Source organism: Temnothorax nylanderi, unplaced genomic scaffold (genome assembly GCF_030848795.1).
Source record: "Temnothorax nylanderi isolate EJ_2023f unplaced genomic scaffold, tnyl_v1.0 TNYL_tig0893_pilon, whole genome shotgun sequence".
In the NCBI taxonomy this organism is placed as follows: domain Eukaryota; kingdom Metazoa; phylum Arthropoda; class Insecta; order Hymenoptera; family Formicidae; genus Temnothorax; species Temnothorax nylanderi.
In genome coordinates this window covers 1-56,004 of record NW_027249955.1, presented here as the reverse complement: position 1 = coordinate 56,004, position 56,004 = coordinate 1, and the positions used below count along the sequence as shown (strand labels likewise).

Genomic DNA, 56,004 nt, shown 5'->3' with positions numbered 1-56,004 from the left:
TCTCTCCTCTCCTCTCCCTCTCTCCTCTCTCTCTCTCTCTCTCTCTCTCTCTCTGTGAGTATCATTGCTTGTCTATTCTCTTTGCTCCTGCTTCAAGTGAATCTGTTTTTTGCCGTAAGCTGCCTTCGGGCCATTTTGTTGCAGGTATTAGCTGGTTTTTTGTTGCTCGTCACGTGCTAGCATTATCTTTCTGGTGCTTGCTACCTAATTAGCAGCATTTCTGTGGCAAATATCATCGCTTGTTCTAACCTAATTCTTGGCTGTTCCTGTGGAAGACGTTGATCTCAGCTGCGCATGCGCTATCGTTGCCGATCTTCTCTATCTACATGCGATTTCTTTTGAACACGTGCTATCTGAGTGACTGCTGATTGGCTGCTCGGGTTGATCTCTGCGACATCTCTTGTGATTTATACGGATCACTCTGATAGCGGATCAATACTACGGAACTCTACTTCTTTCAAGTGATTAAGCGATTGTTGATAACACATGCAGCGTACGTGTGCTAAGTGTACTAAGCAGATTGCTGGTAAATCTGCTTCATGTGCTGAGTGTCATAGAGCATTTCATCCGCGTTGTGTCAAAGCTTACGTCGGTACGAAGTCCGCTAGTGCTTGTTGTAAATTACAATTTTTAAATATGCCGGTTACTCCGAGTGAAGGATCGCCGTGTACTTTTCTCAGATCATTGTGATAAAGTATCTAACATTGTTGATGCCTCACTCGGCGGTGCACGTACGCATTCCACTACGCATGACACTGTGCATGACACTACACATGACTCTACCAATGATCTTTTGCGTCGATTGATTGAGCAGATGGAAAAATCTGATGCGAAGTTTTCTGCTTTCATGGATAAGTCAGATGCGAAGTTTTCTGCGTTTATTGACAGTCAGCAACGTACTAACAAAGAACTAAGCGATAAATTTAATCTCTTAAATCGTCTTGCTGACACTGTCGCTCAGAATCGTCAACGCATAGCTAAATTGGAGCAAGATAATGTGAAACTTATTCGTGAAATCCAAGACTTGAAATCTGCTCAGTCATTTCAGTCATTTCGAGATCTCATAGTGGAAATGAGTTGATCATTTCAGGTTTACCATCGACGTTGTCTGTTACTCCATCTGAACTCGCCAAAAATGTGCTAGAGGCATTGGACGTTCCGAACTTGTCATGCCATATTCTTGGCGTTAGAGCCGTTAAGAAAGTGCTGTCAGCTTCTTCCACAGTTGCTGCAGCTTCCAGCTCGATCATTGTCACCTTGGCCTCGAGTGCGGTTCGCGATATTGTTATTTCTAAAAAGCGGGCAAAGGGTGTACTCAGAAGGAAAGACGTATGCGGTGGTAACTCAGATTCATCACATTTACGTCAATGAGTTGTTATCCAATTATGACATATTACAACGGGCTAAGAGTATTGCTAAGGAGAGGTCGTATAAGTATGTCTGGATAAGAAACGGCCAGATATGTGTTAAATATACCGATGGTGAACCTGTTATCCATATTGATTCCGACACTGATCTTGCTAAGCTTGTCTATCGTTCGGCATAATGCATCATGTAGATTTTCTTATCCGTATTGCTCAATTTAACGCTAATTCACTTTATGGACATATCGACATGCTTGCACATGGAATTGAATAACATCAGTTTTGGTATAGGGTTTCTAATGCTTTCTTACCTTATTATTAGTTTGTAGATTGCGATGCGTTTTAGTTCTTAATTTTATATTCACTATTTAGTTCGCTTAGTATTACTTGCTTCTCATATTCTATTTTCATTGTACTTATTATTACTTAAGTTGCGTTAGTTCTTAGTTTTTATAGTGTACATTATTGAAACTGGTTATATTTTATTGCGTCATACTCTACATCCTATCAATTGTTTTTATGCTGGATCATTGGTTGCTCGTCTTATGAGAGAGAGCATGCACATGCTTTGTATTTACAGTACTGTACTTTTCTATCAAACTCACATCAACTTCTGTCTTTTATATTTCGCTCTTGTTTACATTATGTGTATCTTTGTATTATTCATCATTTGCCTAAAGTATTTAGACTATGGCATAAATAAATATCAATCAATCAATCAATCAATCTCTCCCTCTCTCCCTCTCTCCCTCTCTCCCTCTCTCCATCTCTCTCTCTACGACATGTGCGACGTGTGTGAGCGTGCTTCTCATAATTGTTGAGATTTGAGTGGGAAGTACTGGTTTCTTAATTTTGAAACTTGCGTCACATGTGAAGGTACGGACGCTGTGCTGGTGAGAGTGTTGTCTTGTGGCAAAGCAGTCATTGATGGATAATAATTGTGAAATTAGACTCTTGCATGGAATATGGCGGTTGGTGCCTGCTGATTCGGCTTAATTTGGGAGGAGACGGTGACACGTGACGATATCGTGTTGACGGTGGCGTGTTGTGGTATTTCATTTTCCTTGGAACTTTTAGAAGTCGATAAAGAGGAATTTGTAGTTATCACAGGATAATGAGCAATAATGGAGAAGCAGGTGATATGTAGGCAATGTAGGAAAGAAATAAAGACGCAGTTGGTAAAATGCATACCTTGTGATAAAATATTTCATCCGAGTTGCCATAAATTACATAAAGTATATGATTCTGCTAATGAGTTGGTCTCCTGTCCTGCTAAATATGAGATATTTACCGTAAAAAATACTCATACTGGGGAAGCGAGTTCGGTGAAAGAACGTAAATCATCGAATACAGAGGATAATTTAGCAGGATCCAGCATGGAAACTAAAGTAGATTGGTTGGTGAGAAAAGTTAATGATGAAATGATTCATAAAAGTGAAATAAAGAGTATAATAACAAGCATAGTTAGAGAAGAATTAGAAGGTTACAGGAAAGAACTGGAAGAAATGAAGAAGATGTGGAGTGTAATGTTATCTGGAAATGCCTCACGTAGTTACTGCAAAGCGGTCAAAGAGAAGAAAAAGGAAAATGTTATCATAATAAAACCGAAGGAGCAACAAGAGAGTGAGAAAACAAAAAAAGTGGTTAAGGAGAACATTGATATTAAAAATATGGCAGTAGGTGTATCAAAGCTGAGAAAAGGAGGAAAGGGAGCACTCATTCTAGGATGTGAAAGTGAGCAAGAATTAAAACAATTAAAATCAACTGCTATGAGTAAATTAGGTGATAAGTACCAAATAATAGAGCCGAGGGGTGCTCAGCCGAAATTAAAAATTTTCAATTTGGATGAAGAAGAATTAAATTGTGACGAGGGTCAAATAATAGATATGATAATAAAGCAAAATCATTTGAATGAAGAAAGAAGAGGATTTTATATTAAAATTGTGAAGAAGATAGGTAGAAGAGGACAAAATGGAAATACTAATACGACCAGAGCTAAAAGGGAAGATGGTATGCTGATAGTTGAAGTTGATGAGATAACACATATGGAAATGTTAAAAAATGAGAAAATAAATATTGGATGGAGGAAATGTCATGTTGCTAACTATGTTAACGTAAAAAGATGTTTCAATTGTTGGGGATTTTACCACATAGCGAAAAATTGTACGCGACCGGTAACATGTTCGAAATATGCAGGGGATCATAAGGATGATGATTGTAAAGTCAAGAAAGAAAAATGTGTGAATTGTATGTATAAGAATAAAACCTACAATTTAAAAATAAATGAAGAACATGGTGCTTTGAGTAGAGAATGTCCGACACTTAAGAAATTACTAGAAGAAGAAAAAAAGAAAATTCGATGGAAGAATGATGAATAGCAACGAAATAAAGGTGAAGAAATAATGTATATAAATGCGCAAAGCTTAATGTTACATAAAGATGAGATCTTCCATCAAATAATGGTGACAAAAAACCCAGCGATAGTGGCGTTGTCGGAGACAAGAGTAGATGACAGCATAGAAGATTTTGAGATAAATATGAGAGGTTACAGTCAAGTGAGGTGTGATGCTGAGAATAGATATACAGGAGGAGTTGTTGTTTATATTAGAAATGACATTAAATATGAAGCTGTAATGGTGCACAAGATCATAGGTAACTGTTGATGTGTTGTAATAAAGGTATACGAAAGATGGTACAAGGGTACAATTGTAGCAGTGTACCATTCACCTAGTGCACCAGATGGCATTTTTATAAAGTTTATTGAGGACCTAATTGAAGATATAATTGTAAAAGAGGAGTGTATAGTAATAGGAGACTTTAACATAGATTTAACACTAGATGCGTTTTATTCAAATAAATTAAAAAATTCTATGTTATGTCTAGGACTGAAACAGTATGTTGATCAACCAACAAGGGTGACAATTAATAGTTGTACACTTATAGATTTAGTCTTTGCGAGCGTGGATTTGAGTGAGTGTGTAACTGTAGTAGAAAATCCGAAAATTACGGATCATGCATGGGTAAAAATTGAATTTAAGGCGGACCAAATTGTAAACTGTTATAAAGAATTTAGGGGAAGAGCATACAAAAGGATGAATATAAAGAATTTTGTTAATGAATTGCAGCGGAGCATGGGTGACAACTGGAAATTAGATATAAATGATAGGGCGAGTACTTTTGTTAAAAATATAGTGGCGGCGTTAGATACTGTTGCGCCGGAAAGAACTTTTAAAATACCAAAGGTATGGGAAGGGAAAATATGGTTTACGGAGGATTTAAAATGGGCGTCAATTGTTAGAGATAGGGCATACGGAAAAGCAGTTTATACGGGACTAGAGCAGGATTGGCGGCGGTATAAAATTGAAAGGAACAAAGTTGTTAAACTTATAAAAGATAGGAAAAAGCAATATTATGAAAATATGATCGATGACAATAAGTCAGATTCAAAAAGAATGTGGAAGATATTAAAAGAAATATTGAAAGGTGAAGTTATGGATGTAAAAATTGCTGATAGGATAGATTTTGAAGGTGTTATCACTAATGAGGGTATAAATATGGCAGACAAGTTCAATGAATATTATATTAATAGTATTGGTAACATTATAAATAGTATTAGGCAAGTAGAGGATCAAAGGAGTAATATGGGAACAATATATGATGTTGAAAATAAAAAAGTATTAGAATATTTTAATCCTTATTAATGCGAGTGAATTGGGAAGGATCGTGATGAATCTTCCGGCTAAGAAAGGGACTGAGGAAGGAATAAGTGTTGATGTGTTGAAAGCAGCTTTTTGTGAAATTAAAAATGAATTTACAGATATAATAAATAAGTCACTAGATATGGGTGTATGTCCAGATGGCTGGAAGACGTCTACGATAATTCCAATTCCAAAAATTAAAAAACCGAGAAAAGCTAGTGATTATAGGCCAATCAACGTTCTGCCAGTTTATGAGAAGGTTTTAGAATTAGTGGTTAAAGATCAAATAGAAAAATACCTAGAGGCAAATAATGTGCTCACGGAACACCAATCTGGATTTAGAAAATCATATTCATGTGAGACGGCAATACAAGGAACAATAGATGAATGGAAATTGGAGATTGCTGAAGGGAAAATGGTGGGAGTAATATTTATGGATTTAAAAAGAGCATTTGAAACTGTAGATAGAAGAAGGTTATTAAAAAAATTGTATCAGATTGGGATAAGGGGTAAGGTCTGGGATTGGTTAAAGTCATATTTAAATAACAGAACACAAAAAGTTAGATTCAATGGTCAGTATTCCAAACCAATGGTAATAGACCATGGTGTTCCGCAGGGATCGGTGTTAGGTCCGTTGCTTTTTATATTGTATATTAATGATATAATTAACGCATGTCCGATGGGAAGTAATGTGAAATTGTTTGCGGATGATACGTTGATCTATGTAATAGGAGAATCTAGTGAGGAACTTAATAGAAAGATGAATGATGTATTTTATAAGATAGAAGAATGGATGAACCTAAATAAACTAAAGTTAAATGCAGAAAAAACAAAGTACATGATTGTTCGGAGCAGTAGAAAGGAAGTTAGAGGACAGATAAGAATAGCATGTATGAATGGTGATGTGTTGGAACGCGTGGAAGTAATAAAATATTTAGGTGTAATGATTGACAGTAAACTCACTTTTGCTGAACAGTGTGAGTATATGTTAAAAAAGATATGTAAGAAAACTAGTTTTTTGAATAGAATAGGTCACTACCTGACGCCGTACAATAGACAAATAGTGTATAAGGCGATTATTGCACCGCATTTTGAATATTGTGCAACAGTGATTGTGTGTGTGTGTGGGGGGATGGGCGAGACGCAAATTAAGAAACAACAAGTGGCGCAGAACAGAGCTATGCGAGTAGTCTTGCAGTGTAAAAGGAATACCAGAGTGGAACATATGCTGGAAGCCTTACAATATATGTCAATAAGACAGAGAATATATTATAATACATGTATATTTATGTTCAAGATATTAAGAGGTTATCTACCACATATGTTGAAAAATAGGCTAGATTTAGTAGGTGAAGGTAATCAGATGGAGACGAGACAAAAGGGCAATATAGCTGTACAGTTGCGCAAAACGTGTGAGGCACAAAGGAGTGTTTTTTATAAAGGTATTAAAATGTATAATGATTTACCTGCAGAGGTAAAGCAATGTGATAGAGTAGATAAATTTAAGAGAATGTTGAAAGATTATATTGCACATAATGTTGCGAGATTGTAGTGTGATGTATATTTTATGTAATTTTATGTATATAAATAGCCGAGAAGGCTAATAAAGATCAATCAATCAATCAATCTCTCCCTCTCTCCCTCTCTCCCTCTCTCCCACAAAAATACTGCAGTTTATATATATAAAATAAGATACGTGCGCTCTAGGGAATACATGTAAGAACAATATCGTGCAATTAAAATTAAGATTGAAAGCCTAGAAAAAAAGTTGTATATATTTAACTTTTATATGTGCAAAAGCACATTCAGGTTGATAGGATAAGTAGTATTGCGTGTAGCGAGAGGTGGCGCAGCAATCGGACAAGGACAGATATCTATAGTTAGACAAGGACAGATATAGAGAAAACAGGATTAGAAATGTTGATATTATCGACATCGAGGAAGTTCGGCCTTTGCTATAGGATCCCCTTAAGATCTACAAAATATACTACCAGCTTTCCTCCTTTCTTCTCCAGGCTCCTATTTACCAAAAAGTTCAATACATAGATGTTATCTATAGTCCCCCTTCCCCTCCTAAACCCTGTTTGGTTCTGTGGTATTATCCTCTTCGTCTCCAGCTCCTCCCTCAACCTCTCTGCCAGAATTGCAGTGTACACCTTATATAGCAACGACATTATTGTCACCCCCCTATACTCCTCCGCCCTTTTGCCCTTCCCTTTTTTTAAGATTGGCGCGATTATTCCCACCTTCCATTTCTCCGGCCAACCTCCTCCCTTCCACACCCTGTTGATGAACCTCCCAACTCTCTAATTTCTTTCCACCGTGCTTCCACACCTCGTTTGGAATTCCATCTAACCTCATTGTCTTACCATCCTTCAACTTCCTTATTACCCTTCTCATTTTTTCTAAGCTTATCTCCCCCTCTTTCTCCCTCTTTTCACCTTCTCTCACCTCCTCTTTCTCTCTTACCACCCTCTCCTCTACCCCTCCCAACAACCTCATAAAATGCTCTTTCCACTCCTCTTCCCCTATTCCTTCCTCCATCCCCCTTCTTTTTCTCCTCTCTCTGTTAACTATCTCCCATACCTTCAATAGTCTTTGTGCAATACCCCCTCTCCGTGGTCACTAAGAGGTCCCCGCAATTGAGGGTGTTTCTTTATGTTTTCGATGGTGGGGAACTCAATTCTATTGTTTTTTTTTCACCTAGCTCCGCGCAGTTATTTGTTAATAACAATTTTATGTTGAAAAATTTATTTTTAGAAGAGATAATGCGAATTACAAAAAAATGTGTTGAACAAAAGTTTTCCCTCTCTTCCTAACGAAGAAGTACGTTTTTGAATTTTTCAAATCCGACGAGTAGTTTCGGAGATACGAGCAACAGAGCGACAGGCGAAATAACAATTTTATGTTGAAAAATCAAAAACGTACTTCTTTGTTAGAAAGAAAGGGAAAACTTTTGTTCAACACATTTTTTTGTAACTCGCATTGTCTCTTCTCTAAAAATAGATTTTTTAACATAAAATTGTTATCCCGCCTGTCGCTCTGTTGCTCGTATCTCCGAAACTACCCGTCGGATTTGAAAAATTCAAAAACGTACTTTGTTAGGAAGAGAGGGAAAACTTTTGTTCAACACATTGTTTTGTAACTCGCATTGTATCTTCTAAAAATGGATTTTTTAACATAAAATTGTTATTAACAAATAACTGAGCGGAGCTAGGTGAAAAAAGCCAATAGAATTGAATTCCCCACCCCCGAAAACATAAAGAAACACCCTCAAATTGCGGGAACCTCTTAGTGACCATGGGGAGGGGTATTGCGCAAAGACTACGACTCCCGCTTCGCTTCCTCTGCCTTTCTCTCCCACCTTCTATTCTCTTCCTCTTTCTTCCTCTTACACAACTCTTTAAATTCTTTCTTTCTTTCCTTGTATTTTCTGTCATCTCTTTCCTTCCTCCACTCCCTAAGTTCTCTTCTTGCCTCCTTCTTCAATTCTGCACATTCTCCATCTCACCACTCAACCTTCTCCCTCCTACTTTCCTTCGACCCTTCTTCTGCCCTTTTTATCGCCTTTACTATTCTTAACTCCATTTCCTCCCATTCCTTGTTTAACTCTCCTCCGGTCTCCTCTACTTCTCCTATTCTTTCTCTGAATGCATTGCCTCCTTCCTCATTCCAAACTCCCCTGCTTCTTTTTTTCAACCTCCCTCCGTCTTTTCCTTCCCCCTCCCTTTTCAGCACCACTTCTAATATGGGTGATCCGAATCCACTTTATATCCCCCACCGTCAAGCTCACTACCCTCTTCCTTACTTCTCCCTCCCCAATTACATAGTCAATAACAGTGGGCCCCCTTCCTCCCGTAAATGTAAACTTCTCTTTGTCTTCTCTCATGTTCCCATTAAATATTTCCCAACCTCTCTTCTCAATACAATTCACCAGCAGCCTCCCCCCTCTATCTATCTTTTTATCCTTAGATTTTCTTCCTTTCTCCATTTCTCCTCCTTTTTCTTGCTCTTCCTCTTCAATCCCTCTCCTTCCCTTCCTGTCCTAGCGTTAAAATCTCCCCCAATTACCGTGTACATTCCTCTCTCTTTCCTTTCCATTATCTATCTTAGTTCCTGCAGAGTCCCCTCCTTCTTTGCATACACCCCTACTATTCTCCAACTCTCCTTTTATTCTTACCCTCCTTACCACCAGACCCTCCCTTTCCATTTCTATTTCCGTTCCCTTCTTCTTTAAACCTTTTCTTATCCCCATTAACATCTCTCCTATCGCTCTCCCTTTTTTATTTTTTCTCTTAGCCCATTAAACCCCCCATTCGTAACCTCCTGGCAATCTACTCCTCACTCTTTCCCAACCCTTTTCTCCTATCCACGTCTCCACCAAGACTAGCACATCTCCCTTCTTCAGCCCTTCTCAGAATTCTTTATCTTTGTTTTCTAGTCCTGCCACATTCCAAAATACCACCCTTCAATCCGTTTTTCTCCCTCCCTCTCCATCCCCTATTACTTCCGTCTTTTTACCCTTTACCTCCTCCCCTACATCTTTCACCCCTCCTTCCTCCGAGTTTTCTCTTTCCCTCCTCTTCAACCACTCCCATCCCCCCTTCCTCCTCTAACCTCCTCTCTCTTCTTATATTTCTCCTTTCGTCCTTTAATACTCCTTCCTCCTCATACCACATCCACCATATATTCTCTATCCTTATCCTCCTTGATTTAATCCAAACCCTCCTTCCCTCCCTTTCCTCTTTTCTCGCTATTGCCCCCAACCTCCACTTCACCTTTCTTTCCACCCACGTCAGAGATCCTCCGTGATTCTTTCCTTTCTACCCTTCAAACTCTTCTTTTTCTCCATCACCTCCCACTTTTGCTCCTCACTTTCCAATTTCAATAATACCATCTCTTTTCCCTTCTCAGTATCTCTCCCCTCCTAATCTCTTTACCTCGATTACCTTTGTTTTTGCATCTATGTCCTCCAATAACTTTTTTGCCTCTTCCCTCCTTCTGCCCTCTCTTACTTCCAACCCCCTTATCACAATATTCCTCCTCTTTTCTTCCTTCTCCTTCCTTTCCAGTCTTCTCTCTACTTCTCTAATCCTTCCCTCTGCTCCCTCCCTTTCGATTCCCTCCTCCACCTTTTTCTCCTTCTTTTTCTCCCCTACTTTCTCCTCCAATCTTTTTAATCTTTCTTCTGCTTTTTCTTATCCTTTCTTAATTCCTCCCTCTCCTCTCTCCATTTCTTCGCCTGATCCCTAAATTCCTTTCTCAGTTCTTCCATCTCTTCCCTCATTCTCATTCCCTATTCCTTGAATCCCTCCCTTAGCTCCCCCATCATGTTCTTGAAATCCTCTCTCATCTCTCTTATCATCTCCCTCAGCTCCTTCTCCCCTGTCTCTATATCTACCTTAATCGGTGACCTCTCCGTTTTCTTGCTTCTCTTAAAAATTTCTCCCCCACCCCCGCTTTTATCCAATTCCTCTCTCTCCCTTTTCCACAAATTATCTAAATTTCCCATACTTTCCACTTCTACCCCTTTCCTTCACTCTATTTATAATCCCTATCTTTCCCTCCGTCTCGCTTTTTTTCTCATCGCTCATCTCAGCCTGCTCTTCAACTCGCTTCTCTCTCTATGTTCGCTCCACTCTGTGCCCGACCGCGCGCTGCCGCACTGTCGCGGCTCTCTCCCGTCGCCTTTCTATACTAACTTTTATCCGTGCCGTAACCATCTCCTGCCCCTCGCCACTTTTCTTCCCTTTATCCCTTATTACCTGCTCCTCCCCTTATCCTTTCTTTCACCTCCTCACTCTCTCACCTGCATTCTCTCTCACTCACTCGCTTTCGTCTTCGTTACCCTTTTCTATTCTACCCTTTCTAGACAACGATAACCTTGCTCGCTCACACACCTGTCACTCTCGCTTGCACTGGAAACGGAAATCCCCATTGTCCATTAAATGTCTGGATAAGGTATTGTTAGATACTTGTTTCCTACAGTATACGATAAAGCCTGGTGGCCCATATCTTAACAGGTATTTGGTTTAGGACCCATGTTTACTAGACACTTTCTTCTTATTTTGATGAATACTACCTGCTCTCAAATTATGTAACAGGATGTTTTTTAAAAACATCCTGTATACATATACATGGATCTAAGAATTACATGAACGGAGCATACGCTGCCGATAAGAACAAGGGAAGTACAAGTTTAGCGGTAAGGGGAGATCAGGCGTAGATCGAGTCATTTTGATTGGACAGTGATTACGTAACTTTTCCCGTAGGGCAGAAACGTGAAAAACGAAAAGTTTCATGTAACTACCTCTTTCTATTAGTGTTAAAAAATAGAACATGAAATTTTTCGCCTTTCACGTTTCCGATCTAGGGATAAATTTACATGATCGCTACCCTGAAGGCTTTTTTTACGGGAGGAGGTGAAACTGCCTAATGCTTGCAGCCTCGGGAAGGATTTATGCAAGCCGTATACTCCGGGGGCCGGCCACCCGGGGATATGTGGGGCTCGCACCCACTAAAAACACCGCCTTAGTTCCCTCCCTAGGCTTAAACGGAAGAGACAGGAACCGCAAAATAACATTGCCTCAACCCAACTCCGAAAACGGCTCCTGCATCAACGCCCATCCACCTAGTCTTTCCGAAAACAACTTGTTCGGAACACGACCCGTCCTCGTCCCTATTCCACGCATCAGACCACATTCGTGCCTAATCCTCCAGCCAAGTATTGACCGGACGATCGCCTCCAGAGAGCGCCGCCGCAGCACACGGAAATCGCGACACTGCATCCCCTTTATCGGCTACGACACAGATGCGCATCCAAGCGCACTATGGGGGCAAGACACGCGCGCACGGGAGTTCCACCAAACCAGGACCCACGCGCACCCCACTCATAGACAGGCGCCATCCAAACGCCCACCCGATTCTACCCCTCTCATATCAGTACTCCGCCCTCCCACGCGCAAGCACCGATCCCCATGGAGATGTAGATAGCTCACCAAATCACCCCACAGTCGGGAATGTTTGCCTTTAGACGATCGATTGGCAAATACCAATCGATCGACTGCCTCCGGTCCAATGCCATGCCAACCCTGAAGGCCTATTACGTATCTTGAAACTAGGTAAAAATGCGAAAAGTGAGAGAATTTACTAAAGTATCTGTTAGAATATAAGTATAATATTTGCGCGCTTCTGTTCGGTGGATCCGCGAGTCGACCGATGGTGCCATCTGCACGACCGATCATTGCGGCGCTGCGCGACCAATTGCTCCTTCCGGTTCCAATTGTGCTCTCGCGCCTCGTGGTCGCGTTGTCGCTACCACTCGTCTTTCGCACCTCTATGAAGCTAGCCAACAGAAATTACTAAAGTTGATAATTTTTAATTTTTTTAAGTGTATTTTGTTTGTAAATCGTTTGTGATTGATTGTGAGTCAGTTTTTAACGTTTGTGACCAATTAGTTTGTAATTAACAATTTTATTTTAACAAGACTTATACTTATACCGAGTTATCGATTTGTGTAACAAATAAACGTTTGCATTTACAATCGGCGTTCTTTAAGACACGATCCTAAACTGTTCGGCAGTATCTACGATTTCATTGGTCGAAATCTAGTAAATCTGTTCACTTTCCCAGACAGCACAGGATATCCTATGGATGTCCATTTCTTGTCGGGATATCCATGGACCTTATAAAGCTATCCATAGGATATACCTTTGTGGACACTTTAGGGATATCCCAAAATGGACAAGTTTGTATGTCCATATGCTATCCTTCTATGCCAACGCCATCTGCATGTAATTCCGATCGCGATCTCTTTCTGCTTACCTTCTATTCTGTGGCCGGGGTCTGTGATCTCACGTTCTCAGTGTTCTCACGCCAAATACGTTTATATCAAAGGTAATCCTTTTTCATTTTTACATATAAAAATTGTATTATGTGCCGTTGGCTTTATATCGTAAATGATATAAGAGAGTAACCTATTAAAACCTATATATTTGCTATGCAGCTTTCATAATCAATAAGATCGAATAACCTAACCTCAATCATGGCATGAGACAATTACTGTGTTATAATTCCTCCGCGTAAACGGGGTTTTGTGGTAACTTACGATAATTTACTCTGCGTAAATGAGTCAATTATCTTAAGTTACTACAGAAGTAACGCTCGCTTAAACGTAGTACATTTCACAGTTTAGTCAGAAATATTTTGTACTACTACATCTGCATTGCTCTCTTGTTGAATAACATCAAATACATAAAAACGCATTTTCAAATACTATATCTTTTGTATGTCAGCATTGCCTTTTGTTAATTGAATGAACAGTAACAAGATCTAATATGTATATGCTGTAGCATTGATTTCTATTAGTACATGGATTTATATTTGTAAATTTTTATGTGTATTGTCGGCGCTTTATATAATTACTATAGTTATGTTTCAAATATATAATTATGTCTATATTGTGTTTTTTTTCTATTTAGGAAGTGCTCTACTATGTAAAGTAGCAGAAAACCGTAAAGAAGTCGAGGAAGCCGTTAAAATTTCAATTGTTAATTATATACTTTATATAATTTTTAAAATAAATATATTATTTTAAAATATTTATATATTTCATTGTTTTTATCCTTTTAATGTAAATCAGAATTCTGGATGTCTATAGGACGTCCATCGGATATCCTGTGGACATGGATGTCCACCAATTTCATAAACAGATATACCATGGACGTCCATAGGATATCCGAAGGACGTAAAACAGATAGCCTATGGATATCCTTAATATCCTTAAAGGACGTCTTATGGATATCCATCGGATATCCGTGTGCTGTCTGGGTTTCGCATTTTCACCTCGTTTCAAGAACATTAATCGACCCTCTGAACTCGGTATTATTCAGCTTATATACGTACTCGTACTTTCCTGTGTGATAGCTTTAGCATATATATATATATATATATATATATGTATATATTGTTACGTCCGCCGGCGTTTGCCGCTCACTCACACTCACTCGCGTCACGCGCTCCGGGACTCTCTCAAAGAATAAGGCTCGATTATTTATATAAAAGGAACTCGTTTAATAATGATCCGTTTGTACATAGAGCTCGGGTTAACACGTCCGAACGTGACGGAACCTCGGAGCATAATCCGACAGTCGCCGTAAGTAAACAAACATAGTTGTCGTCAAGGGCGATTCGCAACTTCTGAAACGGGGCGACCCGCGTGAGCGCACGGCCCAGGCGTACAGCACGGGTGTAACACTTCCCCCCCCCGTTCCAAGATTGTCGCCCCGACAATCCGGGAGGGTAGTTTCTCGCGGTTACAGCTCCTTTTCCGTGAGCTCCAGGGCACCGGATACTTGTTCTCCTCGAGCTGTTGCCCAGAGTTACCGAACTCTATCCTTTTTGGTCCCTGGTAGCCGCACATCAATCCCTGGAACCTCTTCAGGAGAGAGCTGGCCAAACTCCCCCCCTTCCGACGGTCTCAGGATGACTTCGTAGCTCCGCTTCCCCGGTGTAGTCACCTCTGCCGCCGGCCTCCTACGTCGTCGTTCCGCTAAATCTTCGGACAAGGGGGGGGGAAACTTATGTGGACCCAACGCCTTTTCAGGCTCCCCAAGTCCCTGCCTCAGCATTTGCTCAACGTCCCACGGGAAAACCACAGCTCAAAAACCGTGGGCGAGGCAGTCTTCTATCAAAAAGGAACTCGCCCCCGAAGAAGTCTTCGGCCGTTGTTCTGCCGCGGTATCCCACGTTTCCTTAAGGATCGCCGACTTCCTCGGACTCCGTTCCACTAAACAAACGCAAATAAAACACACAGAAACCAGAAACATCTGAACAATAAGATACGGTCACAACACTTTACATATTAAGTTACAACACTTCGCACATTGTCTCATAGTTCTTTATTAACCACACATTACAACTCAAATAGCGCTACCCATTCCTCTTTTCACAAGCTCTGATCTATACTCTTCAATTCAATTTCCTTTCTAAATAAACAGCCAACCTATCCGAATGAACCACTTTGCTTCTATGTCGAGGTGATTTCCGTATACAATAGACAACATCGCTAAGTTTCTTAATCACCAAATAAGGACCTTCCCAATTACTCTGCAGTTTTGGAGCTCTATCTCTCACCCTTCGAGGATTAAAAAGCCAGACTCTCTGCCCCTCCTGAAAAAGAATTCGACGAACTCTACGATCGTATCGTGCTTTCATTCGAGAAGATTTCAAATCCAATTGGTTCCGTACACCAGAATGTATCTCCTCCAATTTGTCCCTTAAATTTCTAACAAAACTCCCAACCAATGAGGACTCTTCTCCATGAAGTTTAGAAGGATTCCCCCGCAATAGATCTGATGGTAATCTAAGATCTCGTGCGAAATATAATTCCGCAGGGGTGATTCCAGTTGTTTCATGCTTCGAGGATCTATATGCCAGGAGAAACATAGGGATCCACTGATCCCAATCTTTCTGGTTTTCAGAGACATATTTCGCTAAGTAATTTGTTATGGTCTGATGTTGGCGTTCGACTTGTCCATCGGATTGAGGATGTAAGGCAGTTGTTCTTGTTTTCCTTATCCCAAGAAGCCCCATCAATTCTGAGAAAAGTCTCGACTCAAAGTTCCTTCCCTGGTCAGTATGAACCTCAGTGGGCACCCCGTGTCTGGAAACAAACTGGTTAACAAAAACTTCCGCAACCGTTTTCGCTCTCATGTTTTTTAGAGGAAAAGCTTCCACCCATTTCGTAAAACAATCCACAAGAACAAGAAGAAACTTATTACCGGATTTAGTCATAGGAAGAGGACCGAGGATGTCCATCTGAACCCTCTCCAAAGGTGCCCCCACATTATAAATTTGCAGGGGAGATTTCCCCTTTCCTAAAGGGCCCTTCCTGACAATGCAGACTTTACACGTTCTACACCAATCTTCCACATCTTGCTTACAGGTTGCCCAGAAATACCGTTTCCGAATTTTCTCTAGAGTTTTGTTCACTCCAAAATGTCCTCCAGACGGTGAGTCATGTAACTCTTCTAAAATTCCTTTAACGAATTTCCGTGGAACGATGAGTTGGAGAAAACTAGACTTAAGGTTTGGAGCTTCCCATCTCTTATAGAGCACGCCTTCTTCCAGGACCAGGGCATCCCAATATGACCAATAAATCTGTGCGGAAATATCTTCCGAAGCCAACTCAGCTCGTGATGGGCGAACACCAGCCTCCTTCCCACGGAGTATGACCGAAATAATCGGATCTGCTCTCTGTTCAGAACGCCATTCTGACAGATCTTCTGCAGCAAATATAATCCGAGCGACATGGCCTGTCCTCGTTACCGAGTTCTTTCTTTCCACTCTGGCACAATATCCACAACCAGACGACTCACACGTACGTCTCGACAATCCGTCGGCATTCCCGTGAGACAGTCCTTTCCTGTAAACAATTGTGAAACGAAATTGCTGGAGCCTCTCTAGCCACCGGGCCAATTGTCCATCCAGATCCCTGAAAGACATAAGCCAACGCAAAGAAATGTGATCCGTACGGATCAAAAATTCGCATCCTAATAGATAATGGCGAAAAAACTTCACAGAATCCACAATCGCTAAAAGCTCACGTCGAGTAATACAATAATTCCGCTCAGCTTTATTCAGCACGCGGCTAAAATACGCGATGACCCTCTCCTCCCCGTTTTGTTTTTGAGAAAGAACTGCGCCAATTCCAATATTGGAGGCATCAGTATCCAGAATGAACTCGCCCTCCTCGTTCGGAAAAGAAAGCACCGAAGGAGAGGACAGCACCCGTTTTAACTCATCAAAAGAGTTCTGATGATCCTCGTTCCAGATAAACTTTATCTGGTTCCCCGTTAATTCATAAAGGGGTTTAGCAATCGAAGAAAATCCCTTTATAAATTTGCGATAATATGAGCAAAATCCGAGAAAACTCCGTAATAAAGTCTTTGTGTGAGGAACCGGCCATTTCTCCACGGCAGCGACCTTCTCGGGATCTGTAGCAACTCCCTTTGCCGAAATTATATGCCCCAAAAACTTTACTTCTTTCTTAAATAAGACACATTTCTTAGGATTGATTTTTAAATTTACTTTCTGCAACCGTAAAAACACTTTCTCTAAATTTACTAGCATTTCCTCGAAAGTCTTCCCGAAAATTATCACATCATCTAGGTAAACTAAACAAATTTCAAATAATAATCCTTGCAAAACTTTTTCCATGAGACGTTCAAAAGTTGCGGGGGCGTTACATAAACCAAAAGGCATCACCGTGAATTGCCAAAGCCCCCTGCCGAAAGAGAAAGCCGTTTTCTCTCTGTCTTCAGGGCGAATTTTTATTTGCCAATAACCACTTTTCAAGTCTAAAGTACATAACCAAACGTTACCTGTTAGATGATCAAATATTACGTCAACTCTGGGGAGGGGATATGAATCTTTTTCCGTCAATGCGTTTACAATCCGATAGTCCACACAGAATCTTATCGTTCCATCCTTTTTATGTCTTAATACCACAGGAGAAACCCAAGGACTATTTGATTCCTCGATCACACCGCATGCCTTCATCTCCTCAATAATTTTATCCACCTCCCCTCTCAACCGAAAAGGAATTCGACGAGGTACCTGCTTTTTGGGGAGAGAGTCTTGCATATTTATAACATGCTGTACCATATCACAATTTCCCGCAACAATGTTCTCGGAGAATACTTCGGAAAATTTTCCAAGGAATTGAGCAAAAAGTTCTTTTTGAGAAGAGTCGAGATCCTGGGAATTATTTCTAAAAAGTTCCCTCAAGGAAACTGGGACTCTGACTGGTTCATACTCAATTCGAGCTACTCGTATTCCCGAATTCACAGTCCCAAAAACAGAATCAAAAATTTCTTCTAAATTTACCATTTTCAGAAAATTCACTCCTAAAAGACAGTCGTCACTTATATCAGCCACGAGAAAAGGAAACACAACCGAATGACTGCCTATTTCAATTCTAGCTTCTATCTCGAATTTAATTGTAACTTTTTCTCCAGTAGGATATTTCAGATTCAGATTCTTTATATGGGACCTTTCTTTTCCTGCTTCTACGAATTTACTACTTAATATGGAGACGTCAGAGCCCGTGTCAACCTTGAAAAAACATTCTTTCCCATCAATTTTCCCCTTATAGCAAAAATGATTAAAATAAGGCTTAATTCTATTTTCATTCGAAGTAACTTTATTACACACATTTGAAATAACATTTTCATTGTAAGAATTCGGGGTATTGATAACCCTCGCCAAACTCACCCCGCAGAGTTTGACTAAATCGCGTTTCCCCTTTGTTCGGGGCACTCGGACCGGAAATGTCCGGTCTTCCCGCACGTCCAACACTCTCCCCGGTTGGCGCTGAATTTGTTGCCACGCCCATTTCCTTTTTGGAAATTTCCCTTCCTTTCTGTCTTTCCGTCCTCCTTTCGCTCTTTGTCAGCCTCAATCTCCCCCCCTTCAACATTTGCGCCCCCTTTCTGTCCTTCTTTAACAGTATTTCCATTAAATTTTCCGCGGCCGAAACCCTCTCCCTGAATGATCTTTAAAGCTTTAGCTCTCTCAACCGCTTGACACAAAGAAGTTATTCCCTCCATTTGTAACGTTCGTCGGATAAAATGATCCGCGACGGCCGTCACAAATTGTGAGCACGCGATCTTTTCACGAATTTCATAAGGGCACTCGGGGTATGCGAGGCGCGACAGACGTTCTATATCGGAACCGAGAGCAGCAAGATCTTCCCCAAACTTCTGTCTACGGTTTGTGAGCGCGGAATAATAATTCTGCGTTAACCGCCCCTTACCGAAACGTAACTCGAGTTTCGATTTCAGCTCAGAAAAATTTAGACACTCGATGTCTTGCACCGTCTCGAGGATCGCACGTGCCTTGCCCCTCAGGCTCGAGGCTAGCGCGACGGTTTTCGTCGTGTCGTCCCAGAAATTCGCTCGGGCAATTAGATTAAATTGTGAAAAATATTCTTGTAGTGGGACCGACCCATCGTAAGTGTCGGGCTTCAATTTATAACCAAGCCCGGCACCCGCTCCAGCAACGGCGTCACGCGCGCACGCGGTACGGTTGCCAATTTCGTTCGTGTTCCTGGCACTCGAATAAACGTCGAGATCACTCCCGGCACTCGCTCCCGTGTCTCTCTCAAATCGACATGTGACGTTTTCGCTCGCGCCGCCCGTATTCGCGCTTCTCCCGGTCGGGCGCATGCCGCTCTCACTCGCGCTGTCCACGAACGCATTTCTTACGGCCGAGCGTACGTCTCTCACCCGCGCGTCGCTCGTGGTCGCGCTTCTCTCACTCGCGTGCACGACACTTTCGCCCGCGCGCTCCGCACATATCACCGCGTCCCCCAGGGCAGTGTCCCTCCCGAATGCGTCCCGCGCCCTCGCGCCGCTCGCGACTCGCCTCCCCGCGCCGCGGCCGCCCGTGACTTGCGCCACCGTACCGTCCGCTACCGCGCCCGCCTCGCAAACGTTCCGCGCTCTCACGCCGCTCACGGCCCGCGTCTCCGTGTCCCCGGACGCTCTAATATCAAGGGAACTTAGCTGCGGAACGTCGCTGGAGTTCGTCCCACGGAGACGTCGGAGCTCCTCCTCCTGTCGGCGAATCGTCGCCGTGTATTCCTTCTCCCTTCGGGCCTGTTCAACACGTAGAAGTTGGACTTCCTCTATGACGGCCTGGAGCGTCTCTGTAAGCGTCGCGATCGCTGGAGTTTCGGCGGCATCGCGCTGAGGTGTCCCCAGCCGGAGCCTCTTCCTCGTGGCCATACGGGTATCTCTGTCCGTTGCTCGACGACGGTCGTCCATCCCGGACGAGCCCCCAAAATGTTACGTCCGCCGGCGTTTGCCGCTCACTCACACTCACTCGCGTCACGCGCTCCGGGACTCTCTCAAAGAATAAGGCTCGATTATTTATATAAAAGGAACTCGTTTAATAATGATCCGTTTGTACACAGAGCTCGGGTTAACACGTCCGAACGTGACGGAACCTCGGAGCATAATCCGACAGTCGCCGTAAGTAAACAAACATAGTTGTCGTCAAGGGCGATTCGCAACTTCTGAAACGGGGCGACCCGCGTGAGCGCACGGCCCAGGCGTACAGCACGGGTGTAACAATATATATATATATATATATATATATATATATGGGACGATCCACGTCACTTTTACCCCCCATCTGTCCAAAATTGGTATGGACGGATTTTAATGACCAAGGGCGAAAAATGTTTGTCTTGAAAAGAGCTTTCGAAAGGCGTGTGGCATATATGCGCAATTCAACATGGCGTCATAGTTATGGCTGCTTAAAGGGATAAATTCAAAATTTCAGATCCAACATGGGCAGATAAAACGGTGAAAAGTAACTAAATTCATGTGAAACTCAGTATTTGGGAAATTTTGGGGTCGATGATTACGAATCTGAACGTAAAATTGTGAAATTCAAAATGGCGGATCCAATATTGCGGATGCAAATATGAGAAACGGACGAAAATTCCAGTAAATGATCTGAAAACTCTTATTGGAAGGTTTTTTGGGTCGCTGATCACGAATTTGTAGCTAATTTGTTAAAAAACAACAGACAAACCGTGTTAATTGAAATTCTACTCTTAGCGTTACCCAGAGATGACGGCATGGACGTGGTAGAAATTCATCTCCTTTGGAGTGCTTTATTTTCGTGAGTTCCCCTGGCCTCTCACGCTTCGGGGTGCTTTATTTTCGTGAGTTCCCCTGGCCTCTCACGCTTCGGGGTGCTTTATTTTCGTGAGTTCACCTGTACTGTAGAATGTTCAGTGGTTGCTCACTAGCAGAGTACTGATAAGAGATTACAGTACATGAAATACTCTGCTAGTGAGCAACCACTGAATATTCTACAGTACAGGTGAACTCACGAAAATAAAGCACCCCGAAGCGTGAGAGGCCATGGGAACTCACGAAAATAAAGCACCCCGAAGCGTGAGAGGCCAGGGGAACTCACGAAAATAAAGCACTCCAAAGGAGATGAATTTCTACCACGTCCACGCCGTCATCTCTGGGTAACGCTAAGAGTAAAATTTCAATTAACACGGTTTGTCTGTTGTTTTTTAACAAATTAGCTACAAATTCGTGATTAGCGACCCAAAAAACCTTCCAGTAAGAGTTTTCAGATCATTTACTGGAATTTTCGTCCGTTTCTCATATTTTCATCCGCAATATTGGATCCGCCATTTTGAATTTCACAATTTTACGTTCAGATTCGTAATCAGCGACCCCAAAATTTCCCAAATACTGAGTTTCACATGAATTTAGTTACTTTTCACCGTTTTATCTGCCCATGTTGGATCTGAAATTTTGAATTTATCCCTTTAAGCAGCCATAACTATGACGCCATGTTGAATTGCGCATATATGCCACACGCCTTTCGAAAGCTCTTTTCAAGACAAACATTTTCCGCCCTTGGTCATTAAAATCCGTCCATACCAATTTTGGACAGATGGGGGGTAAAAGTGACGTGGATCGTCCCATATATGTATATGAGTTATGTGAGTGTGTGCTAAAGCTATCACACAGGAAAGCCAAGTTTGTCAAAAGCAGATTTTGCAAAGTATCTGCTACAAAGTTTGTCGTCAGAAAGATTACAAATTTGATGCCGGTTCTGATATATCACATAATGTCGACAGAACGCCAACAGACGTATAACAGAATCTGCTAACATAATCAGACAGCAGATTGGTGGCAGAAATCGAGCAGATCCTGCTGGAACTGTTCAGACTGTGCGCGATTTCTGCTGCCTATCTGCTCACATTGCCTGTCAATAAGCTCTGTCTGCGCGATTTCTACTGTCAATCCTCTGTCTGATTATGTTAGCAGATTCTGCTGGCAGAACATAAATTGAATACGGACGCAATTGATGTCAGTCTGCTGACATGTCTGATCAAATCTGTTACCAATCTGCCGACAGACTGCTGACATTTTGCTTGCCTACTGGGTACATATACGTGGTCTATCTAAAAAGTAATGAATTTTTTAAATTTTTTTTCAACAAGTGGTAACACTGTAAAAACGAGCCTGCAGTAGACCGAGAGCTCATTCATACTCTACCTTTAGTTAAAATTTTAATTTGATAACATTAACACATGTAATTCTACAATTATTTGTATAACTGTATGTTTGGGTGACACGTCACGAAAATGGAAAAAACTCGATTAAAACATTAGAAAATCTTATTCGGTCTAATAAGATTGAATTGTGTTTTGAACCTGCATTTTCCATTAAAACATAATTTATACGCTCAAATCGGTTGTACTTTGTTGAACTGGAACTTATGCCATATATATGTAATCGGAACCAATATAGACATATTAAAACATATAGGACGGAATGTGAATATTTCTATCGAATCTGATTCAAAACCATAGATGATCCAAAACTTATTTATACTAATATTGGCATAAGTTCCAGTTCAACAAAGTACAACCGATTTGAGAGTAATTATGTTTTAATGGAAAATATAGGTTCAAAAACACAATTCAATCTTATTAGACCGAATAGGATTTTATAATCGAGCTTTTTCAGCATATATGACATATGTACCTATATAAAATCAATAAATTTTAAATTTTTGACATGTTTAATATTTAATATAAAACAATGCCGAATTGTGTACTGTAATATGAAATAAAGGATATATTGAATGTCTGTGGTATAGATCAAATTAATTTTTTTTGTTTGTAAAAATTTGCTTGCAACTCTGAAATAAATAGATTTTAGAGCAATAATTATTAAGATTTTTTTTGTTTTGTTTGATGAAAAAACATGTTCTTAAAGTTTGATTATCCTTTTGATTATTTTTTATCAATATTCTGAATATTATCTTATTATTTTTTCTAGAATATAAAAAGAAGTTATACAGCTTTCAAGAAGATGCAGAACAACTGGAAGGTTTTCAAACACAGGAGATGGCAAAAGTTAAACATCTTGTACGTTTTATTTGAAATAATAGTTAATATGTAAATTATAATTTCTCGTCCTTAGTCTGTTTGAGAGTTAAACAATTTATATTTGCATGGAATTGTTTATTATAAATGACAGTATAAAGAGTGTAACAGAAATGATAAAAACGAAAGAGATTATTTTTCATGCAAAAATAAATTGAAATATAAAACTCTAGATATGGAATATATATATGTATATTTTTTATGAGGTTCGATTAGAAGGAAATTGATTGTAAAAATTAGAAAATTATACTTTCATATTTTTTCTTGATTCATACATGTTATATTCTCAAGTAGATTGTTCTTGCGTCATACGTATCATGAAGTACATTATATACAAATATATATATATATTTTTTTTTCAAGATTTATTATTTATTATAGGTATATATATTTTTCAAGATTTTTTATTTAAAAAATAAAAATTTAAAAGCAATTTTTCAATTTTTTAAATAACAAACAGTAAAGTATGACAAGATTATAGATATATATTTATTTTCAAGCTTAAAAAAAGCCAAGAAAAGGAACTTGGTTTACAAATAGACCTTAAACATTCATCCATCCACACCATATAAAACTACAAACCTAGGCTATTAACAGACTTCATTCGCTTAAGCGAATAATTATGTTCTAACCTGTTTCCGCTTCCTCTCTTTCTCTTTCCAAAGCCTTTTTAGTATCCTCCCTTTTTCTATTCCTAATTCATCGTTACAAAGTGTATCTAGTCTTTCCTTATAGCTCTTACCTAAATTTACAAACCAGTCGCAAATCACTGTGCATTCACCTACATAATGTTCCAAATTATCCCTACCCAACTTACAAAATCCACAACTTCTTACATCCTCGTCCAATCAATATTTATTTGCTTCCTCCATATTACCGCACCTCAATCTTATCAACGCTCTTATACCATCACCCGCCATTGACTTATCTATATTTACTTTTGATAAATATCTGGGTTTATTATACCCTATACCTAGCTCCTTATATCTTATATTGTACCGCGCATTTCTAACCTTACTATCAATAGTTTGTTCTTGTATTCCTGTTCTCTTTCTCTTATTACCCTGTCCATGTCAATATCCTTCCTTCTTGAAGTTCTTATCGCTTCAAGACCCCATCCCAAATTATTAAAATAACTTTCCCTTTCGCTACTGAATAGATCTTTCTTTCCGTTCCCCAAATTATACTCCACTTTATCTTTTTCTTCCCAACATGCACCCACTAACCTATTCTTACCACTTTCTCTACTCCTCTTTTCATACCTTATGGCTCTTAATCCCCATTCAATTTTTAATTTCTTTAAACCCAGCTCTCTCAAGATCATATACCGCGGCGTACAAAATTCTATTCTAAAAATCCATCTGATGTAGTCCAGCCAGATCTTTTCTAATAGGGTCCTCCACGATTTTTTGTTTTTTATTTTAAATTAAAGTTCTGATACTAAAAACAACTATTACAATAACAAAAGTAATTAAAAATCGTTAAATAATTTTTTTCATGAGTTTAAAAATTGCGATCGATTTAAACGCCCAGTTTTTCGCGCGTTGTCGATGTGACGTCATTATTCAGTAAACAGGTTGGACAGTTTGTTTTGAAAGCATTAAAAATGACCGAAAACGCAAATAACGTGCAAGATGCAGTAAAGAAACGCAGTTACAAGTGGTGCTTGTTTCGTAGTGGTCCGTAGTTTTTACCTTCACCTCTGTACCGAAGTGTACAATCGACAAGATGACAAGGGGGTTTTTTCGGGCGTCCTCGGATGAGGACTATTACGGTGCTTTAGACCCTAGGGTAATTAGCACAATGCAAACTAAACCTAAATTACTTTTCCTCTAGTGATCAAATGACCTTGTCAATATGTTTTAAAAATTTAAAGATAATATATAGAATGTTCCAATTCTTGGCTTTTATGAGATGACAGATATCTATTTCGTCCAGATAGCCCTCAGCTCTTAACTCTACATCCATGTCAATCCTCTGAGCATCGTATTTGTGCCCAGATAGCCAAACCTGAGCAGCAGATTCCAAGCAGAGTCTGCATTAAATTTTTGGTATCAGAAAGGCAACAAATTGCACGCGGAAACTGCTCTATCAGACGATGTTGTCAAATTGTAGCCAGAAATGCGACAGAGCCTGCTGACAGGCAATGTGAGCAGATTAGCAGCAGAAACCGCGCAGAGCCTGCACACATACTTGGCAGCAGATTGACAACAAAGATCAAGCAGAGCCTGCGCGCATGACTTGAAAACAGAGTGGCAGCAAAAACCGAACAGATTCTTAATTAAGAAAGATGTATGGTAGCGCATCTTTCCGTGATAGTTTGCAACGACGCCACTAAGCGGCGCATAATGGTAAGACTAACTCGTAAGTAAATTTTAGTTGAGGGCTAATATAAGCAGGGTTTCTGCAAAGCAAAATCATAACATCCGCGAGACATATCTTTGTCAGCAATACAACGCAAGGCTCAACCAAAATTGCTGCAATGATATAGATATGCAAAATAATATTTTCCAAAGTAAGATGTAAAGTATATTGTGTGTAATGTATATTTTTCAAATATTAAAAAAATTTTTTAAACGTGAAACAATTATTGCTGATTGGGTTAAACATATTTTATTTTTCGAAGCAATACTTCTGATAGAAAAATTTTACAAATATTATTGTATATATTTATTTGCAATCTTTTAAAAATATTTTTGAAAATATTTTTCTGACATAATCTGGCGGACACAGAAAGATTTAAAAAATATTTTTGTGAATTATTTTAATCTATACTTAAAAAATATTTAAAAAATATTTAAAAAATATTTTGTGCTGTATGGGTATGGACAAAGTCTGCTCGGTTTTTGCTGCCAATGTGCCAATTTGTTCTCAGGTCGAGCGCGCAGGCTCTGCTCGGTTTTTGCTGCCAATCTGCTGCCAGGTTATGTATGCAGGCTCTGCGCGGTTTCTGTTGACAATCTGCTTACATTGCCTGTCAGCCAGGCTCTGTCGACAGAACACGAGCTTAATGCGGACACAGATGGCTATGGTTTTGGTGTGGGATTTTGATCAAATTTGCTGCCAATCTGCGCGCATTTTGCTAACATTTTGCTATCTGGGTGGCATCTTGTCAGCAGATGTTGCAAATCTTCCTTCTCATATCCACATTCACATCTTTCGTCATCCACATAACCCTTCCTCTTCAAAGAAGCTCCGAGATTATAATGGTTAGCTCTCAGTCTGTTGACTAGGGTGACAAAATATCTCTCTGCGTTAACCTCTCGGAACCATGGTCTAACCGCTTGCCGATCGTAAAAATTGTCGAAGTAGAAGGCGCCCTTGTGCGCAGAATCGCGAATAATCGATAGTTGTGTGGCGTCCCATGTCTCCTTCCTAGCGCGCGCCATGAGATCCCCCACCGGAGTTTCAATGGAGGGATCAGCCTCCTCATTGGCAGCCTCCTTGGCAAGCACGTCAGCCAATTCGTTGCCGGCAATTCCGACATGAGCAGGAATCCACACCAATACGACATTCTTACCATACTCATATTTCAATTCATATATTAATATTCTGGCCTCCGTAATATATTTGTTCTTGTGAACGTTAAGATGATTGTTATAAATAGCCTGTAGGACAGATTTGCAATCTGAAAAAATAACAATATCTTTATTTCTGTCTGTGTGTTGATTCTTCATCAGTTGAAGGGCTGACTTAACGGCGAAAGCCTCCGCCGTGTATGAGGAGCACAAATAAGATAGACTCATCTTGTACGCTGTTTCTTGGTCGCAGATGATCATACTGGCACCTGTAGATCTTGAGTCTTCGCTATACGATCCATCCGTAAAAATAATTTCCGGGGTATCATTCAGATCATACTGATCTATCACTTTGCTAACCAATGTTCGATCAGAAAACCCATCACTCTTTCTCTCCTTGTCAATTGCAAAGTTTACCTTGGGCTTGAATGTGTGAGCACCATATGAGCCTTGAAAAATCTCAAATTTTCTGGGAGGGCCGATTGTGACCGCGCGAGCCCCCCTCCACAACTCCGAAAGGAGCGACAGCTTGTACATTGGTTGACGAAATCGGACGTAGCTCTTGCAATCCAGCAGCCGCTGTAATTTGCCACATAGACCACTTCGATTGTAGGCAATAGATTTGTTGACAAAGTTGCGACCGAGTAGAGCAGCGCGGTCCTTCAGCAGCCTCACCTTGGCCTCTGCTATGATAACATTGTTTGGTGTACTATTCCTATATCCAAGGGCAGTGCGAATGCCCAGGTACTGGGATCTCTCTAGCTTCAACTGCAGCGCAGCATCCCTGGGAAAGTAGATAAAGTTCCCATAATCTGTAATGGATCTTACCAGGCTCTTGTACAGCATGAGGGCAGTGTTGACCTCCATACCTTTGGACACCTTACAGAGGTATTTTATAATAGAATTCGCTCGGTTCACCTTTCCTCTAACTTCTGCCACCTGTCGATCAAACTTCAAACAATTGTCCAGCCAAATGCCCAGGAACCTAGCTCCGTCGCTGTTGTGCACCTCACAATCCCCCACACGGATGCTAAGGTTTCTATCAACATATCCACTCTTGGAGAACTCCACCAATACAGACTTCTTTGGCTAAAGATCGAGGCCAATCCTACGCAGTCGTGCCGCAACAATGTCAAGCGCACGCTGGAGCAGCACCTTGTTCCGGTGCCGGTTCGGACCACAGATGTATAGCCCTATATCATCGGCGAATTCAACAGCCTCGACACCCTCAGGAAGATCGGCACAAAGACCCTGCGTGAGCAGAGAATATAGTACAGGACTAAGAACAGCACTCTGCGGGAGTCCCTTAAAGACGTATCAAATTATAAATTCACGAGAATTAACAATAAATCGTACCTTTCTACGGTAGAGCCAGTTGCTAATGAACTTGACAATACCGGGGGGACAATTAAGTGCTATTAGCTTATCCATCATTATGCGGAAGTCAACGCAATCGTAGGCAGACGAAACGTCGAGAAAGACCGCAAGGGTATATTCCCCAGCACAAACAGAGGCCCTGATGTCCGACACAATTCTCGTCAAATTATCCGCGCAGGATAATGCCTCTGCGGAAACCGTTCTGGGAAGTACTGAACTTCTCCTCCTTTTCTGCCCACCAAATAAGTCTCTCATTGATCATTCTTTCCATCAATTTACCGATGCACGATGAGAGTGATATGGGGCGTACCTTTTCTCGTCCCACTTTGTCGATAAATATTACCTGATAGTTCAACCATTCCGCAGGCAACATTCCCGAAAATCAGACCACGTTGAAAAGTTCGAGGAGACAAACCTTGGCAGGTTCAGGCAGGAGTCTGATCATCCTATATTCTATACCATCAAGCCCAGGAGAAGAATCCTTCCTGATCATTTCAATGGCTCTATCCAATTCAGAGCGAACAAACGGAGCATCCAACTCATCATCAGGGTGTCCACCATCATAGTCCATAGCGGGATCAGTCCCCACAAACGGGGGAGCCAATCCATCAATGGAGGTTCTAATTTCCTCCTCTCTATTCTTCGTGGGCCAAGCATGCCATTCCAAATTATTTCTAGCGTTCTTGAGAATGCGCATCGTGTTCCACACGTAGCTGAGGCTGGTAAAACGATTAATATCGCTACAGAATTTCTCAAAGCTAGCTCTCTTCTTTGCCTTAAAGGTCCGCCTGGCCAGCGCCTTGGTCCTCTTATACTCGATCCAGTCATGCATACCCTTTGTCCTCTTCCAAGTAGAAAAAGCAGATCTTCTGCAACGAATCGCCTCGTCACACTCAGCGTCCCACCACTTATGCGATCTCCTGCGCCTGTCGGGATCGTCCGGAGGGGGTCCAGAATCGTCACGTCGTCTACCCGATGCAATAGAAACGGATTTCCTCAGTATTTCCACGAAGCAATCATAATACTTCTCCAGATCGACCTTGAAAAGCTCATAGTGCGGGAGCAAGGAGGCAACAACCTCGTCCCCCACCAAAGTGATGAATTGCGACCAATCCGTCCTTTTGGTAGACAATCTATTAGTGATTTTTCTGTACAATTGAGGATAAACATCAAAGGAAAAAGAGATGGGAAAATGATCGCTGTCCCATGTCTCCTCCAATTGCCGATAGGAAACTCTATCGACGATGCCCTCCGAACCGAACATGAGATCCAGGTTGGAATCGCGCTGGTTATGGGAGCCCTGTCGCGACTTAGTGTCTGTATTTATGCATATGAGGTCCTCATCACTCATCAGATCATATAGAAGATCGCCCTTATCCTTTGTAGTTGGACAGTTCCAGGCGACATTGTGAGCATTCATATCTCCCAATATAATCGAGTCATCATTGTTACCATTAATTGCCTGAAAAACGGGCAAAAGATCACGTCTCGTCATAGGTTCATTAGGGTGCCTATAGATAGCGACTATATTAAGATTTTGATTCAAATTCTTGGTCCTCACGCCGACAACATCATAGCCCACTGGCAAAGTCCCAGGGACAGAGAGAATTTCAAACTCCAAGTGATTACGAAGGGAAATTGACACGCCCCCACTGCCGAGGCGATTGCTACTATTGACCGTCTTATAATTGGAGAAAACAACTTTATTGAAACCAGAGCATCTGGTCTCAGTAAGCACCACAATATCATACTCTAAAATATTTTTCGTAAGCTCATCTCTACTAGTCCGGTAGCCCCGACAATTCCACAGAAGGAGGTTGAATTATATAACGGGGAGGGTCCCAGGCCTCCCATACCTCACCAGAGCTTTCCCTAAGTCCTTATTTCTGTTCAGTTCTCTTCTCGCTAGGTTATTTTCACTTCCACCGTAATCTGACTGATCCCGTCTATCAGTATGCATAAGTGCGCTAATTAAAATTTCTCTTGCCTCTGGGAGTCTCTGCAGTAATTGCAGGATACTATTCAATACCTCGCCAACCAGGTCGTGAGAAGGATCTGAGCTTCCGTGATTATCTTCTTGATCATTCCTAGCAACTCCCCATTATGTGCCGCCAGGGCTATGCCCCTCTTCTCCTTAATTATCTCCTCAGCACGGCCGTCGAAGTGACCATAATAATTCCCAATATGGCTCGAAGGCGTCGTGGGTACACTTCTCGGCCTAAAGCGAGGCAGGTTGCCCCCCGTGATCTCTGCAGATCGTGAACCGCGGAGAGTAGGGTCTCGCCTTGAATCTCCAACTTCCGCAGCATTGTTCGGTGACTCCGTTCCCCTCGATAGTATTGGCCAAGCCTTAGGGTCTCTAAATCTATTTTGTGGCTTCGCAGGCGTGACCCCTCCCTCAACCAACCGCACAGCTCTATGAAATGAAATATTATTATGTGCCATAGCAATGTTAATATTTTTGTTTTTTTGATGCAGTGGACATCCTATATACGTAGATTTGTGAGAGCCCTCGCAATTATAACAGCGCACCGGTCTGTCACAATGCCCGTGGGATTTATCACCGCAGACGATACACCGAGTTTCGCTTTTACAGGCTATCTTAGTATGGCCAAATCTAAAATAGTTAAAACATTGGCGTGTTGGCGGTACGTACGGTCTAACTCTCAGTCCCACTCCATTTCTAAAAATTTTTAGGTCACGTGTCTTGTTTGCCTTAAATGTAATGATAATATTGTCTGTATTGACTAGCGACGATTTCTGTGACTCGGGGTCCCACCTTCGCCGGAACATCCTGTCCAATCTGAGTATACCAGATTTATCCTGAATCACGTCCCACAGCTCAGGAATTCTCGAGGGCCAGTCCGAAATAACTCCCTTGCAGATAACAGCGCGTTGCTCCAAATGAGCTGTTAATTTAGGCTCATTAATTTTCCCTATAATGTCTAGAGCACGATTAGCATCAGAAAAATCCTTAAAATCTATTTCAGCTGAGAAATGATTAATCATTTCAAGCGTTGTCGAGCAGATCTGCAATTCGTTAAGAAGCATCCACATCTTTATACGATTCCTACCTTTTGTTGTAGTGGTTTGATCGTGGGGGAGGCGAATAATAATCTTGGCGATTCCCTTATGATCGTCATCATATCTCGCAAATCGTTGCACGTCAACGGAATTACCGGGAACACATTTTCTCAAAATGGAATCGCAAATGATATAAGATTCTTTGTCAGGCAACAGGGGATCGTCCACATTATTTACACGTGTCGTGTTCACGTCGTTCACGTGATCACCTAAAGACGGTTGCGTGCCGCCGGCAACAATAACAACATTACCATTACTCGAAGTCGTTTTGTTTATGAAAAGTTCACGACCTCTAGTCTCCTCCAGGCTCGCGGAGGTGTCCACTTCCGTCTCCATATCGTCCTCAGGTGCTAAAATACCTGTATTGACCGTTAAGTTGCGTCGCTTATCCCTTTGCTGTTTCGAAATATGGCTCCTACTACTTATTCGGTCCGCATCCAACGAGTCCGACGTCCTTAATTCCTGTGAGAACTTATCAAATTCCCGCTCAGTCATACAGGTACGGAGTTTCTTGCTCGAATTGTTCACCGAGTCATCGTCAGAGGAACGAGGGCTATCACGTGCGCGTCTCGTGGTCGAGTCCGTCGTGTTCATGTAATCTTAATTAATCAAGAGAAAAAAGAGGATTCTGTGCTCCCCCTCCGAGGGGGGGAAGCAACACTAAGAGGAAATAAAAAACCCTCCCGAAAAGGGACCTCCCGTCACAACCTCCACCACCGCGCAACACCGTATCAAAAAACCGGTATAATCTCAGAGCAAGCAATACAAGCAGCGAACACACACGTCCGTCTCGCACGGTGACTCGAGCCAAACTCACAAGATGACAAGAGTGTTTTAAAGGTTATGTCATGTGTTGTATATATATAATATTCAAATTAATATACTTTGATATATCGTTTCATACTTTTAGCGTTACTTCTGTAGTAATTAACTTACGATAGTTCCTTCGCTTAAACGGGATTTTCCTTTGCGTAAACGGGATTTTGTAGTAACTTACGATAATTTACTCTGCGTAAACGAGTGAATTATCGTAAGTTACTACAGAAGTAACGCTCGCGTAAACGTAGTACGTATCTTATATCTGTCTATAAATTTTACTATTTATTTCCTGTTATTACAAGTTTTTAAAGTTATTACAAGTTTCTTAGCTTTTACACCACGAGTTTCTGCGATATTAAACACATCACTTTCAGCAAAAAAATTGGAAACCATTAATACCGTTACTTTGGGTAAGTTATTCGACTGTGCTTTAACAAATCCCGTGTTAATTATTTGCCACATTGCAACAAAACAATTGGGTAAATACGTAAATATATATAAAATACCGTAGCAACAGTTTGAAATTACTGAATAATGACGTCACAGCCAATCACAGCGCGTTTTATCCCCTCTCCTTTTATAAGCAGTTTTAATCATTTTTATTGAAAAATTACATTGTTAATATCGTTCTAAAGTTGTTCCATTCAATTTGAACAAATATAAGGTTCATGAAAATAATTTTTTTAACAACTTATTTTTTACAAATTAGACCCTATTCACTTTTCTCCATCCACCCCCATACTTCCACCTCATATTTCATAACACTTTTAACCAGATAGTTAAATAATGTCCGTCTCCTCTTAAAATCATCTTTACATATCCTTTCACCGAGACCCCATACCTTATTTGCTGCTAACTTTCCTTTCCTGCCCATTTCTAATATGATCCGTGTAATTTCCTTTCCTGTTAAACGTAAACCCCAGATACTTAAAATTCTTCACCTCCTCTATTCTTTCCTTACCCCACTTCCAATTTCTTCTACCTAACTTACCACCACTATTAAAAATCATAACCTTTGTTTTTTCTGTACTTAGATCTAACTTCCTATCCTTCAAAAATCTTGTATGACAAGATTATATTTTAAATTTATTTTTATACAAGAAATTGTTTTTTAATTATACCTACCATAATTTTTGCAAACTATATAATTTATATATATTATAGTAATTATAATATTTATAGTAATTACTATATTTTATGCTATATATGTTATATTAATTAAAACAAATTAGATTATAAATTTATGATGATTTTTTTCTAGTTGTTGGCCAAAGAGCAGGAAGTAGAAGAAAAAACGCATCATTTAAAAGCTGCTACAGCAGAAATAGAAAATCTAAAGACAGAAGTTTCCCGACTTAGACGATACGAAGACGAGTTAAACAACGTACAGGTGAGTAGACCGATTTTCTATTTATTCAAATTTACTTTTAATTATTATTTATGATTTATTAATTTTCTTCTTGAAAGATTTATTATTTTTTTATACTTTTGATATTTGGATAATTAAATGGTATTATTTAGACAATTATTACATTGATATTTATATAATTATGTGAAATATCTAAATTATATTTCTGTTAAAAAGATATTAATTAAAAAATAACTTTTGAAAATTTCTTTGTCATATTTAAATTAAATTGTATTCTGTTAAAATAATATATTTCTCTATTTATATAAATACATGCACATGATATTATTCTATTTAATGCAATCTGACAAGCGAGCTAAACAACAAGACTTATGCAATCTATCTATTTATTTGGAACTCTGCCAATTAAAAATTGCTTTGGCTAAAATACGCCAGAGTATTGTCATGTAATCACAGATATAATATGCAGTGAGATTTCTTCTAACATATTTGTGTATTTAGAAAATTAACATAAGGTTTTCCTATTATTGAGAAAAATAAGTTTGAATAAATTATTATTCATTATTTTTGTCCTCATATTTACGATAAATTGTTATTTGCTTTAAATGTCTTGATTGAACGATAGTATGTAAAAATGTTATTATAATAACTAACAGTAGACTATACATAGTCTACTGATAATTATTATGGAAATTTAATATACTATCTTTGACTTTATGGTAAATAATAAAAGGTAAAAAAAAAGCGCTAAGTACACGCAATGTATTTTGTAAATTCAAAAATCCAACATAATTGGTAGCTTTATATTTCTCCTTCACAAAATTATATTACCTAACTTAACTCAAGTAACATGTATTTAAAAAAAAAGTGAAATCTTTAAATTAAATTGCGCCAATTGCAAAGAGAATATGTATATTGCTTTGAAAGATAATTGTTGTGCAACTACTTTAAAAAAATAAAACCCAAGTGGTATCTTTGTCTTCCTATTCAAGGGTCTTCCTATTCCAACCCAAGTGGTAATAGCTTCTTAATTCTCTTTAACAAATTTTTAATATTACAAAGAATCATTTTAATTACAAAGAATTAAAGAAGTAACAGTACAAAATAAAAATATTTAATTAAAACAAAATAAATAAATTTTTTTTGTAAAAAAACTTGGCGTTGCTAGACTTCGAAATTTAAACATTAAAATTTAAAAATTAGTACTAAGATTTTTGATTGAATAAAAAAACAATAAACATAATTTAGGGAAGAATGCGACAGGAGTAAAAAAGCAGCGCCAAGTTTTTTTACAAAACTTTGACCGGCCATTTTGAATTTTGAAAATCTGAGGTCATATTCGTGATCAACGACCCCGAAAACCCCCGAGTGACAAATTTCAGTTTGAGTAAGAAACTTTTTACGAATTCGGTCCGCCATATTGGATCCGCCATTTTAAATTTTGAAAATCTGAGGTCATATTCGTGATCAGCGACCCCGAAAACCCCCGAGTGACAAATTTCAGCTTGAGCAAGAAACTTTTTACGAATTCGGTCCGCCATATTGGATCCGCCATTTTGAATTTTGAAAATCTGAGGTCATATTCGTGATCAGCGACCCCGAAAACCCCCGAGTGACAAATTTCAGCTTGAGCAAGAAACTTTTTACTAATTCGGTCCGCCATATTGGATCCGCCATTTTGAATTTTGAAAATCTGAGGTCATATTCGTGATCAGCGACCCCGAAAACCCCCGAGTGACAAATTTCAACTTGAGCAAGAAACTTTTTACGAATTCGGTCTGCCATATTGGATCCGCCATTTTGAATTTTGAAAATCTGAGGTCATATTCGTGATCAGCGACCCCGAAAACCCCCGAGTAACAAATTTCAGCTGTTTTCCGTGTAAAGAAAAATGTTTGCTTCAAAGGGTTAACATATGTAAAAAAAGGCCCATTTCCATTGGTTTACTGGGTCGTTTTCGAAGTCAAAAAAACGCTGGGGTGTCACCCCCCTGATTTTACCCAGTGTGACTCAATAGGGTTAAAGATTTTACATCTTTTTTTGAAATACATATCACTTGAGTTAAGTTATAGTAGGTAATATAATTTTGTGAAGGAGAAATATATTAAAGATTTCACATCTTTTTTTTAAATATATGTCACTTGAGTTAAGTTAGGTAATATAATTTTGTGAAGGAGAAATATAAAGCTACCACTTAGATTGGATTTTTGAATTTACAAAATACATTGCGTGTACTTGGTACCTTTTTTTTTACTTTTTTTGAAAAAGGTAATTTTGTACTAATATCATCTATTTTGTAATGTTAAGCAAGGATCTGCAAAAAAATTTTATTTTTTATTTTTTAATTATTCATGAAATTAGCAATAACAACAAATTAAATTTTTATTGAATTAGCAAATTAGTAATTAGTTACAAACAATTACTATTTACATAAAAATTAATAATATTTAAGTAAAAGTAAATTATACACTTCTCACAAAAATTAAAGGAACACTAAGTTTATCTTTAAAAATAGGCAAAATTCAAGCAGCTGTAACTTTGTTAGAAATGAACAAAATTTAAATTTAAAGCTTAAAACCTCTACTTTTAAAAGGTTACTATTATTTTTTAGTTTCTGTGAGTTTGGTTACTTTTGCATATAGAAAACTACAAGCTGGACAAAATAGAAAACTTTTGTATTACACGTGCATGGAAAGTAGCACTTTCCGTGTGTATTTTCTGTGCGGAAAGTAACGATTTGCCAACATCTACCTACAAAATATTCCACACGTCATATCCAAAGTCATAGTCAACGGGAAAACCGTGCGCTAAGACTCATAGCGCACGGGTTCAAGCCATACCTAACGGGTATCAACGCCATCTCGCAGCGCACACAGAAAACAACTACCGAAAATACCGCCACTTCGCCTCTTCCCAACACACACCTAACCTAACAGCTAGGCTGCGTTCGGAAACGTCACCCGGGTGTACACGGGTATACTCCCTTCTCCTTCTAACTCGCTGAGATAGAAAGAGAAGGGAGTATACTCGTGTGCACCCCGGTGACGTTTTCGAACGCAGCTCTACTCATATGTCACTCTACTGTACATACTTGTACGCATAACCTTCCCAAACGGTACGAGTACGGGCGCGTCCTCCCTTTCGTGTTCTCTTTTGTCAGCGCGGCCGAGTCGCGGAGTCGCCGAGTGCCGAGCCTGAAGCGCGAGTCTCGTATCGCAAACAACCGCGTGCAAACTCGCGCCGCTATTCGTTTTTCTCGCTCGGGCATCAGGGCATCAGACCCGTGAGGCCCGTCAGCCCGTGGCCATCGCCGCTGCCGCCGCCGTCGTCGACGCGACGACGACGACGACGACAACGACGACGACAAGGCCGACCTGGCCGACGAAGTCGATTTCGACAGGTAGTGGATAAACGTGACTGTGCGCTCGCGCTCGCGCTCGCTACGAGCCTACGCGATACGTGCTATTTGCTCCTGTAATAAATGTCGGTTAAAGTATGCGGGGGAGGGGCTCCGCCCCTCCCCCCCACGCCCCCTCCCCGCCTGCGCCCAACTCGGGGGGGCTTTGCCCCCCCGAACCCCCCCGTATGTCATTTCTCCCAACTCGGGGGGGCTTCGCCCCCCCTCGTTGGGGGAAAAAACTCCCGACTACTCGTGCGGGTAAACGCACTCGCCTTCGGCTCGTGCGACTACCCGCACTCGTCTAATATACGCACATTTCCACTCCCTTAACCCCCATCCCTACATGCACTTGTAATACAAAATAGTATGTGTTACACGTACGGAAGTTGGCTGTTAGTCTCAAGCGCGGGTAGGCGCACTCGCCTTCGGCTCGTGCGCCTACCCGCGCTCGTGACCAACAGCCAACTTTCCGCACTTGTAACACAATATACTATTCTCTCTCTTTGTGGGCCTGTCATGTGCACAAAAAAAATCTGCGAAAGTTTTCGATTTTCTAATGTAAAAGCTTGAAGTTTTCCTTGCAAAATCTTTTTTTAAAAATGTTTCTACGATTTTTTGTTACTGAGTTATCGTGGATCGAATAAGTAATGAGGATTTTGACTTTGATTGCTCATAACTCTCTTTAAAAAATCATCGTATTGCAATTTAAAAAACAGATTCTTAACCCTTAACTGGCACACGTCCGCGATCGAACGTTATCTGCATACGGGGTGTTGTATACCCCACACGACTTTGAACGTTGGTTACGGCGAAATGGAGGCTCCAATAGGCTTGAAAAAAATCAAGTACATACATTAAACACTGGAAAATGATACCCATTAGCCCAAACTATGAAATTTTTAGTTTTGAGGCTTCAAAAAAATTCTTGAAATAAATGTGTTATGAAAAATGGCTTTTTTTGCTAAAAAAATCATATCTCACTCAAAAATAAATATTTTTTGATAAAAATTTAACACGATGTTCTTGAGATAGAGTACTTTACGAAAAAAATTATGATTGTAGTGGGTATTTAAAAAAAGGTATTTATTTTCATGATCGCCTGTGCCCCTTTTTTCTAGAACTGAAATCTTGATTTTTATAAGAAAACTCATTTTTATTTTATGTTTAAGTCAGGAATAATCAATTTTACTGTAAGATTTTCATAGAAAGTCTTTATATTTTCCAAAAGTATAAAATTATTGCTTTACATAAAGATCTTACTCTATTGCAGCGCACTGCACACAAATCGCACAACGATGTTTGTCGCACATCGGACGTAAACAAGTTTGGCAGAGCAGTTTTGTCTTTTTATCTTTGCTCCTTTTACATATAAGACATCGAGCATACTTTTCTAAGTACACCCTGTTCTCGAGTTTTTCAGGTTGAACCCTGTTTTCTTGCAGGATATTTTCAATAGCAAATCGCAGGTCGAGTCGTATATTGGGATTAGAAAATCTGTCGCGTAAAAAGGGCAATGTGAGATCTACCATTTTTTTAAAGCAATATTTACTAGTCACTGCTGACTCATTCCCTGAATTTATCAATTTGCATTTGTATAAAATGCGGGCATTGACAATTGCTTGATCTAGAATGCCGTAAAATATGCGCATAGGCCATCTGTTCGTTCTGCGACTGACCGTATACGCATGGCACAACTGATCAAAGCAATCAGTGCCGCCTTTTGTAAAAAAAAAAGAAAAAAAAACTTTTTTCAATAAAAAATTACGAAGCCTGCACTTGGGGTGTTCAGCACCCCAGCAATCCTGACACGTCTGATTCAAATCGTGTTTGGAAAGGCACTAACAGGGGCTCCAAGCTATCGTACTAAACGCGGACGCCTAGTTTTAGCGCCATCTACAAAAGCGGGGGGAAACTCGTAGCCGGATCTTATGGCTTCTGTCCACAGGACGCGGAAACGCTTGCCGCGCGGCAAGAAGCGACGCGGTAGCCAATGCGACAGCATGCAGCTGTTTGAAAATTGGGGTTTTTGACCTCGTGTGACAACCGAGGGTTAAAGACAATATATTTATGTAACAACATAAAAATAAAAAAAATATATACATTATTATTTATTAAAACTCTTATATGTATCATAGTATGCATATGCTAAATCATGCAATTTACTCGTTTGTGTTAGTGGAATTCTAAAGCCCTTTAAAATATTATTAATTGTTTTTATATTACGCGTTATACATCCTGGGATATATGTATTTAAAATATAATTTTGAATATGTTTGTGTTCACAGTCTATACAACTTAAATTGTATTTAATACGAAATTTTTTTTCCGAATTAACGATGCACCCTTTTACCTCGCACTTTTTATGTGACATGCTTCCTAAAAAAATCAGTGTTTAATAAATAATATGTTTAAATACATGAGCATCTTATATAAGACATTATAAACTAAAAACTAACTGAAATTATGAACTAACGTTGCAATTAAATTAATAAACATGCATACTGTAATATAAAACAGGTACTTGTCGAATATTCAAAGTCACGTTCAAAGTCACATTTAAAGTCATAATTATACTTTGATGTATCCAGGGCCGTTGCACAGGTTTTTCAAATCGTGTAAAAGCTACGCCGACACCGGTAAGCGGAACAGAACACGGCCCCAGATGTATCTGTGTAGAGCTCATCGATGTGATGTATATGTATGTGGTAGTAGCCTACCTAACGCCATCTACAAATCCGGGGGAAAGCTTTTAGCGAATCATGGGATCCAGTTCGTGTACGTTAGCTTGGACCCCCTGGGCACTAACGATTTCTGCCAGGTGGAACGTATTGGAATGCGTCATTGGTGATTCGAACTAACAACAGATGGCACTGCGATGCGAAAATTCATAGATTAACCGACCGAAAAAGACGCCTAAACTTCGTTTTGGGGTGTTTGACCCCCCGCGTTCCAGTTAAGGGTTAAAGCTGAAACTTTGGTCTATTGACCGATATAATTGCCAAATTTTTTTAAATAATATGTAGACATGATACAAATGGATGAAAATAATGTAAAAATTAGTGATTTTTCTCTTTTTTATTTTGACCCAGAAAATAATTGTGCAGGACAATAAAACAAATTTATTCTTTATTTTTGTACTTTTAAGTACCCTGCATTAAAAAACGTAAAAAAAATTACGTCTGGTAGTTTAAACAATTTCATGTTTTCCGCATTTCCCTTTGTTTTCCATGTTTTCACCGCTATAGACATAATTTTTATGGCCATTTTCGGATTCTACGACTCAAAATACGTAAAAATATGTAAGATTTATTCGTTCCCCTAACAGTTCCCAAAACTAAATTTTGTGTACTCTCCTTAAGCAATTTTACAATCTTTTGTACGTTTTGCTCCATAAAACCATAGTGGCCACCATGAAAAAAATCTTATATCTATTTGGCAAATTTTTTTAAATGCAGGGTACTTAAAAGTACAAAAAACATAAAGAATAAATTTGTATTATTGTTCTGCACAATTGTTCTCTGGGTCAAAATAAAAAAGAGAAAAATCGCTAATTTTTACATTATCTTCATCCATTTGTATCATATCTACATGTTATTTAAAAAAATTTGGCAATTATACCGTTCAATAGAGCAAAGTTCCAGCTTTAAGAATCTGTTTTTTTAATTGCGATACGATGATTTTTTTAAGAGAGTTATGAGCAATCAAAGTCAAAATGCTCATTTCTTATTCAATCCGCGATAAATCAGTAACAAAAAATCGTAGAAACATTTTTAAAAAAAGATTTTGCAAAGAAAACTTCAAGCTTTCACGTTAAAAAGTCGAAAATTTTCGCAGATTTTTTTTGTGCACGTGACAGGCCCACAAAGTGAAAGGAAAATTTTCTATTTTGTCCAGCTCGTAGTTTTCTATAGGTAAAAATTACCAAACTCACAGAAACTAAAAAATAATAGTAACCTTTCGAAAGTAGAGATTTCAAGCTTTAAAATCCTTTTTTTTTAATTTAAATTTTGTTAATTTTTAACAAAAGTTACAGCTGCTTGAATTTTGCCTATTTTGAAAGATAAATTTAGTGTTCCTTTAATTTTGGTGAGAAGTGTAGATTACTTAAAGATTTGATAATTTGTCAGAGAAAAATTTCTAGTTTGTGAAAGTTAGTATTTAGGTGAAAATGAATTAATTTCTTTTGTAAACTGGTAATTAGTAGAAATAATTTTTTTATTATTAAAATAATTAATAAGTTTATCAAAAATAAATTACTATTTATTTGAAAATTAATAATTAGTGGAAAATAATTATTAATTTTTTCAATAATAAATAAATAGTCTCAGATAAATTACTTATATTTTAAAAATTATTAATTAGTTGAATATAAATAATTTAATATTGCAGTTAAATGTGGTTTAAAAAAGATAATTATGAAGAAGAGGGTGTACACGGCCCGAATAGACCGTGAGTGAAATTATGGCGGAGAAGGAGACACAGATATGAAATTACTCGAGAGAATAATATCTTTAATAGATTCACATAAATTACCAAGTTCAACTTGAGTTGCTAAATATAGTCTTGACATGAATTCAGAAATAATAATAGAAATACATATGAAATCAGGAAATCATAATCCATTCTGTGAATAAATCCGTTATCATAAAGTATGAGACTTGTCTCGTATCCAATATTTTAAATATTTAAATAGTTGAAGTAGTTCACAAATTTTAATAACGTACGTAGTATCATAAGAAGAATGAAAACCTTAACAAGAGTCTCTTAGTTCTTTTCACAAAGAGGATTATTTTAAACAGAACATGATAAATGCCATTAAATCACATATAAAATTATCAATAAAATAAACATATGGAGTGAAAGTGGAAAATAATGACATGGAATAATTGGTTTTATTTCACATCCGTGTAGAGAACTGTTATTTGAATGAAGAAAAGAATGAATTCAATAATAATCAATCTAATGGAATAATTTATTCTTAGGGCAATTTATAAGAGTGTACTTTCCTTGGAGAATTTTATTAGACATCTTTCAAATAATCAAGGTATTATTCCATGTGATTCCACCAAACAAATTTAAAGTACATCAATATTGAATTGAAGAAACGTATAAATCAGTATCATGAAACGTGTTTATGAAATCAATTTAGCTTGAATTCGATATCTATTGTATGAATAATCATTCTTAATAATACTTTGCATAAATAAACCGTTATGAAGTTAAGTTGAGAATTATGATAATTAAGTATTTATCAGCAAATAGAAATGCGCATAAACGATATAACTTATGAAGCAAACTTACTAAATATTACTTGGATGAGCATACGCAGTACTCATTATGTGTTTAAGAAGATCGCGCAAGAATATATATAGCAGTGTGATATGTACAATAAATGTTAACTTTCTTTCATGTAAAACGTATACATATACGTAGCGAATACTACGCAATTTCATAGTTGAAACGTATGAATTATAAGTGGCGAATACCACGAAACGCAAGATAAGTGAGGTTAAAATGTATTTAAGTTTGGTTGCAACCATTAACTGTGAATTTAAGTACAGACGTCTGCGTCCCAAAATGGACGAACAAAGAATGAACTCCTCCGAGGTCTTCCCGATGACCAGAGTACACAGATCCTCTTTTAGGACCAGAGTATAAAGATCTCGAGATTTCCTGCAACCAAAGATCGATTCAGGACGCGGAATTACCTGCTTCTCAGGCATCCGCGGGCTCTCGCCAGACGAATATCTGACGGCTAAATGATCCTTGGCACAGTCCGAGAAATCGTCGAGTTACCTTGTGTGCAGAAATCCGCAGTATGTGGTATGCACTCCTCAAATAGGAAACCTGCGTGATGCACTCCTCTGATAGGAGACCTGCAGGTTACAGTAAATAGAAAAGGGCTGTTGCCCTGCTTCGTGCTCGTGAGATGCAAATCTCCAACAATGGCCGTCCTCGGTCGTCAATTCCAGGCAGAGACGACAAGAAACAATGAAATGGCCGTAGGCACCTTCCTTTGAATTTCCTTTTGACTGGTGCTGAGATTACGATACGATTTCTTGTGCTTGGTGAAACGTGTATCTACTGACTATAACGCACTCGCATCGACTGATTCTCTCGTTTCCAGAAAGTTCTAGTGGCGGAAGGCCCAAAGCGTGACTCTAAGTTGAATATGTGTATTCAACGAACGAAAGTACTCTTCTTCTTCTTCTTAAAACCCCGATTGGACTTCTGGCTCCGTGGGAGCCAAAGTACCACGCTTTCTTAGCAAGAATTATTGGGGGACTCTCTGGGGAAAGAGTCGCCCTCTTGCCATATCACAATGGATCTTAATCTTCTCGCATGGTAAAGGAGAGTTAGCTCCATAACAATCAATGACTACAAGTCAAATTTACAATCGTTCAAAAAGTTAATTATCACTTTTAAAATTTTCCTATTAAGGTTATTAAACAAATAAACGACTGAGAAAGGTGCAAAAAGATTAAGATTAAATAAATTATTAGTGAAATCTTTTCTTTCCTTGTTATATAAGTCGCAAGACCAAAATAAATGGTCAATATCCCGAAAGTTAAAGCCGCAATAGCATTCAGGCGAATCGCACAAACCAAATTTGAATTTAGTAGCATTAGTATAAGCGTAACCGACAATAATACGAGATATGACACCAAGCCAGTGTCTGTCCATATGAAACTTAGATAAGTAAGAGACATTAATTCCGGTCTTAAAAAAGTTTTCTATATAGAATTTACCCGATCCGATATTAATCTTTACCAAAAACTCAGAATCTATTGCCTTATAGGAACCCTGCTAAAAATGACCGATTGAATCCGATTAAAAATTTTGAATCCGCATGAATCTGGATTCTTGATCCGGAAATCACGGATTTATAACGATTACACCGACTGAAAACGATTGAAACGGATTGGTATTCAACGATGTAATTTCAATCGGTTCCTATCGGTTTGAATCGTTATGATTTCGTAACGATTACACCGATCGAAACCGATTGAAACGGATTCGTAGTCAATTAACGATGTAATTTTAATCGGTTCCTATCGGTTTGAATCGTTATGATTTCATAACGATTATACCGATTGGAAACGATTGAAACGGATTCGTACTCAAAAATGTAATTTCACTCGTTTTCTATCGGTTTGAATCGGTCTTTAGTCAATCGTTTAAATCGTTATGATTTCGTGAACCCCAAAATCACGAAATTATAATGATTTAAACGGATTAACTGACCGATTCAAACTGATAAAATCCGTGAATTCCGGATATATAAACAGGATTATTTACTACTTTATTTTATAATTCCATTCTTTGTACTACAAATTTATTACAATGTGCAGTATTTATTTAAATAAAAACATTTTACAGTTTTGCAAATATAGAATTCATGACTTTACCAAAAGGAAATCCTGTAGTAAGAACTCTATTACGTAAAAATTATGTGTTATATACAATTTTAATGATTAAAGCGGATTTAATCCGATTCACATAGCTACTTTCATTACCCAATTTAAATGGATTAAGCGCAGATACGATTGAAACCGATTCAGTCGGATTCAGATGAATCCGGAAATATTGCATTAAATCCGATTCCGGTGTTGTATTAAAATTTTACGATTGATGCGGATTCAATACGATTCATGTGGTCACTTTATTCACCCGATTAAAATGGATTGGCATTGATACGATTGAAACCGATAACGGCGGATTCAGATCAATCCGGAAATGCCGAATTAAAAACGATTCCGATTGATTTGTTATTAGAACCGATTCACTTCCAATCGGGCATCCGATTAACCGGATTGAAAACGCATTCATTCCGATTCAATTTCACCAAATTTAATAGGAAACCAATCGGATTTAATCGGTCATTTTCAGCAGGGAATCTAACAATGAAGCAGAAAAACATCCCTGTGAGAGATTTTATTCATTAAAGGCTCCCCACTAACAGAAGCAGTCTTGGCAGCAGAGTCCGTTCTCTCATTCCCAAAAATACCAATATGGGCAGGACACCAAGTAAATCTTATACATTTACCCACACAGCACACTTTTTCCTGGGGATGTTCCCAGGATATTGCGATATCACATTGGACATATTGCGATCCTATGGATGTCCTACGGTTATTGTGATCAATATTTGGACATATTGCGATCCCTCGGATATCTGGTGGATGTTGCAATATCTTGTGCTGTGTGGCTATTGTTAGCAAAAGCATAATTCAATTTAGTTTTTATATCAGCCATTAAGGGGCAAAGCTTACAAAAATTGAAAGGTTTAGGATTCCGCAATGCCATGAGGACACTTAACCCCTTCGTTGGCATTGACGCAATAGTGCGTCAAATTAATCCGTGCCCTGTGTGGCATTGACGCAAAAGTGCGTCAACCTTTTTTTTCCTATTTAACTTGCTCCGATTTGGCATCCAAGTTTTATACGGGGGTTTTTGGGGTCGCTGATTACAAATCTGAATTCAAAATTTGCAAATTCAAAATGGCGGATCCAAAATGGCGGATGAAAATGCAAAAAATTACTTGATTGGGATGAAATTTGCCACTCGGGGGTTTTTGGGGTCGCTGATTACGAATCTGAATTCAAAATTTGCAAATTCAAAATGGCGGATCCAAAATGGCGGATGAAAATGCAAAAAATTACTTGATTGGGATGAAATTTGCCACTCGGGGGTTTTTGGGGTCGCTGATTACGAATCTGAATTCAAAATTGGCAAATTCAAAATGGCGGATCCAAAATGGCGGATAAAAATGCAAAAAATTACTTGATTGGGATGAAATTTGCCACTCGGGGGTTTTTGGGGTCGCTAATTACGAAGCTGAACTTAAAATAAAGGAATTCAAAATGGCGAATTCAATAACATGGAGCAAAATACAAAAAATAGGTGGAAATGTATGAAGCTTGGTACTCAAAGTTGTTTTAAATGATTTAAGAATTCCAGTTTTGAGATTTCTCAAAGTTTGAATCAGCAACCTAAATAACCCATAAGTACCAAGATTTATCCAAATCAAGCCGTTTTTTGTATTTTCGTCCGCCATATTGGATCCGCCATTTTGAATTTCTGAATTTTGAGTTCAGATTCGTAATCAGCAACCTAAATAACCCATAAGTACCAAGATTTATCCAAATCAAGCCGTTTTTTGTATTTTTGTCCGCCATATTGGATCCGCCATTTTGAATTTTCGAATTTTAAGTTCAGATTCGTAATCAGCGCCCTCAAAAACCCCAGGATAACAATATTTCAGGATAACAAATTTTCCTGCCATTTTGGGCACTTTTTGTCGAATTCTCTCTGCCAACGAAGGGGTTAAAGAATCCGTACAAATATTTATGTGATCCTATGAAAATTCCCAAATTAAATCCAATGATTTAGAGATGGCCAAAACCTCAGCCGAAAAAGAGCTGGTATACTGATTCAATTTGAACATCCTGGTAATATTCAAGGAGGGAACAAAAACAGCGCAGCCCACTAGTGCATCGTTCTTAGAACCATCCGTGAAAATGTCTATCTCTGAAGAGTATTCTCTGTTAAAGGAAATAAGATTGGTAAACGCAAGATTAGGGTTTCCATGTTCTTTAACAAGATAACCAGTATCGGTATCAATCAAAGGCAAAATTGAGTATGACTGAAATGAGTAAGAATACTGAGGATGCGCATACCAAGTATACAGATGATTCTTGAAAGATTGTACCATAGACCATCTGGAAATTAAAAAGGGAATATTTCTGGAAGCGATATGTTGATTATTCACCAAATTGTAAAAGTTAGAAATTTTATTAATCAACTTATTATTACGTAGCTGAATGGACTTAGCAATGAACTTATCACATTTAGAAACAACCCTCCTCATGAATGATTTCTGACCACTAAAAGCCCAACGCACACGATTAGATGAGGATTTAGAGATATTTAACGCAATCTTATATAAAGAACATAATATACGATCGATCGAGGAACGATAGGTTTGTGCAGCACTCATGAACCACATGGAACCCCACTCAAGGATAGCCCCGATGGTGGCATTAATATAATTCAAAGCCAAGGAAGGATTGACTCCTCGGAATCTACCAGAAAGCCATTTAAGAATGTTCATGTAAATCTTAACTCTAATATTTAGAGATTTAATATGGTCCCGCCATCTAAGTCCAATATCAATAATTAACCCAAGATATCTAATATGTTTACTAAGAGGAATAGATCCACAAGATAAATCAAGTTGATCAGGGATAATCAGTTTCTTGCGATGAAAAATAATAAATTGAGTCTTAGGTAAAGAAATAGATAGATCTAAACCCTCAAGCCAAAAGGCAAGCTGATCAAAAGAGCTCCTCAAGCCCGAAATAACTCTGTCCAGACTAGTGTCCGAGAAGAGGATAGCAATATCATCGGCATATTGCAGGACGATAGCATTATAAGGAATATGAAAAAGAATGTCTTTAACATAAATATTAAATAATATAGGGCTCAAAACAGAGCCCTGCGGAATACCACGCTGCAGGCATTTCTTTGCATAAAAAGTACCGGATTCATAGAAACTGACATATCTTGAGGAAAGGAGGTTACGAAAAAAGCGCTTATACCCATCGGGAATTCTAAGTTTATTGATGTAACTAAATAAAATATGAGGATTAACATTATCGTATGCAGACTTAATATCTAGGAATAAGGCTCCAGTCATAGCCTGTCTCGAGAAGGACTTGTAAATTTCCATATTAATAAAGGCCAGACAATCGTCACAAGACTTGCCTTTCCTGAAACCAAACTGACAATTTGGTAGGATATTCTCCATTTCAATAAATTTCTCAAATCTATCTTTAATCAGTTTTTCAAAAAGTTTAAATACGTTAGAAGCTAAAGAAATAGGTCTAAAACCTTTATTATTTGGTTTGGGAATAAGAACAATATCGAAAAAATTCCAATTAGACGGGAAAGATCCATCAGATAATATTAAGTTAAAGATATTAATCAGTATAGATAACGCAGAGTCCGGTAAAATGCTCAAAATTAAATTAGAAATAAGATCAGGACCCGGAGAACTTTTGATTTCAGAAGAGGCAATTGCCCGTTTAAGATCATTCAAGGAAAGATCCTCGTCAAAAGTAGAGACATGCGGAGTATGAGAGATATTCTCAAAGGAATTCGGGACCCAGGGAGGAGAAAAATCACTGATAAAGCTATGAATATTAGAGATACGACTCACAGATGGTGGATTGTATTCGACAAAAAAGGCAGAGTTCTTAAAGGAGTTAATCGAATTCCAGAAAGTCTTAGGGTAAAAATCTCTCCCAAGCTCATTAATAAAGGAAGTGAAATTTTCCTTTTTTCTTTTACGAATAATCCGTCTGCAATTATCCGAACACTTTCTATAATTAGCTAAACTCTCCCTGGAAGGATTCTCCCTAAGAGTCTCGAAAGCACTTCTCCTAAGAATCTTGGTTTCCTCACACTCCCTGTCCCACCAGGGTTTATTAATATGTTTCCTCTCACAATGACGGTACGATTTACACGAATCAGAGCTAGCATCAAAAGAGATAACCAATCCCGAAGAATAAAAAATTTTCGCCCAGCACGAAGTGCACAGTCGATAATAAGAGCGCTCCAATTCTCATAAGCCAAGGCACCAGGTAAATCATCAACCAAAAAATCAGTCATCCGCTCATTTACAATGTTAACAAAACAGTCCCTGTCCATATTAGAAACACACAACCTGGCTCTCCTGGAGGCCTTCGGGAGGATCATGATTAACCTGAATGATAATGGGAAAATAATCGCTGCCATAAGGTTCGTCGAAGGTGGTCCAGGAGCAAATATGGCTCATAGATTGATATGGCTCATAGATGGCTCATAGATTATGAAACTAAAGAGATGTCGGGAACACTATGATACTCAGGATTAACCGAAACTCTAGTGGAAGTACCATCATTGAGAAGGACAAAGTCAGAATCCGTTACGGCTTCGGACAAAGCCATACCATCACTATTTGGTCTAGAAGATCCCCACATCTCGTGTTGCGTGTTAAAATCGCCACAAATAACAATATTATTAGAACCAGAAGCAGAAACTATACAGAATCCAGTAAATTGGACCAACATTCCGAACCCATACATATGTGAGGAGGTTTATAAAGTGAAATGATGAATATTCTCTTAGGTGATATCTTCTTACAAAGTAAAGAAATACATGTCAATTCGATGCCGGGGTTATTAGCAAAATTAAAATCAAACATAATAGGATCAAATTCTTTTCGACAAAGAATGGCGGTACCCCTTCCACAGATATTATTTGGTCTATCATTTCTGAAGGCAATAAAGTCCTTAAATGAAAAATAAGAACAAGGACCCAGCCAGGTCTCTTGTAAGCAAACTACGTCATATCCCAAAATCAAATTAGAGAACTCAGGAAATTTCCCAGTGATACCCCTGCAGTTCCACTGTAAAATCCTCAAAGCCATTAATTTAGCTTACGAAAAATTAAACCAAGGTAATGTAACAAAGCCGAAGCTTTATATTTTTCTGATTTACCTGAGTTATATAAATATCGCAAATCATGAAGAATAATATCGGGGGTAGGAAAAGTACTTGAAAGAGATTCGAGGTTAGACTCGATCAGATTAGGATCCCTGGGAAGTCTCTTCTTCTTCTTCTTTATTTCATTGGCTCCTGCCTCTTTTCAGAGGACAATATGGCCAGCTTTGTCCACTGTTAGTATTGCTTGTTGAGATAGGTTTGTTGCCTGCTTTGCTTGTGAGACTCTTGAGTGGGGTGCTACTGTTGGCCGCAGAGTATGTATGCTCGTGAGTCGTGAGCTGTCGGTCATATTGAGGAGGAATGGTGAGGGATTACGGGAGGGGCTAAGGTGGGAGAGCAAGGAAGAGAGGGGAGCCGGTAGCTTGCTTGCTCGTGCGCGCGCGGAGCGCGCGAGTTACAAGTTGATGTTTGCTGCTTTACAAAAAGACATGATTAGTCGACAAATCTTGTTTGAAGGATTTTTTAAAATAACGAAGACATCCTCGCTACGAGGACCCGCATTGGTTTGGATCGCAAGCCGGAGGCTTGCGGCCTGTGTATTTGTAAGAGGACAATGAAATATAATATGATTGATGTCTTAAGTCGGATCACCGCAAGCGCATGAGCCGTCGTCAACAAGATTTTTACGGAATAAGCTATGGTTTAAATTGTAATGATTCGCTCTCAGTCGGGAGACAGTGACCACGGCGTCACGTTTTAAACCTAGTTTGTAATACCAGGGTTTAGGGGTGTTGATATAGATTGTTCGGAAAAAATGATTACCTTTGAAGCGGGCTCTGTTAAACAAGTAATTGTGAAATTCGGTGGCTAGCTTTTCTTTCTGCTGGATGAACAGATCAGAGTGGGGCAATTTAAAAGAAGGAGTGACATTACCTAATCGGATCGCTTTTTTAGCTAGATCATCGGCTATTTCGTTGCCCATAATACCTTTGTGGGATGGGATCCAAATGAACTGGATTTCTTTACCGCGCTCGTGTGCAGCTATGATTTTGCTTTTTATTAGCGGGATGAGATAGTTGGAGCGACATGTGATAGGATTTGAAAGAGCGTCGAGAACGCTTTTGGAGTCAGAAACAATAGTAAATTTTGTCTCATTTAGGTCGTAGATGAGCAAAACAGCGTTGTATATTGCCCAGGCTTCAGCCGTGAAGACAGAAGCTCGAGCGGGGAGCTTAAACATGAGGCTGCGCTGAAGCTGGGGAGAGAAGCACGAGGCCCCCACCCAGTTGCCGGAGTCTATTTTGGAGCCATCCGTGTAGAAAGTTATTGTGTCTTGCATGATGGGACCGAAGGCTTGAAGGAAGACATTTTGAACAGCTGTTTTGGGGATCCTTTCAATCAAATTGAGGAAATCAAGGTCCGGACGGTAGAGGGGGGGTGAGAAAAGAATAGATGGATAAGTGTGTTGGAAAGGGGGGGGGGGAGCTACTGCAATATGTAGTAAGGGTTGCAATGATTTAATTTGGAGGAAAAGATCTAGGAGGGGAATTTTATCCCGTCGATAAGATGCGTTGGCTGTTTTATCTCGAGCAGTGATTGCCAGTTGGAAAAGGGATTCAATTACAGGGTGATTGGTGATTGAGAAGTTTTTGATAAGATATTTGGCTGCTAAGAATTTGAGTCGTAGCCTAAGGGGGGGCTCTTTGGCTTCGGCAAACATAGTATTGATAGGGGTGGATATGCGATAACCCAGACAGGCTCTGATGGCTTTGTTTTGTATGATCTCAAGGCGGTGAAACTTAGGGCTGGATTTTAAACAGAAAATGTGGGAGGCATATTCACACAATATATCCACGCAAAACTGCTCGATAAATATTGAGAAGAAGCTTTGGTTGGGTTCCCCACCAGACTCCCCTTAATGCCGAAATGACGTCTGCAATCTTTCTGGCTTTATTGATGACTGCTTCCAGGTGCGGTTCACCGGATAGTTTTGGATCCAGAATGATTCCCAAGAAGCGTACTGTTTTCGAGGGAGAGACTGTATCGGTACCTAATTGAACTTTAAGTTCCTCCAGATTGGGGATTTTTTGTTTGGAAAAGACCATCAGTTGCGACTTACTAGGGGATATATCGAGCCCCCTGGAATATAGGTAACTTTTGATACTGGAAAGAGAGGTTTCGAGCCACCGAATGGCTTTTTTAATGCATCTGGCAGACGCAAATATGACGATGTCACCCGCAAATTGTAAGATTTTAACTGGGATGTAATTTAGAGGCAATGTCTTTGAGGTAGAAATTGAAAAGAAAAGGGCTAAGAACAGATCCCTGGGGGGGTGCCCTTGCGTGAGATACGAGGAGAGGAGAGTCGGCCCTGGATTACAAATTGCACCAGTCTCTCAGATATGAGATTCTGCACAAACTGACAGGTTTTGACAGGAAAGCCGGCTCCGACGAGATCGTCGACCAGGATGCTGGGGACGACGTTGTCAAAGGCCGTTTTGATATCAATGAAGAGGGCTGCGGTGGCCTTTCCCAGAAGATTGTTGTTGTGGATTTCGGTAGTGAGGATGGTGAGATTATCAGAGCAGGATCTGAATTTTCGAAAACCATATTGATGGTCCGGAATTATGCTCATCGTGCCAGATTCAGTGCACCAATGGATACGATTTAGGATCATCTTCTCGAGCAACTTGAGAATACAAGAGGTGAGAGCGATCGGACGGGCACCCTTGCCGTGGGGTTTGGGTATGAGGTATACCAAGGAGTGGGACCAGGAATCGGGAATAGTACCCTCCGCGAAGAGGTTGTTCAGGATCCTTAGGAGAAATTTTTTGAGCAGTGGGGGGAGAGCTTTTAGTATTTTGTAATCGATGCGATCGATTCCGGGACTGGAATTGCTCTTTGACGTATTTAGGGCGTGGTGGAATTCGCTAAACTGAAAGGGGTTGTCAAGCCAACTGAGAGGACTCTCATGGGTGTTGCAGTTTTCCATAAGGTTAGAGCGTTCGGTAGAGCAAGATGGAGCGGTAATGGTGGCCATTGTTTCTTCTGCAAGGGAGTCGCTGATGGAAGCCGAGTCACTGGAGGGAGCCAATTTTCGGTTGCGAAAACACTTAATCATCCTCCAGATTTTGGGAGTGGGAGTCATAAAGTCCAAGGAGGAGCAGTACCTCTTCCAGCCTTTCCTCTTGGCGGCTCTTAAGACTTTGCGGGTCTCCGCAATTTGTTTACGATAAGTTAGAAAGTTGTTGACAGTGGGATTTTTCCGATAGATTTTGCAAGCTTTGCTTCTAGCCCGGATTGCCTGTTCGCAATCAGCGTTCCACCAAGGAGAAGGGGGAAGTCGGTTCTTAGGATCGTTTAGGTTAGTGTGTTTGCTCGAGGGGGGGGTTTGTAGGTGAAGCAGGGGGAAAAGAGAAGGCGTCGATGGATTTCTAAAATAAATTGATGAAGGTCTCATACTGCGCTAAAGGTTCGTTGTCGGCTTTGTCAAGGACACGAGATTCTATGTCATGCGCGCGGAGTTGCAATGTATGATCCCTGGGAAGTAAGTCCCTTTCAAGAGTTACCTCCATAGAGGGAGAACGGATTGTATCATCCATTGCAGACTGAGAACTGATCGAGTTCGCACTATTCACTCTCTTAGAACATTTCTTTATATTAAAACTAGAATTCTGGACCTCATTTAGGTCAAACTTATTCCAGATCATGTAAGCGTGACCCTTGAAAAGGTTCACTGCCTGTTGACAAGAATTAATGTCCCTCCTCTTAATAATTCTTTTTGCTTGAGCGTAAGAGGCATTCGTATACGCCATAACCGTATTAATTATTTTATGCTCTATGAAAACCGGGCAAGAGAAATCCGAGGAGATATGGTCTCCCCCGCAATTAATGCACTTAGGCTCCAACTCACAATCTCCAGAAGGGTGATGTAGACTGCATTTTTCACATGATTTATTACTTCTACAAGTCAAAAGGTGGAGTGACCCCATCTATAGCAATTTGTACATTTACGAACTTTATTGATAAACGGAAAAATCTTACATCTAACCTTCTAAATATAAATATAAGAAGGCAGAAGATTGGAAGCAAAAACCACCTTAACAGAAGCGGAGTCTATTAACTCATTACTAGATCTGTCACGAAATTTAAGTCTCTCCAAAGAGAAAATATTTAACGGATCACCCGGCCAAGAAATGCCCTCACGGATCTCATCAATAGACAAAGAGGGGTTCACGTCTCTAATTACTCCGACCCGGAAAACTTTATAATTCGGAGCATAAGCAAACAAGCCGTTCGGTAGAACATTTTTGCTAGATAGTAAGTCGTTCGCTTCCACATAAGAGGAAAAATCCACACAAATTAAATTCTCTCCAAGTCTACGAATCGCAGAAACACTATTATATTTAGTACACAGTAAACTTTCCGACACTCATGGGATGTAAATTACCGATATTCAAATACGTAGAAAGAGATTCAATATGTACGGGATAAGGCGCAATAATTGCATCAGAATATCTGTTGCTACTTTGCGAAAGTAGAAACTTTTCTCTGCCCGACCTCTGATCATCACAAGATTTACTCGTATCCGGCAAAATATTGCACTCCATATCTACTAGGTGCGCAACTAAGTTTCCGGGTTTTTTTGATCAATAAAAAATGGAAAATTTCAAGAGAAATACAAAAAATGGTTTATTCAAAGTATCGTCCCTCGCTAGCTATACATTTTCGCCATCTCTCTGGCAATACATGAATACCGCGACAATAAAACGACGCGTCTTTGGACCGAAACCATTCATCCAACCAATTTTGCACTTCTTCGAAATTGGTCAAGTGTAGCCCAGCCAAGCCATGCGCCATCGACCGGAACAAGTGATAATCGGAAGGCGCCAGGTCTGGCGAATACGGCGGGTGCGGTAGCAGATCCCATTTCAGCGTTTTGATGGTGTCCTGGACGATGGAACTGCGATGGCACGGAGCGTTGTCGTGCTGCAATATCACTTGTTCGTGTCTCGTGTCCCATTCTGGCCGTTTTTCGAGCAATGTATGGTTTAAATTGATCAGTTGTTGTCGGTAGCGATGCCCATTGACAGTTTCGCCCGGTTTCAGCAGCTTATAGTACACGATTCCTTTCTGGTCCCACCAAAGCGCTCCTTGTCCTCAGTGTCGAAATCGCCACTTCTGAAGCGTTTAAACCAATCTTCACAAGTAGTTTTCGATGGTGCATGTTCGCCGTAGGCCTCGTCAAGCAAACGACGTGCTTCAGCTGCATTTTTTTTCAAGTTAAAGCAGAAAAGCAAATCTTCCCGCAAATGCTGTTTATTTGGCACAAAACTCGACATCTCCGTTGTTAGAAAAAATATTTTTGCGTTGCGATATGTGTTTATATAACGACTGGTTATTGTTAACAGATGTCCAAGCTATAACTTCAGACAACTTCAGACATGTAAGTCGAGTACATGTGTTATTGGTGCCATCTATGTGTGAAACCCGGAAACTTAGTTGCGCACCTAGTATATCGTTACGACGGCGTTTATTAGAGTTCCCATTCTCCTTCTCCTTAGGAGATTTGCGGTTCGTATTCTTCGGCATAATGAAAATGAATTACACAATTCGATCCAACGAAATGTAAGCAAGAAACTCTCACAAAAGAAAAATTAACGCAAAGTAAAACTCAAATTAACGCATATACACACGCCGATAACGATTGTCCAATTCTACATAGTTTCAATATACGGTACGTATTCTTCGTTGTAGCAAATACTTTAGGACACAGTCCGAAAGGAATGTGATCACGCGCGCAAAGAATGGTAAACATAAGAACACGCAAATAATCTCATGGTACATGCTCTTCGTTGTAACAAAAACTTTAGGACACAATCCGAAGGAATGTGATCACGTGCGCAAAGAATGGTAGTAAACATAAGAACACGCAAATAAGGTCAAGCGACACAATTAAATAATGTCGTTGAAATACAAGTTCTCACTTAAAATTAAACGTAAAGAAGAATAAATACATTAATAAGTACGCGCTATTTAGAATATAATATAATATCAATAGAACTTAAAAACACATACGTAAGAAAAGAAAAGATAAACTACTAATAACGTAAGAACGATTGAATTATAATGCATATATTTAACATCTGATTGTTATTTCGCCAAAAGACTCACCCTACCGGGAGAATACTTTCCGTGAACATCGTAATCAGGTGAACGATATTAATTTCTCCAATTACTCCAATGAATGCTCCAGAATATAACGATTCTCCAATTGCTCTAATGATCCAGAGATTGCTCCAGAATATAACGTTTCTCCAATTACTCCAAAGATTACTCCGATATTGAGGAGTCGCCAAATCCATCTCAGACTCTAATAATCCAGTGATTGCTCCAGAAATAACGTTACTCTAATTACTCCAAAGATTACTCCGATATTAGGGAGTCGACAAAACCATCTCCAAATTATGCGAAGTCCGCCGCTCGTCACGAGCAGATACGAGCATACGTGCGAACACGACAAAAGCTCACGACGGAATCCAACGAAAGTACTCGAATGCCCGGATAGCCGGGCTGCACGCACGCGCTTGCGCTTCCCCACCTTTTCCCTCAATCACGTGATGCACGCGTGAGTCAGGAATAGGTGCGCAGTGTTACCAGCTCACACGCTCTCGATTTAGTTACAAAACAGGCACGACCCGCCCTCTCATGTGTGTTCATGGAACCGTTTAGTACCTCTATTCAGAAAATAGATGGCTGTAGCGCTCTCTCTCACTTATCGACATTAATGTATATTTCAAACAGAGGGGCTTTCTCACCAATTTGGCTAAAATTTTAATCATCATCATCATCATCATCTCTCTCCCTCCCTCTCTCTCCCTTCCTCTCTCTCCCT

The 56,004-nt window shown here is 39.5% G+C and overlaps 1 protein-coding gene and 1 pseudogene across 2 annotated transcripts; both read left to right on the top strand.

The window, feature by feature from the left end:
• Window positions 1–43: 43 nt before the first annotated feature.
• On the top strand, window positions 44–7,938 carry LOC139785824 (uncharacterized; annotated as a pseudogene).
• A 14,937-nt stretch (window positions 7,939–22,875) lies between these two features.
• LOC139785825 (uncharacterized) lies at window positions 22,876–50,559 on the top strand. Of its 2 annotated transcripts, none has more exons than XM_071724995.1 (3): window positions 22,876–23,036; window positions 33,114–33,242; window positions 50,269–50,559. In XM_071724995.1, exons 1-3 carry the CDS (start codon window positions 23,016–23,018, stop codon window positions 50,548–50,550), a joined length of 432 nt encoding a protein of 143 aa, XP_071581096.1. In that variant the 5' UTR covers window positions 22,876–23,015; the 3' UTR covers window positions 50,551–50,559. The 2 variants fall into 2 exon arrangements, 1 of the variants encoding a protein (XP_071581096.1); XR_011722093.1 differs by lacking the exon at window positions 50,269–50,559 and adding an exon at window positions 47,692–47,714 and having other exon boundaries at window positions 22,920–23,036.
• The last annotated feature ends 5,445 nt before the right edge of the window (window positions 50,560–56,004 follow it).

Coding starts and splice junctions, on each gene's coding strand:
- LOC139785825 (XM_071724995.1), top strand. CDS start 23,016: ATGGCAAAAGTTAAACATCTT. Junction 23,037..33,113: donor TGGCAAAAGTTAAACATCTT/GTACGTTTTATT, acceptor ATTTTTTTCTAG/TTGTTGGCCAAAGAGCAGGA. Junction 33,243..50,268: donor ACGAGTTAAACAACGTACAG/GTGAGTAGACCG, acceptor TGTCTCATTTAG/GTCGTAGATGAGCAAAACAG.